This window comes from Melitaea cinxia, chromosome 17 (genome assembly GCF_905220565.1).
Source record: "Melitaea cinxia chromosome 17, ilMelCinx1.1, whole genome shotgun sequence".
Lineage (NCBI taxonomy): Eukaryota > Metazoa > Arthropoda > Insecta > Lepidoptera > Nymphalidae > Melitaea > Melitaea cinxia.
The window spans coordinates 13,413,835-13,483,129 of record NC_059410.1 but is presented as its reverse complement, the minus strand read 5'-3'; the positions used below and the strand labels follow the sequence as shown (position 1 = coordinate 13,483,129).

General features: G+C 32.3%; 2 protein-coding genes across 2 annotated transcripts; one reads left to right on the top strand and one right to left on the bottom strand.

Moving 5' to 3' along the window:
• Positions 1–1,545: 1,545 nt before the first annotated feature.
• On the bottom strand, positions 1,546–15,890 carry LOC123661661 (probable glutamate receptor). The gene is made up of 12 exons (XM_045596612.1): positions 15,740–15,890; positions 12,485–12,633; positions 10,835–10,997; positions 7,683–7,753; positions 6,120–6,301; positions 3,980–4,152; positions 3,366–3,592; positions 2,965–3,064; positions 2,623–2,801; positions 2,444–2,551; positions 1,947–2,113; positions 1,546–1,747 (listed from the first exon to the last, which is right to left on the bottom strand). Exons 1-12 carry the CDS (start codon positions 15,888–15,890, stop codon positions 1,546–1,548), a joined length of 1,872 nt encoding a protein of 623 aa, XP_045452568.1.
• Positions 15,891–39,031: 23,141 nt separating this feature from the next.
• Positions 39,032–68,643, top strand: LOC123661872 (hemocyte protein-glutamine gamma-glutamyltransferase-like). The gene is made up of 15 exons (XM_045596810.1): positions 39,032–39,207; positions 44,764–44,850; positions 45,310–45,440; positions 49,611–49,729; positions 58,079–58,211; positions 58,560–58,743; positions 59,047–59,264; positions 61,984–62,190; positions 62,882–63,101; positions 64,203–64,361; positions 64,906–65,026; positions 65,655–65,763; positions 66,011–66,171; positions 67,118–67,309; positions 68,464–68,643. The coding sequence occupies exons 2-15, from the start codon at positions 44,780–44,782 to the stop codon at positions 68,554–68,556; spliced, it is 2,118 nt and encodes a 705-aa protein (XP_045452766.1). The 5' UTR covers positions 39,032–39,207; positions 44,764–44,779; the 3' UTR covers positions 68,557–68,643.
• The last annotated feature ends 652 nt before the right edge of the window (positions 68,644–69,295 follow it).

Genomic DNA, 69,295 nt, shown 5'->3' with positions numbered 1-69,295 from the left:
CTTACAGACTTGTCGGCTTAAATACTCCTAAGTTTTATACAGAGTGATGCATTAACATTGCCATTTAAATTAGTTTCTCACAAAGGCGTTTTAGGCGTAATAGTCACAGCAACTGGCTATTCCGATAGATATCATTGGGACGATTCCAGCTCATAGCAAATGTTGTGTGTAAGACAAAAATATTATAGCATTGAGTTTTATATAATCTGTCCACCTAGTGGTGAGTCTTGCAACGCTACGCTTACTAGTGCGAGGCCACCATTGTTAAGCTTGGAATCTTAACTAAAAGTTTACGTAGATTGTAAAAGTTTTGATAACATCTAAAAATGATTATTTAGTACTTTTTCAAGTACATTAATTTCTCTCAATGATATAATTTAATGCATTACCCTGTATATTGCAACAAAGTATACACGGCTAATACAATTATAATAAAGTATCGTTTGTCCGTAAAGATTACCTACCATCTATCTACCATATACAATATTAAAAGTCCAAATATAATTGAATTACCTATTATACATCCGTATATACAGTGAAAACTAGGATTTCCGTCAGACAGATATTTTTAACAAAACCTTAAAAAAGTTTTTATATACAATAAAATAATGAATAAGTGAATAATCAAATAAATGAACGTAAGTGAAATAAATCATGAAACCATTAAACCAAATAAATTAATTTAAGAAAATGTAAGAAAAAAATCTATCTTTTTAACATCGAAATTTTCTGGAAATATAAGTCAAATGGCAATGAGTTTGACCACGCATGTCGCAGAACCGATGACAGCTTGTCGGCAGATGCAGTTCGAGGCTGATTTGCTGAACCAAAGATTAGATCACTGGTAGAAGCTAGATCAGAATTCAACCGAGATATTTGATACTTGGATAGGCCTAGAGTTTTAAGAAAGAAACCTCATAAACAATCACGCTCAGCTCATGCTTGTGCTTTCTGACTGACATATTGTTCTAAAAAAATTACATAAATAATATAACACATTACTTGAGCAGTTATGTTTTTAACTTAAATATAAATAATTGTTCAAATAATAACAAGTACGGGTAAAACAGTATAGTCGAAATTAATTGTACGTTACAAAACTAAATTACATATAAATGGCTCCTCGGTAAGCTTTGTAAATGTTAGTTTGGGAAATCAAACACAATTATTATTTTAGTTATGGTGATTTTATTTTCTTTTTCAGTGTTTTCTACATTGTTTATTAATTGCGATTAAATTTGTTATCGAACATTTGATTTGCAATTAGTTTTAGCTCGTCTTTCTTTATCTTTAATCTGGAAAAGAAATTGTTTTATTTTAATATTAATTCATTTTCTTGTATTTTTTACTTTCATACCGAATTAAAACAGTCTTAAATATTCCTAATGATTTACTGCTTAAAATAAAAAGAAAAAATTCCTTTAGCATACACCATCATTCTACTTAAGAGACATAAGCAATTTATGTTATATTTATATTTTCATTAAAATTAATTTTATACTTCTTCACAGAATTCCTCCCACTACTCGTGTAAAATCATTATACTTACAGCCTTTTATAAGTTATCTCAAGTATCAGCACGACAAGAGATATCAACATGCCGTACAGAGTAGCGATGAGAGCAGGGTACATGTCAGTGATGCCAACGCTGCTGAAGGTGCTGATGCTGCCAGAACAGCGAGGCTTACCAACGTGCAAGCGACGATGGATGTTTGATTGAATTCCAGTTTCGCGGATCTTCATAAAACTGTAATATATTGGATTTCGAATATTATATTAATTTACCGTTTTTTCTCTTTTATTAATTAAGGTTCCATATTTTTTCTTTCATATTTAAGTTTAGAAACAGTAAATTAACATTAAAAAATTACAAAACTAATTAACACTGAAAAAAACGTTCTTTATTTGTTTTTACACGTATTTTCTTGACATTAACATCGACTAACTTGATTTTAAATAAATCTTTATACGGTGATCGCTTTTGTCCAGGCAGCCACGGGTCTATTTCGTTGATGTAATCAATTTCTACAAGATCACATTTCTCATCCTCTTGGTATGTTTCCTGGATTAGCCTGTATCCCGGATTTAGCTCCATGTGAAATGCGAATAGGCCCTTAAAAGAAGATATTACTAGTGCAAAATTTGAAAGTCGATTAGCTAATTAATTATCGTGCCGACAAAAATATAGGTTAAATAAATTAAATTAAATTAGCAAAAATTAAATTAAATTAGCTTAAATATATAGGGTTTCTGCTATTCTCTAATGACTTAAATTTTCGGACTTAAAATAAATAAAATTAATAAACACCACATCAATGATTATCAATTTATCGATCACTAAAAAAAATACAAAGATTTTTTTAAAAAGGTGTGTAGGTCTTCTTCAAGCACTATACTTGTATATATTTTGTCAGACAAAATGTATTAATAAAAGTTTTAGTACCCGTCTTATTTTCTCAACTCCTTCTTTCATGGTATAAAAGTTAGGTTTCTTCCCTTTTGGTGCAATCTTTTTGTTATAAATAGCTTTCCTTATAGGCTCATTTAGTTTCTGAAATAGACACCCAAATATAATAAGAAACATATTTGGCATTGTATCGTTATAAATATTTAAAATTGTACCTTAAAAAAATAACGATTGTATTCAAAATCGCTTGCGCCAAGTTTAAGAGGCGAGTTGAGGAGGTCAGGTAGAGATCTCACTGAGGAACTAGGAGCTCGGAGTAGGACCACGATATTTGCAGAATACGCTGCGTACAGGATTGTTAATGCGATGAATAATAGTAGAGTTACACATCGCCCTATGAAAAGAAATTTTTTAAAAATCAACTCAGGTACACTCAAATCACTGAGCACTTCATTCATATTGAAATTTAAGAAAATAATGGTATTGTACTTTAATTGTACTCTCATTACTTAGAACGATATCATCATTCGCATTTATAGAATTACGAAAATTCTGACCTGCCGCATATCTTGGTTCAAGAGTACAACCCTGCTGGAGAACAGCACCGATGATTAAAATCAACACGTCTGCCCATGATCCATCTAACTGTAAGGGATGCTGTAAAACCAACCCATATTATAAGAACGGATACTACTCATAAAGGAAAATTATAAGACAAAAATACTCGTAACAAATGCTTATATGGTCAAAGTTAATTTGATAACAGAACACTTACAAATAGACATGAGAATACAATAGACATTATAAAGAAATTTTGCGTTATATTAGATGTATATTCAAAATTATGTTACATGCACAACTAACGAACTTCATATATACTGATAATTACGGTATAAGTCATGTACATTTCGTTAATGACGAATTGTAGTTATACTAATAAAATATTTTAAAATCTCACCATTCCCACAGTAGCTTCCCATTTTGAAGTAATGTATAAAAACACGGCGCAACCCAAAACACAGATGGCTATAGCAATCCATACCGCAGTAGTGAAGGGTAGAGCAAAGATATTCTCCAGCAAAGCCAAAGGCGGTTCTCTGAACACGAACCTGACTGCAGTTGATCCTACCATGGCTATGTAGTCTATGACCTTCATGCGCTCTTGCGTGAATATTGTTAGCGTGCCTAAATAAGTAAAATGTGAATGAAATCCAAAAATTAATTTTATAAAAGTCTTACTGTAGGCCTCTATTTTTTCTTCTTACCGGTCAATGTCGAGTAGTATATAAATCGGTTAGATAACAAGAAATATTTCATTTATCCTTTTAAAAAGCATTCCTATACTATATCAATTTTTCACCTTTTAACATAGATATTTGTTTTCAAGATTCATCCTTTTCAAAAAGTGATTATTATATAGGTAGTATATATTAGTGATATTTAGTTGAAAAGTTGGAATTATTTTGTTACTTGAATTTATGGGTATGAATTTATTGTGACTTTTAATTGAGAAACTAAAATGTTACATTAACCAGTTATTGCTGTGTTTTATTAGGTTATACAAAAGAGTACCTAGATCAGCTTCCTTCTTCAGAAGATGATCAATTATCCCTTGCCAATTACCATTCTTGTCCTTGTAACCCCAAGTGTGAGTGAATATACGTTTTTCCGTAGCGTTTAACATTTCAAAACATATTTTGACAACCATATACGACATCTTTGTTATTGAGTCTTGATGTAAATTTCTGTAACAAATGTGTATATGTATATAGGTACTAAAAAGCCTGTAATCGTCATTGTGATCGGTAACGGTCACAACATTAATTTGCACATCGCAAAGTTGGAAAAGTTTGACAAAAATTTGTAAAGAGTATAAAGATGTCTGTCTTGTGTGGCCGTATGTTTGTTATGCGTTTGTGTTTTCTGCCTTCTGATATAGAATTTTGACTTACTGGGGGCTGTTGAGCATAAGACTTAATGCAGTGGAAGAATTTCTAGGCCTGAGACTTTATTGCAACATTATTTCTAATAACTTTTTGAATGTAATTTAAAAATTTTAAGGACTACACACACATTCAATTAATGAATACATGTAAGTAGCACATTAATAAACATTAAGTATAATCTCAAAATACTTTTTCTGAGAAAAATTAACATAAACTACTACTATTGGTTCTACTGAATTAATTCAACGTCTTTTTGATAAGCGAAACTTAGGATTAATTTAAATATTTGTGAAAGGTTCTGCTCTTTAAAATAGCTAATGTTGGTAAAGTGTATCGACGTTGTTTATGTTTTCTTTTAACTGTGTGGTTACGGCAATTAAGAATTGAGCCACCCCCTCTCTTCCCGTGGGTGTCGTAAGAGGCGACTAAGGGATGACACAGTACCACTACCACCTTGGAACTTAAAAAGCCGACTGATGGCGGGATAACCATTCCAACCAACCGACCAACGACCGACCGACGGGCAGCAGCACCTTCGGTACGACAAAGCCAGCCCTGCGATCACAAACCCGCCTGCCCAGCGTGGTGACTATGGGCAACACACATGGTCTCACGCCATTTTCGACGCGAACTTGTGGAGGCCTATGTCCAGCAGGGGACTGCGATAGGCTGAAGTGATGTTTTCTTTTAAAACTATCTTGTATCTGAACTAAGGAGGCGTCCATTGATTCATTACGTGAGCTATTTTTCGCTTAGTTTAGACTCCCCCCCCCCCCTTAGGTGAGTTTTTGTAAGATTTTCCTGGACACCTTACGTGAGATTCACGCTGAATATAATAGAGATTGACGGAAACCGTATATCATATACCTGAACAGTTTATTATTTTCCATCAGTTCATTTATTTTAATTAAATAAAATTCAAAGCAAAAACTAAATGATTTTAACAGCCATGAGATTTATTTTAGCGGCTAAATAAGCACTCAATATAGTTTTTATTTTAATATCTGTAGTATTTAATATTTTTTGAAGTTGATGTGAGATTTTCGATTGTCCCCCCCTCGGTTTAAATAAGACTTGGTGAGATTTTTATGGACCCCTTCCCCCAATTCTAAGCTCACGTAGTTAATGGATGTCCTCTAACGCTTCTGTTTTACAAATTTTTTTTATACAAGTTTAAAATATAAATTGTTGCTTGTGGTTTGATTTAATAAACCCTTTTTACATACTTTGTATAGTTATAGTTCAAAGTTTGAGAAAGGGTCTCTGCCCTTACCCAAGCTCTCAAACTTTAATACATTATATGACAAATCACGAGTATGAAAGAGATATGGTTAAGTAAAATTTCACACAAAGACACAGGGACAGTCGTTCTTTCTTGATTGATTGATTCGGCCTGTGTCACCCCACTGCTGGGCATAGGCTTCTTTTTCCATGTAATAGAAGGGTTGGAGCTTAATCCACCAAACTGCTCCACTGCAGATTGGCGGATATATTCCCTGTCACGAGTAACGATCGCTATCAGATATTTATGATAATTTGACAACAACCGAGACCGACTGCTTGACGTAGTGTCCGAGGCACCTACAAGGCCAGATACCCAGACCAGAAATAAATATTTGTACAAAAATTCGCTACTAGCGGGAATGGAACCTGCGACCGCCAGTGTGTAGGCACTAACACGGTACGCTCACCACTACACCAGATCGGTCGTCAATAATAAATCGTCCTTTATCAATGGAAAAAAAAATTAGATGTATGGTACGAACAGCCTATCATCCAAATGCTTCCTCGTCTCGTTGCTATCAGTTATCACATTAGCCATAGTCAGAACGTGTCTTCGTAGGTTTTGCCTTCTAATCGATATCACTCTCGTCTCTCTATAGTCTTCAATTGTTCCGTATTTTGTTATCTGAAAACGAAAATATTCCGTGACCGGGATTGAATTGTTGTAATTCTTATTATTTTTACAGTTAGACCTTCCTGTAATAGTTGTTTTATATTATATTGTAAAGTTATTTTATAAATTTGGTATCTATTAAAATAGTAATTTTAATTTTGATAAAACAGCAATAAAATTGAATTTTCGTATACGCTGTTATTAATGTTTATCAAATTGAAATTCACGACGGTGTGTCGTTAATTTCTACGAGAGTTGAGAGCATTCAGACTTTTCACTCTTTTATTCGCAATCAAAGGACCTGTTAAGATTTATCTATCGTTAGTTATCGTATATTTTTGTCTGTTTTAATATATTTTTATAGGAGTCAACAATCACTGGAAATAAAATATTTAGGTTGCTGAACCGTAATCAACTATTTCTATAAGGCTTAAGAATTTCGTATACAAGTAATTAGTCCATGATGAATTATTGTTATGTCAGCTGACATTTTACTTGGACTTGATTATTCATTAATCATTCTAAACATTACAAATGACAAGTTAAATTATTAAAATTATTAATATAAAATGGTACTTGTGTGAAAGTACGTTACAACAGAACGCTTACTCATATTTGACCCAAAACAACAAAAATAATTCGTTACACTTTTAAATATTGACAAGTGTCTCAAATGAGTATGTCATAAATCAATGAAATATTTTACGTTCGAATTTTATTAATTAATACTTGAATTTATTATTAAATGTATTAATCACAACCACTCCTTTAATTGCTTTCGATCTAATAGACACGTGACGGCAAATGTTAAAATACAAGTATTGCTAAATGAAAAAAATAAAATATATACCTATTTTTCGGTGACGTTGCACACGTTATGGTCAGTCATTATAAGTCCGTATAAGAAAAACTATTGAGTGCCCATGAAAGCTTAAAAATCTTTTAAGTTAAAGATTCCGGTCAAACTGGGTCAATGTCGTAATTTATTTAATAAATTATGTAATAGGTACTTAATTATTATCCGTAAATTAGAATTTATAACACATTACTTTTTTATTAGTTTTTCACATACACATTAGCAATAAACAGAATTTAAACAATAAGAGAAACGTACAATAAATAAACGTTACCTAGAAATGGTACCTACCACATTAGTCAATTCACTTTTCTTTCTAATATTTTGGAAAGTAACATGTAAAAAAAAAAAAATTAACTAATATTTATTACAGAAAAATAACACAAATAAAAAGTAAAAGAACATTTTTCATAATTATGAATCTGATTCTGAAATATAATTTATATAAAAAATAAAACAAAATAAATAAGCGGTCATTACCTCTATTCTATTTCGTTCTTCATTGCCACCAGCCATTACATCAAAAGTGCTATTTTCTGCTGTGTCTATTACTACACTATATTTCGGATTTTCAATTTCATCGCTGGAAGGTCGCCAAACGCCTCTTGTTGTGTAAATAACGTCTGAATTTTCAGAAATTTTGTAGGCTACAAAAATAAGGTGTTTTAATTGTTGTCGATCTTGTAATTATGATGAATATGCAAAGTGAACTGTATCTTGTAGCATTATATAAATCTAAGTGGTATTCTTTTGCTAGTTATAATTGTGATTTTGCACACATTTTATTAATTTGATACAATAAGTAAACAATAATAAATTATTGTATTAAAATCATAACATCTTTAGTAGAAAATTACTACATTGTCAAGTTCATCCGCATACAAAATATTGAGATAATGTGACACCACTTCATCTAAGGGTTGGTTTCTGATAGACTGACACATTGTTATACAAATTTTTAACACCTAAATTTAATTTACTCTCAACTTTTTTTTCCCATTTGTTGATTTTATCATTTTAACTTCTTTTATGACCTTTTTAATATCTCTTTTAGACAAAAAAAAATAACAAAAAAAACTAGTATAAGCGAAATCAAATTTATAATTTAAAGTATGGTAAATGAATATTATAAGTTTGTGAGTACTTAAAAACAGCTTGTCAGTAGTAAAACCTTATTAAGACGTAGAAACAGATTCATTAAAGATAAGCGCACACTATTTATTATTCATTAATTAACATTTAATTTTAAATCAATGCGCAAATGAATAGTGATTATGATTATTTCGAAATAGTATAAAATATCAACTATTCCTTTTTTAGGATTCTTTTTATTTAATTTTTTGATTTAAGGTTCAATTTTTAACTAGTTACAGAAATCTAGCTAGGATACATGTAGTTAGATTGGGATTGGATCAAAATGTGAAAGACTCGTTAATAATTCACTGGATTTTATTAAACATTATTTAGACGTAGTCGATCAAATTCGGGATTTAGGAGTAATACTAGATAAAAGTTATCCTTCACTGCTCACATTGATTCTATAGTCTCCAGATCCTTTAAGATGCTAGGGTTCCTATGGAGAAACTGTAAGTACTTTAAAAATATATCTGCTCTAAAATGCACATATAATGCCCTAGTTCGTTCCATTTTAGAATATTGTTCTAGTGTTTGGAACCCGCACTACCATTGTCATATTGGTCGAATAGAGCGTATACAGAAGAGATTTCTTTTCTACGTTGCGGTTCACCAAGGCAAAATAAGAGAACTGCGTTCTTATGAGGACCGGTTAAAACACTTTAACATCACCACATTGGTCGATCGCCGTTGGATTGCTGACCAAATCTTGTTGTACAAGATTTCTAAAGGCCTATTGGACTGTCCACGACTGTTGTCTTGGATTGGTTTTGTTGTTACAAAGCGTAATTCTAGGATTGTTAACTTTAAGCCACTGTATGTCAAGGGATATAGAACCAACTTGGGCTTCAATAGCTTGTTGCCGAAAAGTCGTCGGGATCATAAAATTTTTTATCCGAAAACAAAGATAGACATATTTCACAGTAGTTTTGGTGCAAATAGAAAATTAGTCAAACATTTTAAAGCTTGTAACTTAACCTAAAAAATGATTCTCTTAACTTTTCCTATAATTATTATTCTCTCGCCTTCATTATTTTGACTTAAAATGAGGAAGCTGTGTTTGCCTGTAATTGGATCTACATCCTAACATGACGATTTATATACACTATACTCTTAATACTATATTTGATGTATATCTGTAGGTAAACCATTAAATAAAATATAATTGTGTTTGCTCGCAAACGAAAAAAAAACCGACTTCAATTACATCGACGAGTAATACAACGTAGATCGACGCAAAAATAGTCAAGTAACTACGCGTTATCAAAGATTACTCAAAAAGTAGTTATCAGATCTCAATAAAATTTATATGTGACCACATGACAAACATCAGCTATCGATTAAATTAAAAATTATCAAAATCGGTACACCCAGTAAAAGTTATTGCGGATTTTCAAGAAGTTCCCTCGATTTCTCTGGGATCTCATTATCAGATCCTGGTTTCCTTATCATGCTGATATACGGTGCTGATCCCATCATCAGATCCTGGTTTCCTTATCATGGTACTAAAGTTGGGATATCTCCTTTCCAACAAAAAAAGAATTATCAAAATCGGTACATCCAATAGAAAGTTATGCGGTATAATACAACGTAGGTCGACGAAAAAAGCGTCAAGTAAAAACGCATTATTAGATATAACTCAAAAAGTAGTTGTTAGATCTCAAATAAATTTAAATGGAACCAATTGGCACACACCACCTTTCGATTAAAATAAAATTTGTCGAAATCGGTCCACACAATCAAAAGTTCTGATGTAACATACATAAAAAAAAATACAGTCGAATTGAGAACCTCCTCCTTTTTTGGAAGTCGGTTAAAAAAATAAAAATAATAAAAAAACTTGTTGATTGTTGTTGATCCATTTGTTGATTTTATCATATTTTATATGTAGGGGTAGAACTTACATGGGTGGATAGTTATTCAGAAATAAATGCCAGAATATTTTAGTTCTTTTTTTATATTAAAATAACAATTTTTTTTTAAATAACTTTAACTTTTCTTCAGTAATAAACAACTAAAACAGCAATAGCATTTGACCATTTTCCATAAGTGCCTATTATGAAAGCGAGGTAGTCATTGGGCGTTTGGTAAGGCAGGTAAAAATAGGTTCTCAAAATGTAAATAATGGTAAAAAGATAAATAAACACGTAAATTTCTGAAACGTAGATGCCATTTTTATAAAATTACTTAAGCTTTGAAACTCGTAATGGCTAAATGTATTTATTATTTATCGCTAAATCAAATTGTCCGCTGCGTAAAACATACTTTGGCATTCCATGAATCAAGATTACGATTTTGTGACATTAACATATATTTTGGTTTGTTTACGAAAGTCTATTGCAAAGTAGGTTCATTTATCTCTGGTATATCTTCACGGAACATTGATTTTATATCATGAGGCATAGGAAGAAATGCCTTGTTCAAAATATAGAGCAGACTGACTGATGAATTAACTCAAGTTTAGATAGAAACACATACAACATTTGAAGGCAAACATTTGAACATACATGTAGGAAGGAGGTCACACTGTAATTATAATTATACTGTAAAAATAGATAAGATTCACACAGTGGTGCAGGTGCCGTCATACATACCTTCAATAAGGTGGTACTCATCATTATTGACTTTCTTCGCAATCACCACGTCGCTGTTGAGAGGCATGTCGAGTTTATTAAGTAAATCAAATTTGTAAGATCCTATGTTAGGATCTAATAATAGCCATCTGTATGGCGACTTGAAGTATCCTTGATCGCTAGTCTAATTAAAGGAAAGGAGAAAATTCGTTATGATCGTTTCATCGTAATCAAAAAACTGCCTCAATCAAGTAGGCTTTAAATAATCTTCATTGAAGCACAGCAGGAACAGGATGTTCAATAACTAAAGCAGGCTAACAGGAGAAATACCTCAATCTTACAGATGATCACAGCTAAATAATAACGCTCTCAAGTAATCTTGCGTACTAATTAATTATAGTTAAAAGTCAAGCTACCGCCAATTCGTATTGTTAAGTATGCAGAGAAAAATCGGCAAGATGCCCCGCATCCGATAAATTCGAATAATTTGTTGCAAAGTTAAACGCATCCAACACGGACACTGCAGTGTGTAAAAAATAATTTAAAATAAACTCTTAATTAACTGTAGTAGGGCGCAGCAGGAATTTCCTGCTCAAAATATGGAGTAGCCCGACTGGGGTAGTACCTCGACCTTACAGAAGATCACAGCAAAATAATACTGTTTTCAAGCAGTATTGTGTTCCTGTTGGTGAGTAAGGTGACCAGAGCTCCTGGGGAGGGATTGGGGATTGGGTCGGCAACGCGCTTGCGAAGCTTCTGGTGTTGCAGGCGTCTATAAGCTACGGTAATCTCTTACCATCAGGTGAGCCGTACGCTTGTTTGTCGACCTAGTGGTGTAGAAAAAAAAAGTAATGACATAATACAGTCGCTGAAGTTCTAACACCATGTTTATATAATTAAATTGTTGGTACTTTTGACATTACGATACCAAATAAGGTACAAAGTAACAAAAAATGTCTGTATCTATTCCGACAAGCGATTGGAGTAATCTTTAAGAACGTTACCGTCACGAAACCTGAATGTTCTGTTAACTTAATCATATTACAATTAACGAAAACAATAAAAACCTAAAACCAAAGTATAAATTGATGCTTGTACGTATCAATACAATGAATGATGGTACACTGTTATATGTATATCTCGCTACAAATAAAAGCAATGTAAAGCGTCACTCTCAAGCGTATTTACACGTATTCGCGCGCGTTATTTCTTTCTTAAGGAGTAAATATATCCAGTAATATAACAAGGACATATTTAATCTCTCTTCTGAAAAGTTGACAGTTTTGACGTACGTTGCGTTAGAACTTCATACGCAATTTATTTATTACACTAGCTGACTCGGCAAACGTTGTCTTGCCGCTAAACGCTATTTAAAAATAGGAGTTGATGGTAGAAGGGTGAAAATTTAGGGTTGTATATATTTTTCAACGCTAAATCATAATAAAATAATATTTTTTCTAAAAATTAAAAAAATAATAATTTGGGGTGGACTACCCTTAACATTTAGGGGGATGAAAAATAGATGTTGTTCGATTCTCAGACCTACCCAATATGCACACAAAATTTCATGAGAATCGGTCAAGCCGTTTCGGAGGAGTTGAACTACAAACACCGCGACACGAGAATTTTATATATTAGATATGTATCTATAATGGGGGGAAAGAATTACACCTGAATTAAAAATGCTTCTACAGCCGGACACGATAAATCAGCCAGTATCAGTATTTGATGCAAAAAATATTCGCTTCTATTAGCTTGAAGAGAAGGTGCTAAGAATATGTTTTCATTGAACAGTTTCTTGGTCAGCAACATCGTTTCAACTGCAAAAAAAAAATATCGCATTTAGACAAGCATTTGATTAATGTTTACACGATTAGTGATTGCGTGAACTGGATTGTGGGAAATTGAAATGTCTTGGTGTTAGAGGTTTTTTATATACGACGGATCTAAGTGGTTTGATTGTTTGTTTGCTTAAATTTATAATTATTATTTTGATTAAATGCGGCTCTTGTTTCTTGGCACTTGAGTGATTTATGTTTTTATTACCATACTAGCTGTGCCCACGACTTCGTCCGCGTGGAATTTAACAAAGTAGTTATTATTCGGTTCGCAGTGTAAAAAATAATTTAAAAAATCTAAAATACAAGTAGCCTAAGTTACTGTTATTAAATCAGCTATCTGCCAGTAAAAGTCCCGTCAAAATCGGTCCAGCCGTTAGAGATTAGCCGGAACAAACAGTCAGACAGACAGACAAAAATTATAAAATGTACCGTACATATATAAGACATTAGTAAAAAGCGGTTATTTTAATATTACAAACAGACACTAAAATTTTATTTATTTGTATAGATTAAAATATATTTATTTTTACGTTACCGATACATTAGGGAATTGTAAACATTTTTTAATATCATATCAAAAATCGACCGTTCCAGCGAGGATCGAACCTGTGTCTCCGACTTACCGTGTCGGTGCTCTAGCCAATTAAGCTATGGAATGATGTACCCACTAGATCGAAATTTTTGATTTGATGATTTTATATTCAGTTTTAAGCGACTGCGGCGACATATTGAAATATTATTTACGTTTTTTCTCTATTGTAAAAATTATATTCACGTTTCAGCCTCTGTAACATCCCACAAGTTGGGCGTAGGCTTTTTTCTCAATGTAGGGGAAGCAAAATTATATTACGATATTGTTATTCTAATCCTTTGTGATTTTAACCGACTTCCAAAAAAGGAGGAGGTTTTCAATTCGACTGTATTTTTTTTAATGTATGTTACATCAGAACTTTTGACCGGGTGGACCGATTTCGAAAATTTTTTTAATCGAAAGGTGGTGTGTGTCAATTGGTCCCATTTAAATTTATTTGAGATCTAACAACTACTTTTCGAGTTATATCTAATAATGCGTTTATACTTGACGCTTTTTTCGTCGACCTACGTTGTATTATACCGCATAACTTTCTACTGGATGTACCGATTTTGATAATTATTTTTTTGTTGGAAGGGAGATATCCCTAGTTTAGTACCATGATAAGGAAACTAGGATCTGATGATAGGATCCCAGAGAAATCGAGGGAAACTCTTGAAAATCCGCAATAACTTTTTACTGGGTGTACCGATTTTGATAATTCTTTTTTGTTAGAATGGAAATATCCCTAGTTTAGTACCACGATAAGGAAACCAGGATCTGATGATGGGATCCTAGAGAAATCGAGGGAAACTCTTGAAAATCCGCAATAACTTTTTACTGGGTGTACCAATTTTAATATTTTTTAATTTAATCGAAAGCTGATGTTTGTCATGAGGTCACATATAAATTTTATTGAGATCTGATAACTACTTTTTGAGTAATCTTTAATAACGCGTAGTTACTTGACTATTTTTTCGTCGATCTACGTTGTATTACTCGTCGATGTAATTGAAGTCGGTTTTTTTTCGTTTGCGAGCAAACACAATTATTATTATCATTAGAAATACATTAAAATTACCTTGATACGTGTTTAGTTGCATTATATATTTAAATTAATAGTGTATTTTTTAAATAAAATTGTAAATAAATAATTTAATACCAAAAAATAAATTAAATTTATTGATGTCTAATTTATTTTATCTATAGAAAGAAAATTTTAATCCATCTATAGATTTGTATAAAATATAATTATGTATAATAACATGATCAAATGTATTATGTATCTGGAGCAGTAACCTCCTTAATCGTCTTAAACACGTACAGATGAAAACCCGTTATAATACTTATATTAGTAAAATAAAAGAATTAGTTTGTTCGCAGAACATATCATCTCCCAGTCTAACAGCCGATTCGAAACAAAAATTTATTGTTACACAATACAAGTTGCCTGATACGGAAGATAGACTAGTCTTAGGCCGTAAAATATCACACTACGACTTATAAGAAGTAGTGTTCTGTGTTCTGCAGATCTAAAGGAAATGCTTGAAGCAATAAATTTATGAAAAAAAAAGACAAATGAGTGAGAATGAGAGTTTAAGTACTTTTTAATTTAAAATGAACACGCACATAATCTACATTGCTCACGCCATTTTTTATCTATTACAATGGCATACATTTATACCATATCGTAGTTTTTATCTATTTATTATTGATTTTTTCTCCTTAATTTGTGCACACTTCTATTTAGCGATAAGATCGCCTTTGTACATCTTGTATTGTATCTTTCTTTATATGTGTCTGTATTTCGGTGTACATTGAGAATAAATAAATAAATAAATAAAATAAATTTTAAATTAATTGAAAGAAATTTGATATTAAAACTTACAAGTGAAACCGATGGAGTCGTGTTGTTTTATTAGTCATTTTATGAATTATAATATCAAGTGAGTCTAGTAGTAATTATGGCTTAATGTCTCAACTTATGTTATTATAATCAAGTGCAATGGAACCAGCGCGCAATGTTTATTTCAAATAACTTTTATATGAACCTAATAAAAATTATAAATAGTATTAATGTAATAAATATTGCGATACTTTATAGCTCTAAATATATTTTTAAGTTGTATTGGAATAATAACGTTAGTATTTTATTTTCGTTATGAAAGGATTATAAAAATACGTTAAATATTAAAAAAAATATCAATTTCAAACGTAACAAGTCCTATTAGTCCTATAAAAAGGCTGTAACAAGTCCTGTCTTGTACACTGAAGATTTCTTTGATAATTTTCAGATAACTCTCCCCACCGTGCCTCGGAGAGCACGTTAAGCCGTCGGTCCCGGTTGTTATCACGTACAATTGATAGCGATCGTTACTCATAGTAGGGAATATATCCGCCAACCCGAATTAGAGTAGCGTGGTGGATGAGGCTATGATTCTTCTCCTACATGGGGAAAGAGGCCAATTCCCAGCAGTGAGATATTACAGGCTGAAGCGTCTTATTTCTACTTACATGGTGTCCAACATAATGTTGGAATTAACAAAGACGTTGGTTTGTCTTCGAAGAGTACGAATGATGTTACGAGATTCATGAGATTTAAATCTGAACAACTAATATAAGGCGAGCAGAGAATGAAAAGAAAAAATAAGTTTTTATATTTCATTTTGAAGCCGTACAATAGCCAACGAAATACAATTTACTGAGAGTTTATGAAAAAATGAAATAGCAAAAGCTCGTTTACAGGCAACATTAAATATTAAGCGTATGGCATAATTGAAGAGACAAGAAAATATTTTTTTTTTATTTTCGTGTACATTCGTGCAGAAATTTCTTACATTACTTATATATGTTTTATTTATTTTTGTATTTAAAATTAAAACAACGTCTCTGACGTGATTAACTTATCAACTTATCAACCATCGAAAACGTCATACATACATATTATACTATTTCATATACATTGCATTACAAAAATTTGATACGAGGAAATGAATACTTTTTATAGATGGTAAAGATATTAAACATACATAAATATATTAAACATTTAATGAATATTCGTTGCAGTATAATTTAGTCCAGTAATAGATTTATTCTCAAAGAGGAAAACACAAGGTATATTAGTAAACAAATTGTATGGGTGTAAGCTAGCTAGAGATAATAATTTTATAGTTACAAATTGACATATAACATAAAGCTACGCTTAGATAAACCATTGTCATCGATATATCATTAACAGGGATTCAAGGTATAGTTTGTTCCGTCTCGCAGTTCGTTCTAAATGCGATTGTAATATTAAATCTGTTAAATAAAATAATTACAACTAGCATTCTGTGTATCTAATTGTAATTGGCATCCTAAGGGCTTTGCTTTGGCAAACCTTCGCTGTCAATACAGCGCTCCCTCGGGAGCTTTGACTACTTCATTTTCCAGGGAATACAGCACAAATTGTTAACTTTTTTAGTGAGATCTCTACAGATCTTGAACAATAGACTATGACTGAGGTAAAAGTATACTTCACTTATTTTTACTTAAATAATTTTATATAACCCATACGTAATATTATTCATTCATTGCTGTAAATTACACTTTTACCATTGATAGTACAGGAGTACATAAAAAATTCTCTTTATAGTTAGCAACACGCCCATAAGGCATTATCCTACTTAAAGCAAGTTAACATGTCATTATGGTTCGGACGTAACTTAAAGATTTACATAAAAATGTTACCAATAGATTTAGAGGCCCTTGAAACGTGAAAATAAGGAGTCCATAAAAATAAATAAATTTTCACTGTGCTTAGTCTAAATACCAAATCTCTGTACCTACTCAGCCGTACTAAATTACTAATAGTATCAGTTTAGTTAAATTAATTCCTAATATAATTAGGTAATTTATATTAATTATAAAGATGTAAATCTTTCAACGAGTTTCAACATTTGGGACAGTCTGATATCGATGAATGAAATGGAGATATTAACAAAATAAGATGTCAATTCTAAATTAAAGTTTAGCAAATTAGATCTAGATCTGGTTTAGCAATAAGGTATGACTAAAATAATTTGATAAAAATCGATGATGGCGTGTTGATCTTTAAACTTACCTTTCATTCTATGACACAAAGATTTGATCAGAATATTATATACAACATTTCCCTTTCTTCCCGTGGGGGTCGTAAAAGGCAAGTGAGGGATAAACCTGGCTTAAAATTAGCAGGGTCCTGGAGAAGGAAAACTTCATTTGACACCCGGAATGGGGGATCCGTCAAGCATTCGTGAAATAGCTCTAAAATGCGAAAGATTCCTGCAGCAAAACTGGCTCCACACGTATCGATTCGTCGTTCCTGTGGGCCTAGCCAGTGAGGTCGAGAGGGTGACGCAGAGTTTAGGCAACTCTGCGTTTTCCTGAAGTATCTATCTGACACTGTCTAAATCGTCTGCAATAGACGGACTAAGGTCAATGATGATATACAACATTTTGATTTTTATTAAATTAGAGAGTTAAATATAAAATAGCAAATTATAAGCAAAGCTTGTCTTTTTTTAAATATACTTGTAGATTCTGATATTTGTTATCTATTAGCAATAATTATGAAGAAAGCAAAGGCTTAATTATGAACAGAGATTACAAAATCATTTTTTTTTAATGTATGAAAGAGAATATTAAACATGTTACGATGTACAGTTTAGGTACTTTGGTTTAATCTGCTGAGGAAATCCCACCCAAAATTCCATCTTCCTTAATAAACAAGCTTGTAAATGACACGAACTATTAAAATCGAAGTGTAGACGTACACCGTAGAAATACAGATAGTAATGTTCAGCGTAGCAAAATTATCTAAAATTCTTGGACGTACTCGCTATATTTCCTCGTATTATTTTTGTTTGTATTAATAACTGTTTTTAGCTAGTTGCTGTCCTGTATTTTGTTCGCGTTTACTTTGTATTTCTAGTTTCATATGTTACTTCATCCCATAGAAATTTGTTTGAATTATTATTATTATTATTATTTTGTTTGATTTATTTTATTTTACGTTATTTGTTATTTTCTAAAATACTAAATTTCCTAAATACTTTTATGTACTTATTTAAAAACCAAGCAACAAAATTAAAAAAAAAATCAAGAACTAGAAAATATATATAAAATTCAACATTTTTTTTCCAATTGTGTTGCTTCTGTACTATCCGAAGGGACTTCGTTCCTACTTGGTGTCCCATGACACCACATAATTTTTCTTCTTAGTCGGACACTTTTGTTAGAGTGGTCGTAGTTGTGATAACATTTCCGAGGGTAGTTCTCCAGTGGCGTAGCAAGGGGGGCAAGGGGGGCAAGAAGGGGCATTATGCCCTGGGGGTGAACAAAGGGAAAGGGGGTGACAATTGTTCCGCAAAACAAAAAATTGCTACACATATTATATGATTTTCCAATGGGGGGGGGGGGGGAGCGAAAAAGGTATTGTGCCCCGGGCACGAGTTAAGCTCGCTTCGTCACTGTACGTGTGTTGCTACTTAAAAAATAATAACTAATCTATCCCATGGGAACAGTACATTTTCCGTATAAAAAAGCTTCGAACTATTTTAGGCTATACCCAATCTCTGTCAAAACTGAGGTAGGGCACAGCAAAATTATTGGGTTGGGGTAGTACCTCGACTGGGAGGTCGAGGAAGCAATGTTGTGTTCCTGTATTGAGTAAGGTGACTAGAGCTTCTGGGGGGGAATTGGGGGGATAGGGTTGCCAATGTGATTACGATGCTTTTGGTGTCGCAGGCGTCTATAGGCTACGGTAATCGCTTATCATCAAGTGAGCCGTACGATAATTTGCCGACCTAGTTGTATAAAAAGTGTGTGTGTGCAGATGTGAAATTACAGAAAAGTAGCCTACGAGAGTGAGATGGATATGTGATTTACCGTGACGCATTTTCGTTTCATCAAGTTTCAAATCCCAATGATTCTAAAGAACCTTCACCTCAAAAAAAAAAAAAACATCCAGATCCGTCTAGCCATTTTGGCGAGTATGAGTCGCAAATATCCAATATTCTAAACTTTAATCATTCACATTCATAACAGTAATAAGCTATCGTAAATAAGTAAAAATTATCTCAATTACTGGGTTAAATTTATAAATGTCAGTTACTAAGACTTGATTATTTACATATAGGCAACATTAAGCCACGTTTCCGTTACAATTTATTTACTTACGACATAAATATGTCATATGTGTAAACTCCTACTATATGTGTATACTTCATTAATAAATAACAACATTTAATACTTCAACATGTTTACAACTAATGGTAAATTAATACTTTTAAGTTACATTTTTTTTTATTTCGCAAATCTCATCATACAAACGATTACATTTGTTTGGAACTTTGGATATAAAATTAGTATCTTGGAACATTATTTATATAATATTTGGTAGAATTTTAATGAAACTTTGTAACCTACCTTTTAATACATTACTAATTTATAATATTACGATTTAAATTCTATATCTTTCAACTGAGTTAACCCAAAAACTTACACTTTAAAACCAAATTAAATATTAGTTTAAAATATGTTCCAAAGTACGGAGAGCCACGGGTGACAACAAAAAACAACAGGATAAAGTGACCCATAATATAGTGTTAATCATAAATAAACTCATCGAAACATACCAATTATTTTTTAAATTTTTATCATTACTAAGTATTACGTCTCATTACGATGAGTACTCAACGCCTTGACACACTAAAAATGGAGAAATCATTGAGCACCAGACATGTGAGTCAGCCATCTTGTTTCGTGGAATACCACAGCTGCAAAATATGCAAAAATATGACGGTAAGTATGGCAATACCGTAATGATTGAATGAGTCTTCATTCCTATGAAAGATGTTAAATTTTATACCTAAATGGTATGGTAGGGCGCTTATACTATTTATAGTTTTTGACTAGCTCGATGGCGCAGTGTTCAGTGACCCTGCTTTCTGCTCCGAGGGCCGTGGTTTCTATTCCCCGTCCTGTGTATGCATAAAGTATATGTAGGTATATTATTATATATGTAAGTTTGTTGATTAAGAATATTTTTTATATTAGTTAGCCGTTACCTAAAACATGAGCATTAGGTTGCATACCGTAGAATCAGACAACTGTGTGTGTGTGTGTATGCTAAAGATATTTATTTTAGTTTCACCATAATAAAAACTAAAATAAGTTACCTTCTTTCATTTATTGAAATTAGCGAATGTATTAGGATGAACTTTGAAAATGTACATATAATTATTTTAAGCATAAAGGAGTAAAATTACTTTCGTGGACAACACAACACTGTATATTACAATATACAGTACATTAAAATAATATAATATTTGACTGGAGTAATGAGCGAATTTTATAAATTTTAGAACCTTATTACATCTTGCATGTGTATTCTTTTTTATTATTATACGTGCTGTGTACCATCCCTTATAAGTAAATAAATAAATAAATAAATAAACATTTGAATTTCTCTCCGTAATACATTTTAAAAGCGGAAAATACTAACATTAGCCTCTGTGTTTGTAAGTCAAAGCCAATGAAACCACGATAGAGGTCTAACAGTATAAGCATAATACTTTATAAATACATTATACAACATTTAATAGTAATGCTTCGTTTGTAAAGAGTTTTTGAGGTCATATCGCTTTGCATCAAACTTGTAAAAGGATTTCAATTCGTTTAAAAATTAAACGAGCTATATTTTAATACTTGATCAACGATAATTAAAAATATTCAGAACTAATTTATGATGCCCGAATGAATATTAAGTCTAGGCATCTTTCACGGCTTCGCCTGCCTTAATTTTCAATAATTTTTAGGTTGTTTCACGTTTAAAGTTTGAGTTCTGTTATGCCAACATCATGAGTTTTGTATGCGTATAATTTAATCCAATTTTGTGCAGTCGTTCAAAAGTTGCATAACAGCAGCGTACCTACGCTTCGGTGATTAAATTTTAATTATATAGATTAAGTGTAGTAGTAGATATTAAATTACTAATGCTCTAATAATAAAAAATGCCAAAAAAGGGAGAAACGGAGAAGTTAGGAGCAATTTTTCTTCAACTTTTAAGCCCAGTCCTGACATGATAACAAGTTAAACAACAACACAAACAACAAAAAAAAAACAAAAAAAAAAAATACAAAAATGCTTACTTTATCGGTCCATGGTCTCTTACCGTCATCGGTCATCTCAAAACAAGATTTAAAAGGTGAATGCACTTTTAACACCATGCTATATATAACCCAATCATTGAAACAGGCTTATAGATTTACAAATTATCGTTATTCGTTTACGCTTTTGTATTATCTACTTTAAGTCGATTGACTGCACAAAATAAAATAAAAAAATAAAAAAGAACAACAACAAAATTAAGTTAATCAATACATTCAGGAAAAAAAATTGGCGGTACGATTATAATAAAATAACTTTTTCGGATTTTATCGCGGTTTATTAAGTTTTCTAAATGCCCGACGTTTCGGATACTTTACAGCAACTATGGTAAACTTAATAAGCCGCGATAAAATCCGAAAAAGTTGTTTCATTATAATGAGTGAAATTCGCATAAACATTAGAAAACAATTAGCGTTACGATGTTCGCCGGAGCATTTTGTAAAATATAGCTTTAGCTACAGATTATTTAGTATAGCGTTCTAAGAGCTAATGAGCCAAAGATAATTTAATACCGAGGCCACTAATATAATAAAAAAAAGAAGAAAGTTATTCATATATATTAACCATCTGTTACCACTGGTTCATTAATGAATAATGTAAAAAACTCATTCATTAGTAAATAACAGGAAAAATGAATATAGGTCAGGAGTTAGCGCTGCGACTGCAATTTCTTTAATGAACTTCTGCGTCACCAACGACAGATACTACTCAGAATTGACGTTTCACACTGATCATCATCAATGCGACATTACCATATAATAAGAATTATTTATGATTTAGGAGGATTTTCTAAATTTAATTTGTAACTTTTATTTATTAATTTTTATGTGCTACGTAATAACTTTTTACTGTATATTTGATAATACTTTTTGTATTCGAAAGCTGGTGCTTATCATACGGACCCATTTTAAATTATTTGTGTTTAGAAGAGTAGTTTTTGAGTTATCTTCAACCATGTATATTTGAAATCGTTTTTTTTTTTTGAGTTATAAGTCAATTATTTTGTAGATATATTTTATTGATAATTTATTATTAAAAAAGATTATATATTATAAAATAATAAAATAAGTAGTAAGAAATAAGAAATATAATTGTATAATTGTAAGGAAGTAAGGAATACCACGAACAAAAGTCCACAAAAAACGTCAAAACTTACGAAGAAACAAAAATTTCGCGTATGTGCAAAATGTCTTAATATATAGGTATATAGATATTCAATTATAATAGAGTAATTACTTAATATAATAATGAACTTATTTACTTTCGTTAAGTATGAATAAGTAGGTTTTGATTTTGATTTTGGAATAAAAAAAAATACAAAAATTGCAAATGCACACGCCATCCTAGAAAGCATCTGTTTATTGACTGTAACTGATAGAAAGCGAACAGCAGCTGAGTATGATAAAGATAATTGTTACGTATTTACTTTTTGTTGTTTTTAGTTATTGACTTAATTTGCTTCGTAATGTTCAGTCGAAAATATAAATAAAAAAACCGAGTAGCACTAGATGTACCTCTCGACGTTTGCTTATGGTACCTACAATATGTACAAAATTGGTACATTAACAAAAAAATATTTTTTTTTAAAATAAAACCTCCTTCCTGTCAAAATATAATTAAATTAAAACAATAAAAAAAAACAATAAAACCTTTTCCCTCTCAAACTTTTAAACAACGGATATTTCATGTTGGCACCCAATAAGGAAAAAAAATGTAGTAACCGAATTCGAAGCCAGACTTGACACCATTTCGTAAGCCCGCGGTTTTCCTCGTGTCATTATCCCATACATCATGTTTCTGTATTATCTTCAACGCTACAAGCGACGCAGAAACCTTTAATGGTCTGTAATTGAAGCCGCGAATATGAAATATTACTTATTCCTGTCTTTGTATTTTATTTATTGTAATATATGGTTTATAAGAGGATGGATGCATATTCAGATTCGGTTATTTCAGCTGCATGACATTTAGAAAATTTACCCTATATTACCCTATTCCCTTATGTTTGGTAACTTTTTTACGTATAGCTATAATTCGATTACTTAAATAAATATAACCCTTATGAAATCAATACAAGGACTACAACTGAATAATGTTACGTTTTTTAAATGTTTGAATTGTCTATAGCACTAAATAGGTTTATTTTTGTTGTATTACGTAGAAAGGAAAGCTTTGTCTAAATTTAGTACAGACTCATTTAAATTCTAGCATAAATCGTATTTATATGTGTTACGTTAAAATGATCTTACTATTATTGAGTATTTAATGGTCATTATTTGTCAAATAAATATCTAGTAAATTACAATTTTTATCGTGCAATAGTCATTATGAATATTACGTATTCGCTCATAAAGATAATAAATTATGCTACATTTATTATAGTTTAGAAAAAGTAATTTTATTAATTGCTATCTCTAAATCGAAGGCTGTTACAAAAAACTTGTATTAGGTATTTTTAAAGCAAAACTTTTTTACGCATGTTTGACTTGGGAAGTAAGCTGATGAATTCGTGACGAGAGTGTTACGGAAAGTATGATCGAGCGAGGCGAACGGAGCAAGAGAGAGGTACGGGCACACATTTTCATTTTCTCTTTCGCTCATAACTCTAATTAGTTTCGTATATCTGAGACACAGTGCTAATTGTCTATTGTGTAAGACCTATTTCAAAACCAGTTTTACTTCAGTCGTGTGGTCTAAAGCAGTCGTGTCGTCTTTTTTTTACTAATGTCTACCGTCACATGTCTATCTTAAGTCTAAGTTTTTTGTCTTTCCATTGATTCCACATTCTTAAAGAGAAAATTAAAACTTCTTTCTTCTTCTTTCTTCTTTATGTAAATATAAATTATATATCATGTTATCACGAAATTTAAGTACCAATCAGGTATTTTATAGTTTAATATCTGTGATGATGAATTAGCCAGTCAGGACATGTCATTTCATACATATTATGTTAATTGTGTATTAGTATTGCATATCCAAAATCATAACACGTTCATTATGAATTCAAGCGCAGGTTTGTATTCTTAAAGGATAGAGTCGGTATGTGTGAATTATGGTCGAAATCTTCATTAGGTAAATTACGATTATTGAATAGTAATGAGTGTTTGACTCCGGCTCCAAAAGATACTTATTATACATCCATTTGTATTAGTGACAAAAATTTTATTGAATAATTAGTACATATTTGAACACGTGAATCGACACTAGACGAATTCGGGTTCGAAAAGCTGACGACGATGAATTTTAAGTGAAAAATTTTGTATTTAAATTGCATCGTGTAGTCGGCGACGAAAGAAAACATTGTCGATTACCAAATAGGTACCACACTGGAAAATATTTGTGTGTATACATATATACCTACATATGCGTCCACGTATTACCTAATTTTATGTATTTATTTTTTATACTTTATTATAAACAGGTACTTTGTTTCATCTTCAGGTTACAATAAGAAATTATTGATTTGTTAGTATGGCGTATTAATCGCAGCAAGTAATTTAGATTTAAGGCTAAATTTCGCTAAATAATCGCAATATTAAGCCCTCTGTCGATTTAAAAGACCATAAAATATCAATATAACACCTTAATACTTAAAATAACTAAATGACAATGAAAAGTATTAAAATTTAATGCTCTGTCCATATATTCTCAGAATTGACGAACTATAAAAATTGTTTACGAAATTTCAGAAAAATGTTTTAGGTACTAAAATTAATTTAACAAGTTATTTTAATAATAGTTAAATGAGGATAATTAAAATAAAGGGAAAATACAAAAAACAGTGTATTTATTTGATTACTAATCGGATATTTTCACGTATTTTGACTCACGAGAGTCGGAACAGCAGATACTCGTGACATCCGCGTGGTGCAGTCATCGGCATGAGATTAATCATTCACGTTGTATTTACGTAAGGTAAATAAACATTTAGCAACGTACAGACTTGGCGAATGCAGTGTAACAATCTAAGCGTGTTACACTGTTGTCTTTGATACGTTGTTTTACGAGTCTCTCTTAAAATTATCGTCTTTGTTTTGTGTTTGTCGCGTTTATATTATATTTGCGTTGTATATTCTAATTATTTTATACTTTTTATGTAGATTTAAATATTGAATTTACTAGTTCAACTAGGGTGAGATTGATAAGTTATTTTTATACTTAGTGGTACAACAGGATGCTGTAGCATTTAAATTAAAACGGTTACATTCAAACTTAAGTAATTTTATAAAAACATTTTTATTTATTTATTTATTTATGCATAAAAAAACTTAGAATTATTAACATTAGATGTTTCAATTAAAAATAAACTTAAGTCTGTAAGTTTTTCAAAACTTAAAAATGGGTTATTTTAATCAATAAAAGCAAATATTAATTTAGTAAGCATGTAATATTGTTTTTACTTTTATGTCACGCTGGTCTAGTGTGGACGCAGCATATAGCCGTTTACTGTAGGTGCATAGTACATCATTATTAGTTAATACTAACATAAATGCACGAAGCATTTGCAGGCGTAGTGATGTGTCGGGTCCAGCCATCTCGAGGTATTTTAATGACTCAGGTATTCGCACGAGAAAATTCGATATGTGTATTGTTATTGCAATTATTATATTTATAATGTTAGTGCACACCTTATAATTTAAAATATAGAGTTCTAGAACAGCCTATATATAAAATCTCACGCCACAATGCTAGTTACCATCCTCCTCCGGCAAACGGCTGGACCGATTTTTATTAAATTTTGTTTGCATGTCGGGTAGATCTGAATCGGCCAACATCTATTTTTTTTAATCCTCTTAATAATAATCCTTAAATATTTTTTATGATTTGCTATTGAAAAATTACCTAAATTTTCACCCTTCTACCACCAACCCCTATTTTTAATAGCGTTTAGCGGCAAGACAACTTTTGCCGGATCAGCTAGTATTTAGATAAAAATTAGATGAGTAACACAAATTAAGTAGTTATAGTTATATGAAAATTGGCAATAATTGGCGTCGTGCAATGAGGCACAGTCAGTGGTTAGTTTTTGCGTTCCAGTATTGCAGAATCTATGATTCATATAGGAACGTATATTTCTTATCGGATTGCCTTTTTTGTCAAACTTTTCGATCAACTTGCATCAATCATGATATGTCTAACCTATTATAACTGGTGATTAATAATAAGACTACAGGTTATTAGTAGTTGAGTGGGAAGACACACGAAGACAAGCACTTAGACGAGAATATTAAGATCACTGTGGTGGTATAAATAATTGTATTGTCTCGCAAACGAAAAAAACCGACTTCAATTACATCGACAAATAATACAACGTAGATAGACGAAAAAATAGTCAAGTAAATACGCGTTATCAAAGATTACTCCAAAAGTTGTAATCAGATCTTAATGAAATTTAAAAGTGACCTCATGATAAACAACAGCTTTTGATTAAATTAAAAATCATCAAAATTAGTACACCCAGTAAAAAGTTATGCAGTATAATACAACGTAAATAAATATAAAATAGTCAAGTAAAAACGCATTATTAGATATAACTCGAAAAGTAGTTGTTAGATCTCAAATAAGTTTAATTGAGACCAAATGACACGCACCACCTTTCGATTAAAAAAAAATTGTCGAAATCGGTCTCAAATTGTCGGTGTGTGTATTGTGGTCAAAAATTGTCGGTGTCGGTATCGGAAAAGTTCTAAAGTAACATAACATCAGCGTTAGTGGCAGCTTACAACAGAACAATAATTAAATAACGCTCCCAACAGTTCCAAGCTGGATATGAATCCGGGGTCGGCAGTCCAGAAACACACAACATAATCATAAACTCCCAGACCATGATAAACATCTTTATATCCTAGGTATAAAATATTTGCCATGTATGTGCGGGATCGAACCCGTGAATGCCGGCGCATCTATCGATTGCTGTAACCACTGCAACGTGTCGTTGCGATCTTTCTGATATGTAAAAGATAAAATATTAACTACTTAATTCAATATCTAAATCAATGGTAGTCTTACATTAAGTAACTAAGGTAATCAGAAATTTCATACTCAAATTATGGACCTTACAGAATATCACAGCTAAATAATACTGTTTTCAAGCAGTGTGTGTTTCTATTAGTAAGGAGCTTCTGGAGCGAATTGGGGGTAGGGTCGGCAACGCGCTTGCAATGCTTCTGGTGTTGCAGACGTCATAAGCTACGGTAATCGCTAACCATCAGGTGAGCCGTACGCTTGTTTACCGACCTAGTTGTATAAAAAAAAATACGATAATTTGTTTTTAAGGACTAACATGATAAAAATTAGTAAAATCATAGCTAAAAAGCGTAATTAATACCCTACTTGAGGATGGATATTTTTAATTTTCATTTAGAAAGAATCTTCCGTCCAGTTGTGAGAAACTGGCAAGTTCTTCTGGTTGGTTATTGATCGGTTTCACGTGAGATAAACGACAATAAACATATTCTATATCTTTTAAATATTATTATGAACGTTTGTTGCATAAAATTATAATAATTTATTAACATTTTTATAAGAACAAATACAGCGATTTCAATTTGCAAACAATAGCATTTTAAAAATAAATAAATGATAAATATACGAATTTTAGTCAGTCAACGTATCAAATTTTTTAAGTTATTGCGGTTTGTTAAATTATTACAGCAAACTGCGTCTGTTTTCAACAGACACATGCTTAGAGTTTAAAATCGATAGCATTTAATTTTTTTTTGATACGTTTTTATATATATACGTCTAATGTTTTTTGAGACGTTGGCGCCGAATTCGTAATAAAATAATCGTTCGAAATTTTTTACACATTCACATTTTACTATCAGTTGCTTAAGGGTTTGCAATAATAAATATATACAAAATATGACAAAAATAAAACTATTTTTAAATTATATTTATATATCCTTAACGATTTAATGTTATTAAGAAAATATAACTTTTTATTTTTATTCTTATTGATCAACTAAATATATAAATATCTTTTATACTTTTTCTAAGCTACATAATATTTTTTGTATGTATGTGTATTTATGTAATGAAACTTAACATGAATCCATACATACTACACACTATCTAGGATACCAAATACTATTTATTTGAGGCTAAGCATTTTCCTCTAAGAAGAGAGAATGTAGTTAAAATGGTAATCGCAAAGAAAGTTCTACTCGTAATATATAAACAGAAAACACTTATAACATTCAAATAGCTTTACGTTTATCGTTATTACTACTCGACAGCATTGGCCGAATTTGCGCAGACGTCGTCTTAAACTCGTCGTACCAAAACCTGTTTCTCAAGATTATAAAACACTGTTACGGGAAAGATAGAGTTCCGTAAGATTTGGTTAAATGAGAAAATGACATATATTTACACCATGGATAACTATTATTGATTCCTGTGTTGTCGAATTTTACTTTCTACTATTTGAAACTGTAGCTAATTCGACCTGAGCTTGTATTATTATTATTGATGCCTGCGCTGTCGAATTTTACTTTCTATTCAAAACTTTAGCTTAATTGACTTCAGTTTGTAAAATGGTAGCTTTTACGGTAAACAGCGGTACAACAACGCTCATTCAGAAAGTCAGCGCTTCCCGACTAGAAAAAAGGTCAGGCTCAACCAGATCATGTATCTGGACCGGATCAGAATAGAATGAGGCATGCCAGATCCGGCAAGCTCTATCAGGACCATGGTCCAGACAAGGATAGCCTGATGTAAAATATAATCAAGTATGATAAAGCATGCTGGATCAGGACCCGGTCAGGTCCAGATCAGGATAACCTGAAAGAAATTACGCGAACTGAGCCTGAATCGCGCTATTAATGTTTAGCGCACTTAGTAGGTATATATACAGTTATCAGGACAGTCTAGCAGGGAGTCCATTTCTACACAGTGGAGCAGTCGTAAGTAATAGGAAATAGTTAATTAGTAGTTAATTATTAGAAATAAATAAATAAAATTTTATTAATAATAATAATTAATTAATAACATAAAAATAAATAATATTTAAAGTAAAAACATAAATAAATAATACATTGGAAAAAATAAACAGAAAAAAATATCATAATAATTATGTTAAGCAACATATTTATAATATCCATTCGCTTTTTTTTTGTTAAACAATTTTTTCAAGAATATACATTCGTGTTTTTTAAAAGGACTGGACCGAACTAGCTGATCAGGATGAGATGAGATTTCCTGATCAGGTCCAGATCAGGAAATCTCATCTCATCCTGATCAGGATGTCTTCGAATTAGAAAAAAAATTAAAATAGCATTCTATTTTACTTTTTTGTTTAAATCTATAAAATACAATAGAATGTTTTAAAACATTCATTGACTAGCCCGTTAGCGCAGTTCGTAGTGCGCCCTGCTTTCTGCTCCGTGGGAATTAACCGCCTGAGTCTGGGTGTAATATTTGTATTTATATATGTATTGTTTCCATGTATATTTATAATAAAAAAATATTTAGAAATATCAGCCGGAATCAAATCTTAGGAATAGACGACTATGTGTGGATGTCATAAGATATTTATTATTATTTATTAAATACCTAAAACTGAAAACATCTACAGAACTACTACGCTTCAAACGGCTTACACCTGCCACGAGTTTTATTGGCAGATATTGAACAACCAGGTAAGGCATACGTAATTAACATATTTAAAAACATTGATAAAACTAAAGATAAGAAAAAAAAATAAAAGTTATTTTCAATTGCATGATTGTAATTGAATTTATTAGCATATATATTACACGATAATATAATTTGATATTTTCTTTGAAAGATTTAGATGAAATAGCTAAAGTTAAAATGATATTATATAGCCATATATGCATATATTTATGTAATTTTCCACATATTGTAAGCACTACATATTCAGTGATTTCAAGTTTTCGGTTATTCATTATGTAGTAACACTCGTCGAAGTATCACAAATTATGATCCGTTAAAGTGATTAGATAGTTTTGTTGTTTATATAGAAATATCTTGTAAACATAATTCCTGCTTAAAACAAGCTAAAAAAAACGTGTTTAAAATATTTGTAATATATTGCGCAGTTAGATATGGTGTTTGATCAAAATTTCTGTATTTTTGATCGTCACGTCGAACGATCGAAACGTCCACAGTGGATTACGCTTCAGCCTGTAATATCCCACTACTGGGCATAGGCCCCTTTCCCCATGTAAGAGAAGGATCAGAGCTTAATCTACCACGCTGCTCCAATGCGGGTTGGTGGATATATTCCCTACTATTAGTAACGATCGCTATCAGGTGTACATGATAACAACCGGGACCGACGGCTTAACATGCTCTCCGAGGCACGGTGGGGAGACCCACAAGGACTGCACAAATACCCAGACCACGGCAAACACCTGTATGGCCAATACGAATGTTTGTCATGTGCGGGGATCGCACCCGCAACCGCAAGCGCAACAGGCACAATCCATGGCTGTGACCGTTGCGCCAACGCGGCGTCAACCATCGTTCATCATCCACAGTGGATTATTCAACAATAATAAGTCGTAGCCAGAATTTTTGTAACCCACTCTCACCGGTTAAAGGAATGTATTATCATTGGCGTTGTATTCCAGATTTTATTCTTTACAAACAAATAAAGTTTAGTTGTTCATATGAATAGGTATATGTTTAATTTATTCGTAGAATCAATTTGCAGTTGAGCCATCTTTATAGCTAACGAGATGTTCTCTAGAAAAATGACAAGAAATTAAAAATACATTAAAACATTGTGCGATTTATATTTGTACATACTTTTTAGACTATAATGTATTCAATACGTTGTATTTTATTTTACATTTAAATGTATATCTATTTATATTAATGTATTTTAGTATTGTATATTATTTATGACACTGTTTACGCTCTTCAATCATAAAGTTATTTCAAATTGTCAAAATGTGTGTGTGTATATACATATACAATGAAAAAATGATACTTATTAACCGACTTCAAAAAAGAGGAGGTTACTCAATTCGACCGTATATATATATATATATTTATTTTATGTATGTTCGGAGATAACTCCGTCGTTTATGAACCGATTTTGATAATTCTTGTTTCGTTTGAAAGGAGATATCCGTAGTTTGGTACCATGGTACGGAAACCAGGATCTAATGATGGGATCCCAGAGAAATCGAGGGAAACTCTCGAAAAGTCGCATAACTTTTTACTGGATGTACCGATTTTGATGATTTTTAATTTAATCGAAAGCCGATGTTTATCATGTGGTCACATTAAATTTCATCGAGATTTGATTACAACTTTTGGAGTAATCTTTGATAATGCGTATTTACTCGATAATTTTTTTGTCTACCTACGTTGTATTACTTGTCGATATAATTGAAGGTAGTTTTTCTTCGTTTGCCAGCAAACACAATTATGATATGTTGAAACCGTCAACAGTCAAATACCGTTATTTACGACTTGTGAAACACAGCTGCATTATATGTAGAATTACTATGTATTTGACGATGGATTGGCGCAGTGGTCGCAGCAATTACAGCTATATCGCGAGTTCGCTTCTTAGTCATGACAGTTCTTGTGTAGGTCAAACTAACGTTTTATAGTCTAGGCATTTGATTTTGTTGTATGTACTTCAGGACCCCCGACTCTGATTCAAATTTTACTAGTTTATACTTTAGTATGAAAATATTATTTACCAGCGCCTCTACTCAATAAAAGCAATAAAGTTACAAAAGTGAAGCAAAATGACGTAAATTCAAGCGTTTAAATTACAAACATCATCTTTATAACTTATCATATTGTCCGTACGTGTCACTAACTGTTAATAAACTAACTGTTTGATTTAAATAAAACACAATATTCTAAACTATCCTTACTCATTCAATCTGGTGAGACTAATAATAGTTTTATTGTAACAACGAGCAAAATGGAACAGAATATCAGGCATAAAATATCACACGAATGACACAAAAACAGACGTCTGTCCATTGTATCATCCGTGACATTGACGAAATCTATGAAATCTACTACTGAAAGCCATTACTTTGAATGAATGAACACGAAGTTTTATGCAAACTACAAGAAAATATTGTGTTGATAATAATAATCCTATTGCGCAATGTCATATATTTTTGAAACAGGATGATATAATAATAAAGAAATTGCAGCTGGAGTCTAAAAATATCTCATTGAAATGTTTCAAGGAAGCTATATCTGAACTATTGGCGAATTTTGACTTAGAGCCAAGAAATCCAGACCGCTCAATCGTTTGAATTTAACATTTATCAAATTTTGGAAATTTTAGATGTGAGATGAAAAACCCTGAACTGAATCAGATGGTAAGCATTCCGCTGTTGGACAAGACCTCTTCTCTGTATTAGAAAAGGGTTTAGCTTAATACATCACGTTGCTCCTGTGCAGGACAGCTGATAATTTTCCTACCTTGAGAAACGATTACTATAAGTATAATATATGATAAGAACCGGAGCCAAATATTTGATTTGCTATGAAGGGCAATTGGTAGATGAGCTAGGTAGATTGTTAAAAGGCGTAATCACAAAAAGAGCGATCTAAAAAAGTCAAATAATCTGTGGATAAAGGAGAAAAAGTGAAAAAAGCGGAATGAAGATGTACCATTAACCAATAGTACCCAATAATGGAAAACAAAAAATTTCGTAGAAATTGGATTTCAGAAAAAGTAACGACTATATCAACTTCATCGTAAGATGTCAGATGTCGGGTTAGTTAATAATAAATAAAAATAATTACAAAACAAAACATGTACACATGTATAAAATATTTAATTAATTAGTGAAATAATAACATATTTCTATTTGTATAGAGATATGCTTATCTAATCTATTAGGCCAATACCCTTTCTACCAAACATACTACGTTAATAATCGTTAATTTAATTTTAAACACAAATAATATTTGGATTAATTTTTTTTTTTTTTCATTTAACTTTTTTTTATTATTCTCAATTTCAAGCGAATAAGTTAAAACACGACTTATTGCGGAAATTCGGGACATAAAATCTCTTCAGAGTGAGTTTTAATTTTAGCCATTCTTGTGACTCCTGTAGAACTTTTAGAGATTTGTTGGTGACGTACATTATACTGTATTGTATTTTACTTGACTTTATCGTTGTTATTCTATGTAGAGGTTGTTTTTTGTATATAAGAGAAGAAGAAAGAGCGTAAATCGCTGGACTGTCCCATTGCGTCTTAGAATTTCTTTTGAAACCAGTATCTAAGTCAACAAGAACAAGAATGAAATTACTGTTAAAACCTCAGAATAAACCCGTCTAGTATTGCATAGCATTCATGCATTCTATCTTCTGAGCCAGTGGGGAATTGCAGGTATTTAATAATTAAGTTTAGTCATTAATTTATCATAATATGTCCGCCAAATCGCAGTGAAGCAGTGTGGTAAATTAAGCTCCAATCCTTCTCCTACATGGAGAAAGAGGCCTATGCCCAACTGTGGGATGCTACAGGTTGAATGCCAATATACTAACATCTTATATTTCTTAATAAATGCGAATATTACTAAAATAAATAAAATTCAGAGTTTATATAATTTTACTAATTATGTTACTGTATACAGATCATATTCCAATAAATGCCAATACTTGAATGTATGTTAAATATTTAATATTTACTTACAAACAAAGATACTTATACATTTAATACAAGTTCAGCGCATTAACGAGTGGAGTTGGAAACAACGGATACGGTTTTAGTTGTAGGCAATACAAAGCCCGCACACCCTGTGCATCAGCTCTGTTGATTCTGCAATTACATCAGCGTATAACGATGCCAAATCAAAAAGCCAACTTCGCGTAGAATATAACAAAACATAGTAATACATTTGTGGTTTTAATAATGATCTAAGCTGGCATAAAGTTTACTCATTAATATCGACTACGAAAAAAAAACAAAATATTTTTAAAAATAATTGACTCATTATAAATAATTAGCTGACCCAGCAAACGTTGTTTTGCCATATATATTAATAACCCCTTAATTCCCCCCTCCTCCTATGTAACTTAGGGATATAAAAAATAGATGTTGTTCGATTCTCAGATCTACCCAATATGCACACAAAATTTCGTGAGAATCGGTCAAGCCGTTTCAGAGGAGTTTAACTTCAAACACCGCGACACGAGAATTTTATATATTAGATATAGAATTAATTAAGTGTAAATAAAATCAGTTGGCAACAATGTTTTTGAAGATAAGTGAAACCTTGAACTTTTAAATATTATAGTAGGTATATAAATAAAAATAAGCTGCCGAAATGTATTTAGGTACGCATATAACTTCAGAAACATTAAATTTATAAATTGGATAATCTCTATCTCTCTCTCTCCCATCTCTCTCTCTCTGTTCGTTATTGTCAGGACAAGGACTTTATTGAGATACACCACAGCAGGATATATCCTGCTTGAAATCTGGAGCAGCCTGTCTGTGGAAGTACTCCAATCTTACAGAAGATTACAACTAAATATACTTCCTTAAATTAGTGTTTCTGTGGTGGGTAAGGTGGCCAGAGTTCCTGGGTAGAGTTGGGGATAGAGTCACCAATGCGCTTGCGATGTTTCTGGTGCAGGCGTATGTATGCTACGGCAATCGCTTACCTACAGATGGGCCGTACACTTGTTGGCCATAAAAAATAATCAATATATGAACCAATAACAATATTGCGGACGAATTTCAGCGGGTCAGCTAGTTCTTTATAACTTATTATATAAATAAGTTTTATTGATTACAAATTTCAAGGGTCATCAAGAGGTTTTTTTTATGTTTGATAAAGAATTTGTTAATATTTTTATACAATACGTTAATTAAAGTAATTGTAATAATCTAGTGATAAAGACGTTTTAAATAAATAGTTAAAAATGATCAAAGCTGATTAATTAATTTGATAAATCCAAAAGCTCATACTCGTTATGACTAAAAGACTAAATTGACTTCACTATTGTGACGTCAAGCAATACAGTCACGTAGGACTTTTTCATCTATTAGATACAGTCATCAGTAAGAGAACCAAAGGACTAGAGATTTGTAAAATGACTGAATGAATGAAAAGGAGGACTAAAAATTAGAGCTTTGTTCGAAAGTCGTAAATAACGGTATTTGACTGTTGACTGTTTCAACAAATCATAATTGTGTTTGCTGACAAACGAAAAAAACCCGACTTCTTTTTTTTTTTTTTTTTAATTATATAGACTAGCGCTTGACTGCGATCTCACCTGAAGTCAAGTGAAGATGCAGCCTAAGGTGGTGCGCGCTTGCCTAGAAGATGCCTATTCACTCTTGATTTAAAGATACCCAAGTTATAGTCCGTTGGAAAAACGGAAGCCGGAAGGGCATTCCAAATTTGCGGTGCGTATTAGGAACGAGGAAGCAAATCGTTTAGTGCGAGATCGTGGGATTTCAACCACATAGCGGTGCAGATTCATGCGATGCCTTGCGGTTCGGTGGTAGAAAGGTGATGGTGGAACCAAATTGTATAGTTCTAGAGCACACTCTCCGAAATATAACCTGTAAAATACCGACAAACAGGCAACCTTGCGCCGATGTTCGAGACTTTGAAGTCTGCAGTACTCCATACACGATCGAACTTGTGCTTGGTAGAGAGTAAGAAGCTGTTCCGGTGTGAAGTACTGCCTGACTTTATTGAGGATACCAAGTTTCTTACCAGCAATTTTTGCCTTGGATTCTATGCATTGTCCGAAGTTCATATTAGACGAAATATTTATGCCTAGAAGATCAATACTATCGGTGATCGGAACAGATACACCCCGGAAAGTTGGGGCTAATGGGAATGGACTCCGTTTAGCATTGAAAAGACACGGTTGTATTTTGGAAGCATTAAATTTGACTAGGTTGGCGTCACCCCAATCGGATACCTCTCGATTACATCCACCAGTAATACAACGTAGATAGACGAAAAAATAGTCAAGTAAATACGCATTATTAAAGATTACTTCAAAAGTTGTAATCAGATCTCGATGAAATTTAAATGTAACCACACGATTAATATCGGCCTTTGATTAAATTAAAAATCATCAAAATCAGTACACCCAGTAAAAAGTTATGCGGATTTTCAAGGTTTTCCCTCGATTTACCTGGGATCCCATCACCAGATCCTGGTTTCCTTATCATGGTACCACACCTAGGATATCTCCTTTTCAACAAAAAAAAAGAATTATCAAAATCGGTTCATAAACGACGAAGCTATCCCCGAACATATATAAAAAAATATAGTAAGTAACCTCCTCCTTTTTTGAAGTCGGTTAAAAATAAAAGATTTTTTTTTTATTAAATATTATACATATTTACAATTCACAACTTAAGAAGTAAATATTGAAATTGTAAAAATTGTATTTTATTAATTGAGGAGAAACAGGTCCTAATGGAGTATTCTAACTCCTTTTAACGTCTATTCGTAACTTTATCCACAACTTATCAGGAATATTATGATAATAATCTGTACGTTTCGTTAATTATATTTGTAAGCGCTTAAATATAAATTACCTGACGTTTAAAATTGTAAACAACAGATTTTCGACTCTCAAAAGTATTAGTTTGTGTTGTCGCTAAATATTACGTTTTCCTCATCGAATGTCTTGACATACATACGAGTACCTGTAGGCTTATAAAATAAATATATGTTTCATTATTTCTTACAATTAATATTTTTTTTTAATATGATATTAATTTATGTTTTTTAGACAGCATTATTTTTTTTTAAATAATAATACTTTTACTTTAAATGAAAAAATTATTTAAACACTTTTCCCTAAGTTAGTCTTACTTTTGTTAAATGTATCCAAAATATACTTAGTATTGCAACCGCTCTGGTGTAAAGGTGCGTGTGCCGTATCGGAGCATAAACACCGGCGGTTGCAGGGTCGGTGACTATCAGTAGAATATTACAGGCTGAATCGCGATACTTTGCAATTAGTACTTATTTCTATCTGACTGACTATGATGTTGTCCACTAACAAAAACACTTAAAATATAGATAGAAATTTGTCTTGTAACACATTCAGACAATTATAATTAGGACAAACGAAAAACATAGGAGTGAGTTCCCGAGTTTGACTGCTGATAAAGTTCCACTAAAGATAACATACTGACATTGTCATACCGAGTCATACTATGACGTTATATTACAATACTAAAGTCACGTCATAACAACTGATCCTCGAAATAATGACGTATCAATTAACTGAAACTTATCTTTACTAGTAACGAGAAATAATGATTACGGTTTGTTAAAGTTATTTTTAAAGTTAGTTCTTAAATTGGAAATTTCGAATTACTGTCAACAAACACGTCTGGTTTTACCCGTGATGCGTTTTAGTTCTAGCATTGGATAGATAAAAGATAAAAATACTGGTATAAACTTTTAACAAACACAATAACAAAAAAAAAGTTTAAAATTTGGCACGTTGCATTGTTGTTGTACGAGTTCGGAAAACACATTAGAAAAGTATGTCTCAACAATAATTTTCTATCTCATCTAGTTTTTATTTTCTTTACAATTTACTATATTATCTTATCTTTTACCCGTAACTATGGGATTGACTATATTTCCACAAACGTTTTCTCCAAAACTATAAGGATTGCGAAACAGTTGGGAAACGCTGCTAAAAAATCACCATTATTATTTATACACATTCATAATTTGTACAAAAAATATCAATAACTAAGTCATTTTCGACCTAGATTACTTAAATAATATACTGTCAATGAATAGTGATAAATAAAGAAAAACTGAAATAATTTCAGCATGATTTTTTAATCTTCGTAAAATAAAAATCTACATATAAATCTTTTAGAAATATAAAACCTTTTTAATTAAATAATAATTGGCCGACTGTTCAAATTCATATCTTACAATTTTTTTTTATTAGTAGAGATATACACATACTGTAAGTATGTGTGTGTGTGAGAGAGAGAGTGAAAAGTTGAATTTTTTATATTACCCTAAATATAATATTGAAAAATACTTTATAATTATGACTAATAAATACAATTGAAGTAGCCTTCTAGTTGTACGGTTTATTTATGTGTTATCAATGTTGTGACGTGTCGCCAAGTGCATGACCTCTGTGAAACTCTGTCGCCAGTTCAATAGTTACGTATTACGAGTATTTATCGGGATTTTGGCAGTACGTAATGATAGGGTGACGATGATTTGAATAGGATTAAAATTATAATTATAAATGAATAATATAGAGCCATAGAAAACTGTTTGTCGAAACAATATTTAATAATCTGTTATATATGAATTTAACTCAAAGTAAAAGAAAAATTTATTTTTTTTATCATGCTACCATTATTGAACATATATAATTTATACAAGTTATACTAAAACTTATGTGTAAGCGGTATTAAAATATCATTTACTTAACCGTATCAAGACATGATGGTTAGTGTATGCCACATGTTATCACTTATGATGGCAGTCTTTGTTTCGCTACTATTAATAATTGTAGCGTGATGTTTTGCTATGTTTACGTCTGGACAATACAGAAAACAAAGAAACAAATATAGTTAAGGTTCTGATTTTGTGTCCCATAGAAATGAAAAGTATAGTCATCCTCCTTGATCGTCTGCGCGTACGCATCTGAAGATATACCCCGAGCGCCGTGTACTCGGAGTCAGTTAAGCGCGCGATTCGAAACGTTCCACATTCGAATTTTATTTATTTTTAAGTTCGTGCAGCCGTGATAAAATTAACTGACAGTTCTGTCTTAGTTTTTCTGTGTTTTCGTGTTTTAAAAAAAGGTTGGTCTATTTTTTTTAAGGTGTATTTAACAATTTTATAGAGATGTGTAATTTTTATTTTTCGTAAATATGTATAATTTGTTTTGATACATTATAATTTTATAAATAAAAATTAAACAGTCAGAAAAGTATATTCTTACTGAAAAAAAAAAATAAAATAAAAAAAATACAAAAGTGCAATTTTAAAAATGGAAAGAAACATTATTCAAAATTATTAAATAAGAAATCCTAATAGGAGTCTATAGTTTCAAAATAATAATTAAAAAAGTAATAGCTTTTCACTTAAAAGTAGTTGTAAGTTGCATTAGTTTGATATTTGAATCCGCAAGATTATTATTAGAATATTAGCGATATTTTTTAAGGAAGTACTAAAAATAAATAACGCTCTCTATACTCTAACACCAATCTACATAGAAGTTTTTTTTTTACTTTTCGCTTATTATGTTTAGATCTTTATTATTAATAAACATAAACAGATTTACAGATAAAATAAAAAATTGTACACGTATGTAAAACAGTAAATGGGGTATCAATACGACATTGTTAAGATTATTTTTTTAATATTGAGTATTGCCGGTAATTTTTCAGTAGAGTATTTAATTTATAATACAAAGTCAAATGTTTTGACTATTTATACATTTTTTTCATGTTCTTTGCGAGATTATCTACAAGAGAACACTCTTTTAAATTTTTCTTTTTCTTTGAGGTGCAACAAAATATATATATATATTTTTTTATTTTCTTTATTTTAGAAAGCGATTTGCGTTGTATTTTATATTTTAATATCTGCCTCTATAAATGTCAAAAAATGGCAAACACTAACACTAAAATATTTATGGCAAAACACTACATGCGCGTAAGATCATTTTGATAATTAGATTATATTAGACAAATCAAATTCATCCTATTTTTATTAGTTATGCATTTTACTATGAAAAGGTCAGCATTTAGACTTTTTGTAGTTATACCCGTCGTAGATCTCTACCACTATTGTTTAACTTAGCAGACGTTTTAACTAACGTTTTGTCCAAATTATCTTGCTTGTTTTCATATACGTTTTATTTAAAAGCAACTTAATATCTCCCGTTGCTTTTCGTACCCTCTGACAGGAACTTTGGCAGCTAGTTGGCAGCACACATGTGTTAAACCTTGTTTCATGTCACTGCCAATGTCATTGCGAAGTGAATTTAACGATCACACAAAACTTTTATTTATTATCTCGACCACACTGATCAATCTTCTTTGTGTATTCTCCACTGTATGTGACATTGGCGGAATCAGCCGTGCTTCACTGGCACAACTGAAAGCCATTAAACCGATCAATCAATCAGCTTTTATTTAATCAAGCATCTCAATCAAGACTCTATTAGGTATGCTGATCTTAAGTGCAATGAAGTAAATCTTAACTCCCTTCTTTATATCTTCACTAACTTATATCTCCCTCTAAACTTCCGTTCGCCTCAACGGATAACACTTTTCGTAAAACTCTCGTCACGCATTCACCAACTCCTCAAGCTAAGCGTGCGTGGAGAAGTTTTACTTAAAAAAAGAAACGAGAAACTAAGAATATGTGGATAATATGTCTCTTAGTAAATAAAAAAACTTTTATTTAATCTAAAGCTAATGTATCGAAATAGCTAGGGGCGTAATCGTTTATATACTACCAATGAATTTAATACTGTGTGTCATCGGGTTTATTTCAGTCAGCTGACGCGTTACATGTATCGTCTTGAACTAATACAGCAAGGCTAGGTTACTTGAATAGTTTAATGCGGGGCTGAGCAACCTTTTTTTAGTAGAGGGCCGCGAAATTTTGAAAAATTTATATTCGTCCCAAAAGCACAAACAGTTAACAGTTTTGAAAATTTGAAAAATTTGGCGGGCCGCACAAAACCTCTATTCGGGCTACATGCGGCCCGCGGGCCGCGGTTTGTTCACCCTTGGTTTAATGCATAGGAAGACGATTTTGTTATTACACTTGCTTCACAATTGTAGATCAATTATTATGATTTGTTAATCTCATTATTTTCGATAAAAATAAAATCAAAAATTATAACAAACATTTCGTATAGCAAACGTTATTACTTATTTATACGAAAACGATTAAAATAATATAGGACTGACGACCCACACTCTACATATTTTAGGATTTTGCATCTAAAGAAGTATATCCATAGTATATAGGTCATACATATATTACTAGAAACATTGCACCAATACAGCCAATGGTAATGAAAATGCTACAAATACATTAAGAACCATTAAATTTAAAGTTATGACTGAAACAATATTTAGGAACAGCAATACTATTAACCGTTACAATGTATTGTAATATGTGAAACAAATAATGTTCATTGCACGTTTTAATAATATATTCTTTATATTATTATATTATAAAATCATATTTACAAAGAAAGTTGGCAAGGGCGAACTTATCTCTAGAAGAGATCTCTACCAGTCTACCCATGGTGGTGAGAATTGCTGTTACCGCGGGGCAGTGCAAGAGTGATTAATAATAATGCTTATAAATCTATAAACTTATTCACAATTAATAATATAAAATACATGTATACTTGACTACATACACACTTACACGTGAACATGTACATACATACAAATAGATACATACATAAAATAAAATAGATACATACATAAAAAAACATACATACATAAATAAATACATAAAACGTTTTAATAAGTCTAAAACATAAATTTAAAAAATAGCTTTTGTACTTAGCTCAGTTTCAGTTTCAATTTTTGTTTTAAATAAAAAAAAGTCATTAAAATGTAATGAATTAGCTATCTTTACGCGTTGGCTAGTTGGCTTAACTAATTTCATTTCATTTCTGTTGAATTTACGTTGTATTTATTAAATCGCAGAAATGCATCAAATATTTTTTTATTTTGTACTGTCAGGCACAGTTTTTGCAATAGAAAATTAAAACAAAATAATGAAAAATGATGAATGAAAAAAAAGTAAGTCCATATGAAGTCAACTTTTCCTCCTTCGTGTCAACTTTTTAAACATATTTTATTCTCCAGTGATGTCTTCTAAACCTTTTTGTAGTTCGAACTAATTCGTACACACCCGTTCACCACACTTAGCTTCCAAGGAACTGATATAATTACGTGGTATTACTAGGAACTGTATAGTAAAAAAAATTGTGTAATGTATGATGACTTACTAAAGTGTATCTTTATTTTTTTAATTGAACGCGTTAATTTAAGAAGATTTTTAGTTGAATACAAAAAATGTACCATAAGCCATGTATATTGTTGAAGTTTGTATATTAGGCGTTTTAGTTATAAAGTTATCTTAAGCCTACCGGAGGCTTACAAGAAAAATTGATAATTCAAAAGATATTCCTGCTTCTATTTAGAACTACAAATAATAAATTAAATATGAATATCTACGTCTTCATTTGCAAGTTTCACTGTACTTTAGCAAATATATAATTATGCGTTATTGATATATCGCCTTAGTGTTAGCCTTTGCTTACGTTATGTAAAATTAATCATAAAACATAAATGGTGTTAATTATTCTCGGAATACCTTCTGTTAAGTCTTACATAATTTATATTGTTGTTCTTTAGTTTTATACCTACTGGTCTAAGATCAGAACTGGACACTATCTTAACCCATTTGTTAAATGGATAAAAACTATTCTATATATGATGTGCGTGTAAAGCATCGTGGTGGATTTTAAGCTGCTATCCTTCTCCTACATAGAGAAAGAGGTCTGTGCCCAGCAGTCGTATTACAGGCTGAATTAAATCAAATCAAAATAGAGAATTGCAACAAAACTTAACATTGTTATATTAAATTATTGGTCATAAATCATCTGGCACGAGCCACTGTTCGCTGCCGAGGCACGCTCGTTTTGTTCGCTCATCAAACTCTAACAATAATCTAACTAACCTGAGTTTTGTTCACCAATTACAGACGGCTCACAATTTTCTATGTCGTACATCGTACCCGTAATAATACTGTATCTACTATACGTTAAACATTGTATGTAACAGTGTATTATTTATCTGTGTCAATTAGCCAAAAATAATTTTGTTAAATCAAAATAATTAAGTATTTATGATAACATCATTCTACGAAAATTTTTGTGAGGTGTCAGTTACGACTCAAATATAAACATATAATTATGTCTGAACTAGCTGTGCCCGCGGCTTCGCCCGCGTAGAAATCAGTGTGTAACAAAGTTTTCCCGGCAAACTTACAGTGAAACTATCATCAAAATCGACTTAGCCGTTCCGTAAACCTTCCTCTTGAAGCCCTCTCTCCATTGGTGAAACCGCATGAAAATCCGTTCAGTAGATTTTGAAGAAATCGATCACATATTCTTTTGGGGACTTTGTTTTATAATACACTAACTGTCGCCCGCGACTACGTTAGCGTGGTTATGAAGATACGCATTAATATTAAGATGTTTAACGCAAATTATTTTTTTATTTCAGTCACTTGAAATGCTTATCACACTGAGTAACATTTTAAAAGGTGCAATTTAGTATAATTTAATAGTTATTTTTATAACACCTCTCTATAGACCACATTTTTAGTTTTATTTTCACGCTGCAGTATAAATGACCTATCAGATGAACTTATAGCTGCTGTATATGTTTCATACAAACTATTAACCCCAAATAAACCCCCTTAACGGTGGAATATCACAAAATCCGTTCTTAACGGACGTCTACTAACTATAATCTACCTCCCTGCCAAATTTCATATTCATCCTGGATTGATGGACCATCCAGTGGTTATTAAGTTCTCGTGATGAGTGATATTTTTCTTTTATATATATATATTACGATGCATTATTTGGACACCTTCTCACTATCTATAGAGCATAAATTTTAAATTTCAAGTCTCTTACTTCAAAAACATAGGACTTTCATACAAACTTCCAACCCCCGTTTTACCCCCTTAGGGGTCGAGTTTCGTAAAATCCGTTCTTAGCGGATGCCTACGTCTTATAAGGAGCCTATCTGCCAAATTTCAAGTTTGTAGGTGTTATAGTTTCGGAGATTTCGTGATGAGTGAGTGACCTTTCGCTTTTATATATATAGAGATTGGTATGAGTTTGTAAATACTTAACAGGTTTTTTATGACTTGAAATGGATTATACATAATATTATTTTAATTGTAAATACTTTGAGTAAAATGTACTATATATGAATGAATTAAATACAGAATTTACAAATTAAGAACCAAAGAAATACTAGTAAAAAAATAATGTTTACTCTAAAAAGAAAAATACATTTCTCTAACATTCCTAAATTTAAATAGATTTTAAACGAAATAAAAATGTCACGTAGACATTTTTTTATATATCTTGAAACTTTAGCTTATCACCAGAGTACTAATTTTTTATACTTATATAACTATAGAAGTATAAAATCAATACAGACACGTGTAAATACATAAATTAGCAAATAAACTTTATTTGAACAAGTTAAATATTCTTATATTGAACATATCTTTGTTTTAGTTTTGTAAGTAAAAACATTGTAAAAAGTTTTAATGCAATTATTTTTTCGTTACAGATAAAAAACCCCAGCCATGGACCCGCTCGTAGTTGACGTTGTTCATTTTTACCCGAAGGAGAACTCTCAGACACATTACACTGTCAAGTAAGTTAACATTCTGACATTAGTCAATACTAAATATAATCTATTAATGTCCTACATTTAGGCTAATGTCACTTATCCGTATAGTAAAACTACCAAAGTGATTGTAGTAAAACTTGGTATGTAGAGATCAAGAAATAACACATAGGCTTCATTATATTCCAACATTACAACCGGATCGGAAAGTACCCGGTTGAAATTGCGAGGCGCTAGTTATTAATTTAACAATAAAGTATCAAATCAACATAAATAAAAATGAATGTTGCTAAGCGCATAACTCGAGAATATAGGTTAATTTATTTTTTTGTATGTTCCTTAAGGCCCACGGTAGGTTTCAACACAAAAAAATTAAAAAATTAAAAAAAAAATTTTTTGACAGAATGAAGTCTGTCCGAGCAGCTAGTTATTAATAAATAACAATCCGATAAATAGAAAAATACTAATTTAACATTTAATCTCTAGATTCGAAGTGATAAATGATGAGAACCCCACCACTGCTATCGTGCGCCGTGGTCAACCCTTCAACGGAGTGGTGCGATTCACCAGACCCGTTGACGAGAACGAGGATGTAGTGCAACTGGTGTTTACCCTGGGTAAGACGATATTTCATTATATCTATATAAATAAAGTTAAAAAATATGTCTGTTTGAATCGTTGAGTCTAATCTCAGTCGAAGCTTGCTTTGACTAAAGTTTCATTGTATTATATAATAAAATATAAGTTAAATCTAATCACGTGTAACCTTAATTAAAATACCGATTTGATACATATAAATATAAATAAATTATTACGTATTTCATGTTTCAAAGTATAAATGTTATTATTTCCTTGTTTAAAAAATAATTATTATTCCAAATAAATACGTTAATATTAGATGTCGAAGGTCACGAAGATTATGTTTTAGTTAATACTATTAACTTTTTTTATCAAATATCAATGTTTAGCGTTATTATTAATATCTGTAGACAAGTCTGTGCAGCTGTCACAGCACTGGCAATTGTGCTGGCGGTCGCGGGTTCGATGCCGCTCATGACAGACATATTAGCCATATAGATGTTTGCCGTGTTCTTGGTGTTTGTGCTTGTGTGTTGTATGTGTCTCCGAATCTCCGACATAGGAGAAAATCCTACTGGAGGCCGTTGAGAGTGAAGCAGTTATTGTTTATTATAAGTGTCTGTAACCATAGTTCGGAACGGATCCGTAATAACAATTGTGAAACAAAAATAATGTAATTTATAATATAAATAAAATTTGAAATTACCTTCTTAACATATTTATAAAATAACCAGCTTTTGCGCGCGACTTTGTCCGCGTGGAACAGAGGCGCGCGTAATACTTGATCATTATTTTGCTGCGATGTTATTTTAAAACTGCGATATCTCCTGAGATACTCATTGAAATCGAATTATATAAAGGCTATTTTGTTTTAAATTAAATACTTGTGATGAATAGCGTATTTATTAAGATAAGGATTAATATCATGTTTATAAAACATCTTCGCAAATAATGCATCATTTTAGAACAAACTTGGTTAGCATAAAAAAGGTTATAGTGAGTCAACCTTAAAAGATAGATATATGCTGTCACCGACTTTTTTTAGAACTTTTAAAGAGGATCAATTCTGTCATACATGATTTTTGCGAAACTTTAACTGTTTTCACAGCGCACGCAGCGGAAGCTCTCGAAAGGAAAAAAGAACCCCCAATTTTGAAACATTCTTCATTGGTGCTCCGCTCCTTTTGGTCTTAGCGTGATGATATATAGCCTATAACCTTCCTCGATAAATGGCCTATCTAACACTAAAAGAATTTTTCAAATCGGACCAGTAGTTTCTGAGATTAGCGCGTTCAAACAAACAAACAAACTCTTCAGCTTTATAATATTAATATAGATAAACGAAAGTTATGTATTTAATTCTATTTAAATGAATTTTGTTATAAAAAACGTGACAACATTTTAAGTACCTACATATTTCAAAGGCAAAATTAGTTCTAATTTAAATAAATTCCAATGTGTCTAAGCTATAGACGTACACAAATAACATTTTGAAATTAAATGGACATATTGTTAATCATCGAATATCGAGAAAAAATAAAGTACCTACTTGCTTCATACTTTATAATATAACTAGCAACCCGCCCCGGCTTCGCACGGGTGCAATGCTGATACTAAATATACTACAGAATGTCTTTATTTATAGAATGAAGCTAGCTAGTTAGCATGGTTATTAACATAATAACAACATTCAAATATGCGTCTTTAGATTACACGTTGTTACGGAATGCGAAGAAGAAATAAAGGTTCACTGCTCGTTCCCCGTAGGTGATAGCGTGATAATTTGTAGCCTATATGTTGACCCGACTTCTTAATAATATTCGTGCCAAATTTGAAGTAAATCCATGCAGTACTTTTTGAGTTTATCCCGGACATACATACAGACAAACAGAAAGACAGGCAATCAGACGAAAATTCTAAAAACTACATTTTTGACTTCTGTATCGATTGTAGATCACACCCCAAGTATTCTTTTAAAAATATATTCAATGTACAGTTTTTAATTTCCTACCATTTTATTATATGTATAGATATTTTTTATTGCACTTCAAAAAATTGTACCGTTATTTATATACAAATTTAATTAGCAACGGTGGACTTAAATCTTAGTATTTACGAGTAATAATTTTGTAATAACAAACTAAACTAGTGTACAAAACGTTATGTAATTTTTTTTAACGGACTTCAAAAAGGAAGAGGGTTCTCCATTCGACCGTATATAATATATGACATATGTATATGTATTTTTTATGTGTGTTCGCGGATAGCTTCGTCGTTAATTTTCTTTTGTAAAAAACTTGCTCTAACTATCAAGAATGCTATGAAACTAATATGTTTGTTTATGTGTTCGTGGAATTAATGAAACAACAGTTCCATTATTTTTTAACCGACTTCCAAAAAAGGAGGAGGTTCTCAATTCGACTGTATTTTTTTTTTTTTTTTATTTTTTTTTTTATTTTTATGTATGTTACCTCAGAACTTTTGACCGGGTAGACCGATTTCGACAAATTTTGTTTTAATCGAAAGGTGGTGTGTGCCAATTGGTCCCATTTAAATTTATTTGAGATCTAACAACTACTTTTCGAGTTATATCCAATAATGCGTTTTTACTTGACGCTTTTTTCGTCGACCTACGTTGTATTATACCACATAACTTTCTACTGGATGTACCGATTTTGATAATTCTTTTTTTGTTGGAAAGGGGATATCCCTAGTTTAGTACCATGATAAGGAAACCAGGATCTGATGATGGGATCCCAGAGAAATCGAGGGAAACTCTCGAAAATCCGCAATAACTTTTTACTGGGTGTACCGATTTTGATAATTTTTAATTTAATCGAAAGCTGATGTTTATCATGTGGTCACATATAAATTTTATTGAGATCTGATAACTAGTTTTTGAGTAATCTTTGATAACGCGTAGTTGCTTGACTATTTTTTCGTCGATCTGCGTTGTATTACTTGTCGATGTAATTGAAGTCGGTTTTTTTTCGTTTGCGCGCAAACACAATTATTTTTCGAAATAGTTTGTTAAATAACTGACATTGAACTGTATTACTTTATAAAGTTTAATACGTTCGTAATATTCTAAAGTGAGGAATTCTTCTCATATTAAAAGGGTAAGGCACTATTAAAAGGATTAGGTATATATACCGTTTTTTTAACAAACTTTAAAAAAGAGGAGGTTCTTAATTTGACTGTATTTTTTTTTAAAGATGCTACCTCAGAACTTTTTACTGGGTAAACCGATTTTGATGATTTTTTTTTTAAATCGAAATGTTGTGTGTCACGTGATGTGATTTTAAATTCAATCGTGATCTGCCAAGTACTTTTGTGCTGTGTGGCTACGGCACCAAAGAATATAGCCACCCCCTCTCTTCCCGTGGGTGTCTTAAGAGGCGACTAAGGGATAACAAGGTTCCACTACCATCTTGGAACTTAAGAAGCCGACCGATGGCGGGATAACCATCTAACCGCTGGCTTTGAAACACACAGACCGAAGACGGGCAGCAGCCCTGCGGTCACCAACCCGCCTGCCTAGCGTGGTGACTATGGGCAACACACATGAGTTCACGCATTTTGGCGCGAACTTGTGGAGCTCTATGTCCAGCAGTGGATTACAATAGGCTGTAATGATGAAGTACTTTCGAAGTTAAATGTAATAATAAATATTTACTTGACTATTTTTTCGTTTACCTACTCGTACGTTGTATTATATATACCGTATAACTTATCACTGGGTACCGATTTTCATGATTTCGTGTTTTAATCGAAACTTGTGCTTGACTTGTAGTTTCATTTAAACTTGATCGAGATCTGATTACTATTTCTTGAGTAATATTTGGTAACGCGTATTTACTTCACTATTACTTCGTCTACTTACGTTGTTACTTGTCGATGTAATTGAAGTCGATTTTTTTCGTTTTCGTTTTTCGCAAACACAATTATTAGAATGAATGATTGACAAATATGGTAATTGACACACTGGCGAAGTTGACAGTGACCATATTTTTTTCTCCAGGGCTATTTTTTTCGATTGCCACTCCGACCTCCATATCTTCGATATATGTATTATTTGTATGTACCTTCATTCATTACAAAACAAAACCAGTCTGCTGCTATATAATAAACAAGCCTAAAGTTGCCTACCTTAATCTTAATAGTTAGCGACCATGAAAGTTTATTAATATGTTCGTTCATTTGTCTAGGGGATAAGCCACAGATGGACACCCAAGGTTCCATCTTCTTGAAGCGAGATGTGCTACCAGATAAGTACAGCTGGTCAGCAAAGATACTGGACGTGCAAGGAGACACCATTTCCTTTGAGGTCAGTTTATTTTCGTGTTTTGCGGTTTTATTTGCATCGCAATGTGCATAGAATTTAGTACTTTTTTATTTTACAAAAGGTTTTATTCATTTATAATAGAAAATTTTACTTTACAATATTCTATTATAAAAAAAATATAATTCTTGGGTTATTTACTTAATCGTGCGGGACCTTAAGCCTTCTGTAATTACCGTTATATGATAATGTATCGTAAACATTGTTTCTTTTTTATTTATATCAGGCCAGTAGATAATTGTACTTCAAACTTTTTGGCCCTGTGGTTATAGGAAATAAATGTAGCCTTGAATAACACTATAAAGTTTGTTTGGTTGTTAATTTGTTACCTAAAAAAAAGGAAATAGTTAAATTAATAGAATAGCTTCAATAATTATTTTTATTATTAACAAAAATGTTTTAAATATATAATTTAAAGGAAAATCTTTCATAGTAGGTACTATAATGGCGCAGCATTTTATCTTCGTTTTTTTTTTTTTGATGTTTATTAGCTTACTTACAAAAATCCTATAAATAAGAATGACTTTTGATTTCTATATATGTATATAATATGATGAAATGTACCAAGAAACTTATCTAAATTGCATTAATATAAGTCAAAAATTATTTTTACCCAAAAATTGCAATATGAGTGAAGCCACAGGCACCGGTAATACGTAATGATATGCAATCTATTATTATAGTTTATGAATTCATCTACAGATGACTGAACATCTAAGCATCGGTATAAGACTTGCCAATTCTATTTGTAACTCTTACTAAATATTGATACGCATTCGAAAAATATTTAACGCTATATTTTAATTAATTTACTTGAATCTTTAATTTGATAATGATTACTGAAAACGAAGCGTTTACTGAGTAAGTAAACTATGTAGTAAATGTGAAAAATATTATGTACGTTATTCACAATGGATAAAAATATAAAATGAGCCATTTTAAGAATAAAATAAAAACGAAAGTTTTTTATATTTTTTTTTGGAACGGAAAAAATTTAAAAAGTCTATTTCGCTTAAAAGTAGAATATTTAAAAGTAACTACGAGTAATCAAGAGTGAAAAAAAATTGAAATTAAAAATTTCATAATTCAAATAGGCTTCAAAAGCACTATTAATAATGTAATCTCACACGGTTAGTTTAATACGAAATCATTTGATTTATGCTAATATTTTACTTTAAATGCTTAAATTATACAAAAACGATAGATAACACACTAAACGATGAATTTGGAATACTAATGATATGAAGTAGTTTATATAAATTAAAAAACAACTATTTTAAGAATTATTTATTGGCATAAGAATATCTTAGTATATGAAGAATAAGATTAGAATAAGATTTATTTATTTTCTCAACACAATATTGTTAACATGACATTTGATAGGTACATAATAATATAAGCATTCATATTGTGGGAGACTGGTGCCTAAGCTAGGCTCGAGGCCTGTATTTTAGGACACCAGGTCTCCACCCCTTAATACATGTACTTACATTTCAGTTATCATTAATACGGCCATTAAAAATTTTGTTGTAATATAACCTTATGTATAAAATTCTATTGTCACAATGTTAGTTACAATACTCCTCCGAAACGGCTGGACCGATTTTTATGAAATTTCGTGGGCATATCGGGTAGGTCTGAGAATCAGCCAACATCTATTTTTCATAATTTATCCTAATTATAGGGGGGGGGGATTAAGAAGGCTAATTGCATATATGGCAAAAAAAGTTTGCGGGGTTAGCTATCATAAGATAGAAAATTTATGTATTTAGATCTCATCTTAGTATGTTTTATGTTATTCGTGGTATGATATGGATTAGTTCAACTCTGCGTTTTCCTAAAGAGTGTCCTAGGCGACACAGTGTCCGTCTCACTGTCTAAATCGTCTGCAATAGACGGACTAAGGCCAAAGATGGATTAGTTGGTGTGTGATATTAAAAAGCACATGATGAAAATAATGATAATTTTACTGTACGATGTGCATATTTACCTAGCTACTTATCTCGATAATTCGTGCATTTAAATTATTTGCAAATCCATTGAATTCTCTTGGAAAGCGACTCTGTGTGCTTGTATATGTATGTATATGTTCATATATCGTCATCTGATTTTGTAAAAGTAACTCAGAGAAAGTCCTCCTCGTAACATGTATATTGTGTGCTGTACTGAGCCTTAGTATTTAACTTGTACAAAAAAAAACCAACTACGATTTTCCTGGGCTATTCACAGGGGCGGAACCAGCCCTCAAAAAAGGTTGTGGTCACAAAAATCAGAAAATTGGCGAAGTGTTACTTGGAGTACGAACTCGCCCATGAACAATCATGTCTTATAAGCGATTTTTGTATTTGATTATTTTCTTTTTACCGCGCATCTTAGGTATAGAAATAATCATCGAAGGAAGTCAATCCTGATTTAGGGTTGTGGGCAGACTTTGGTCATTTTTAATTGACGCCCAGAATTAAGGGAAAAAGGAATGAAATTTTTCAGTTGACCTTTTATTTTAGGCCAGTTATTGTATTATTCCATAAAATAACTGAGTGGAGGGAAACTAATGGGTAAATATTTCGGCTGAAGGTTGTGGGGCCCACAATGGTAGATCCGTCTCTGGTTAAGGTATCTCTGTCTTCCATATGTGTAATAAAATAGTGTTAGAAGAATGGAACAAAATTGTATTAAATTTAATATTCTAATATTTAAACGGAAGTTCGTCTGAAGGACCGTTTGCCAAAAAGTATATAAATACATAGTATGGAATACAAGGTCTAAGCGTAGAATACAAACGCCTCATTAAAAGCTATTAGGATATAAGTAGACATTGTTAATCTATAAAAAAACAACTCTATCGTATAGACATGTTAATTTGTATTTCAATACACACTCATTGCGGTCTATTATGACGGGAGTTTTATTTTGACAATTATGCTTGAACGGTACCGCCGGGCGCCACGGACTAGGCGCCATGTCTTACGAATATTTTTAACCGACTTCCAAAAAAGGAGGAGGTTCTCAATTCGACTGTTTTTTTTTTTTTTTTTTATGTATGTTACATCAGAACTTTTGACTCGGTGGAGCGATTTCGACAAATTTTCTTTTAATCGAAAGGTGGTGTGTGCCAATTGGTCCCATTTAAATTTATTTGAGATCTAACCACTACTTTTCGAGCTATATCTAATAATGCGTTTTTACTTGACGCTTTTTTCGTCGACCTACGTTGTATTATACCGCATAACTTTCTACTGAATGTACGGATTTTGATAATTCTTTTTTTGTTGGAAAGGAGATATCCCAAGCTTAGTAACATGATAAGGAAATCAGGATCTGATGATGAGATCCTAGAGAAATCGAGGGAAACTCTTGAAAATCCGCAATAACTTTTTACTAGGTGTACCGATTTTGATAATTCTTCTTTTGTTGGAAAGAAGATATCCCTAGTTTAGTACCATGATAGGGAAACCAGGATCTGATGATGGGATCCCAGAGAAATCGAGGGAACTTCTTGAAAATCCGTAATAACTTTTTATTCGGTTTACCGATTTTAATGATTTTTAATTTAATCGAAAGCCGAAGTTTATCATGTGGTCACATTTAAATTTCATCGAGATCTGATAACTACTTTTTGAATAATCTTTGATAATGCGTTGTTACTTGACTATTTTTTCGTCGATCTACGTTGTATTACTCGTCGATGTAATTGAAGTCGGTTTTTTTTTCGTTTGCGAGCAAACACAATTATTCTATTGCAGTAGTAAGTTATGTTCATCATTATCATTACAGCCTATCACAGTCCACTGCTGGACATAGGCCTCCATAAGTTTACGCCAAAAATAGTGTGAACTCATGTGTTTTGCCCATAGTCACCACGCTGGGCAAGCGGGTTGGTGACCGCAGTGCTGGCTTTGTCGCACCGAAGACGCTGCTGCCCGTCTTCGGCCTGTGTATTTCAAAGCTAGCAGTTGGATGGTTATTCCGCCACCGGTCGGCTTTTTAAGTTCCAATGTGGTAGTGGAACTGTGTTATCCCTTAGTCGCCTCTTACGACACCCACGGGAAGAGAGGGGGTGACTAAATTCTTTAGTACCGTAGCCACACAGTACACACACACAGTACAGTATGTTCAACTCTGTGTAAATAAAAACAAATCACTGAAATGTATGTTCATAACTCTGGAACGGCTGGAGCACGTTGAATTATTGAAGTTATACTTCTTTTGGCGGGTTAGGGAAAAATGATGAGAGTAAATTTTTACGATGCGCGCGCACACCGTCACGAAAAAGCCGACACCCTGAAGTTAGCTAGTCAACGAAGAAGTTAGCAACGTGAAGTTAGCTAGCCAATGAAGTACAACTTCTTACTTGTTTTTCACACTCTTTTTTATTACTTTTTGCGTTCGTTGTTGTTAGGGCAAAGTTTGTGAAAAAAATCGATATACTTGTAAATAAAAATGGCGGTAGAAAGTCCGTCGGGACAGCTAGTAGTTATTAATAATATTTCTTTCAAATATCTCAAATTACTCAAGAAACGATAACTTGGAATTGTCTTCAAATATACGCACGTGTATATTTCTAATGTCTTGAAAATATAATCAACAGCGATGACCTTAACTAATTCGAATTGGCAGTTAAGATACAAATGTTCTTTATAAATAAACTAAAATATTACTCGTATTTATTAAAAATTCCACCAAATCAAAGCTGATTTTATAAATCTATTTAGTTTAAAAATAAAATAACAAGAATAATTAACGATGATTACCCTCGTATACGTCATATGAACTCACGCAATAACAGACGAAATTATTTGAGTTTATATACTTTATTTCCAAAACAAGAAAATTACAATCATATATTAACAGAAATTTGAAAAATATGAAGCTTTAAATGGTAGAGATAATATTCTACATACCGTAACTGCCCTGTACCCTGCTGAAAGTTCCAGATAGATCCAAATAAAAAATGATGATTGATGGTAAGTTATCGTAATCTATTGTGTGTTTGAAACAGGGATTTCAAATACTTTATTCAAATTTGATACGTTAAAATACAATTTTTATCGGGGTATTTCGATCCAGATAGATCTTTAAGGATCTCCAATGAAACTTAACATTTTATATCGGAGTTTTGCCACAGGGTACCTCTAAAAGTACTGTACTGGTAATTATGACAAAAAACCCACCTACCACTATTCTATCATGTCATGATAACATAATAACATAACGTTGCAACTGAATTAGTAGAATACCAAATCTGTCAAAAGCAAAAATATTTAAGATTAAACAGATTAATCTGTTATCTGTTAATCAAAGAACGTATCAGTAATCATAGAATATGTCTAGTTGAGTCTGGTGACCCATTTGTTTCTCGTTATATTATATAACAGCTATATTTTAGACTGTATCAAATACTTTTAGTTTTAATTAAAAAATCGAATTAAATCTAAATATACGTAAATGCACATAAATATATCAATGTGGTAACAAGACACGTAGTATATTTTCCTTATGTTAAAAACAAAAAAAATGTCTAACATAAACAAATTAACTCAGAGGTCAACATCAAGGTTAGGTTTTATTTTATTCTGTTTTCGCAACCTGAATATTGATTATATTCGAGTACATAAATATATTTTCCTAAGTCTAGATCTTAGCATTAAGATTTATCTACGCTTATTTCAATTACGAAATTTAAAGTACATTTTTGATGTATTTGAAATTGTTGACGGGACAACGTCTAATAAATTGATTAACGCCGGTTGTATGCACGAAAAAGGATGACTCATTGTCCCGTTACGCTCATTGTAAGCTTGCGCCGCATCTATCTCTCTTTCACTCGATTGGCCTACGTGTCCGAGGAGATGCTTTGTTTTCAATTTTTACGTTTGTTTGTTCCGTAAACCAACTTTACAGACAACCAATTTTTTATGACATTTAAAAAAAATTAGGTACTATTTTTTACAAATATTTTAAATTTTTCACACCTCTATTTATATATTACCTTACATTTACTAAGTTAAATTAAAAAAAAAAACAATTAATTTATTGACAATAATTTTAATAATTAACTCGATTTATTTTTTCCGTACAACGGTATGTTACGAGTATTTAACCGCGGAAACAATTCAGTTTGCCACAATTACAAAGAAACACAAAAATGGCTTAATGCCTTTTTAACCGACTTCAAAAAAAGGAGGAGGTTACTCAATTCGACGGTATATATATATTTTATGTATGTTCGGGGATACCTCCGTCGTGTATGAACTGATTTTGATAGTACTTTTTTTGTTGGAAAGGAGATATCCCTAGTTTGGTACCATGATAAGGAAATCAAGATCTCATGGTGGGATCCCAGAGAAATCGAGGGAAACTCTCGAAAATGCGCATTGTTGCAACTTTTTGTTGGGTGTACCGATTTTGATGATTTTTTATTTAATCGAAAGCCGATGTTTCAATTCATGTGGTCACATTTAAATTTCATCGAGATCTGATTACAACTTTTGGAGTAATCTTTGATAATGCGTATTTACTTGACTATTTTTTCGTCTACCTACGTTGTATTACTTGTCGATATAATTGAAGTCAGTTTTTCTTCGTTTGCCAGCAAACACAATTATTATTTGAATATACGCATATACTATGTATTAGTTATTATACTGTAAATTATACACACACAGGTACATGACTTAATTTAATCATTAATTTAACATATATCTTGAATTCGCAAACGCTACTGGAATGGTCACATTCCTTGCCCAATTAAAATACGTAATACAATTAGATTCGATAAGATTACTATTCTTTACATCCCCAGAGAAGTTTTTAGTTTTTTAACACTTTGAGAGTGGCTATATTGGTTACGGCAGTAAAGAATATAGCCACCCCCTCTCTTCTCGTGGGTATCGTAAGAGGCGATTAAGGGATAACACAGGGATTCCACTACCACTTTAGAACTTAAAAAGCTGACTGATGGCGGGATAACCATCCAACTGCTGGCTTGACATACACAGGCCAAGGACGGGCAGCAGCGTCTTCATTATATTATTACATTTTAGTATTACATTTTTTTGCAATAAATAATAATAATCTCAAAATAGAGTATCTACTTATATAAAAAACGAGTGTGCTTTAGACCACATGACTGAAGTAAAACTTACGAAACGAAACACACTCTCTTTCTATCTTCAATAACTCATATCTCCCTCTCAGCTTTCGTTCGCCTGACCCGATCACACTTTTCTTAACGCTCTCATTACGCATTCACCAGCTTACTCTCCAATTCAAGTGTGCATAAATAAATTAACTTTAAAAGAGAATTTTAGATTAAATAATAAAAACTCGCAAGTTACAAATTATTCGCAATTAATGTTCGTTAGAATCTCCTTCCAAATAAATATATCATTAGTACAGAATGTCTTTTAAGAAGAATAGACGACAAGAGTAATAAATACCCTTATGTGTTTTATGTTCACTGCGTCAGACTCGATCAATTAATATTCAAATGCATTTGGAATTAAATCTTCATTTTATTGATTTTTTTTTCTTATATACTAGTTTTCTATTAGCATAATAAAATAATTTAAACGACAATTGATAAAAATATTAAAATAAATTAGGAATGTAAGGACCATTATCATGATACTACATATTTTGTTTTAATAATAAATTTACTCAAAATGTTGTTTGTATAATTCCTATACATGCTAAACGAGTTTAAAGAAAAATATATAAATAAGATTAAATAGAGATTTGTTACATAACACGTATGTAAATGACAAAGGTCAAAACTAATTGGAAAAACCTAAACCGTAGGTATATATATACTTACGAGTATTTAACGATGAATTTAAAAATAACTCAAAACATATATGTTCTTATTATATTCAAGTTGAACGTAATACTCATTAGCGAGACAAATATTTCTAAATAATTACTTTAACACTTATATTCAGTAATCGTTATGATTATTATCGTTAAAAAACCGTAAGTTTCTTAGAGTAATAATCAGTTAAAAATTTGTCAACATGTAGCAAAAGTATGACTAGTAATAAACACAAAATCTGCTATATTTATATTCCATCTCTAAGGAGCCTAAAAGGTCTTTGAATTTATTCGTATGGAAAAGTTTTAAGGCCTGCAACCTTGCATACATTTATAAAAGACTTGGTTATGATTGATAATGGTACCTACATTCCGGTATCAATACGTACGAACGGATAACTATATTAGTATATTTTAAATAACGTAATAATATAATCTAATTTTGACTTACTTTACCCTAACGTCTAGGTAATCCAAAATGAAGGTTATGTTTATATGAATGAATGAAATATTATTTGTTTTTAGGTGTCAACTCCTGTAAATCTACCGGTTGGAGTTTGGGCTCTGCGTGTAGTTACAAGGATGAAGAGTTCACAAGCGAGAGAAGTTTATGACTTCGACCAGGACTTGTACATCCTTTTCAACCCTTGGAACCCAGGTGAGGATTTAAATAGCTAAAGATATACTTGAGCTACTGAAGCTGAATTAGAGTGCTTTAATTCCAAGAGTGTTACAATATTACAGGTATTAAGACGACTATTAACTTGAGTCTAACAAAAATTCAATTATATTAATCTTCTTAAGGTTAAGTAAACCAAAGTAATTTTACTTACCTAAATATGTGATACAAAAGCTTAGATATTTAGAAGAGTGTTGATGAAATAAACAATACCAAAATTAATAAAAAATTTTGCTATAAAACATTAAAGAAAAAGTAATGAAGTTATTATTCAAGTAAATTTTCTACCTCCACTCTTGAATTGCACCAATGATATTTTCGTTCCAGATGACCAAACTTATATGGAAGACACTAACCTATTACAAGAGTACGTTTTGAATGACGTCGGCAAAGTATGGGTTGGTCCTATCAAGACAACCAGAGGGAAGCCGTGGTTCTATGGGCAGTTCGACAGTATTGTACTACCAGCGACTATGTTCCTGTTGGACCGAGCTGAAATTCCTTTCCACCAGTAAGTTATTCCAAGACAATAATTAGGTTCGATTATTTAAAATTAGAAATTCAATGACTTATTTGGAGGGAATACTTGAAAGTTCGAAGTTACAAGTTTTCTATTTTCCTTTGAATTCATTGTAATTAAAGTTGTGACAATACTATGTAATATATATAGTAAAAGTTATTGCTGAAATAATTTAATGGTGAAACAATTTGAATGAAATTTTACAACTAAAATAATTCAGAACAGCTTTATTAAGCTGATTATATTGTAAGATATTTTATAAAAAGACATACTTATAATCTTAAATATCAACAGACGTGGAGACCCAGTTAAGATGACCAGGGCTATTTCCCGTATCGTAAACTCCAACGATGATGGTGGCGTCCTCATAGGGCGTTGGGACGGTCAATACGATGATGGAACAGCTCCATCAGAATGGACTGGCTCCGTGGATATCCTCGCTCAATACCTGGAGACGCAACAGGAGGTGGCCTACGGACAGTGCTGGGTCTTCGCCGGTGTGGTAACCACAGGTAAGACTACCTATTAAAGATAGTGTAAAAACATGACTTGTAAAAATATGTACTAAAGGCTCAACAATTAACGTACAGTGCTTTATATGCTACATTGAAGCTTCTTAAAGTTAACTAAATATTATTGCTTGTGTCCAATTTTATTTTTTAAATAAGTCTTGTACGTTCTAAATTCATACATAATCACATAAATAATAAGTAATAATATCACATCAGCCTTTCGCAGTCCACTATTGGACATAGGCCTCCACAAGTTCACGCCAAAAATGGAATGAACTCATGTGTTGTGCCCATAGTCACCACGCTGGGCAGGCATAATATATTTGTTAAATCCAATAAGTATAAGTATTACCTATATTTAAGGTTTGGAGATGCAAAATGAGAACCTCTGCAATAATTACTACTCTAGATTTTTGACCATATAATATGACTACAGTATTTAATTTAATTTCATGTCACATTTTGAAAATAAATAATTTATTTATTAGATAACTTGGATGCTACTTATGTTAAAAATACCTCGTTCGTTCTGGATAATCTTTTTTTAACTAAAGGATACCGCGTAATCATCAACATAAAAATCTAAATCACTTGATTTAGCCTGTAATATCCCACTGCTGGACATAGGCCTCTTTCTCCTTGTAGGATAAGGATCTGAGCTTAATCCACCACGTTGCTCCACTGCGGGTTGGCGGGCTAAATCACTAATGAATTATTCTTTGTTTAATCGTTGTAGCATAAACATTAAACATGCAATATCCTCATTAGTGAAACAGGGTCGTCCTGTCCGACTAAAGTGCACGATGTAACACACGTTACATGCAAAGCTAAGAACTGGTATCTAGCTATATACCTATAAACGGATACGTATTTATACTACACGGATAGATTTGCTTATTTGTCACTAAGCCTAGTAAGCAAAAACAGTCTACATCCCAATGCTAAGGAATAAGTATTGAAGTCCTTAATCCTAAGTCTCATACTCTAGTAAGAAAAGAGTCATTGTCAAGTGTTTTCAATCAAATTCCAAAAACCAAATGAATTCTCCGAGACTCACCAGGAACACCTAGACTAAAAACCAACGTATTTAAAAATTCGAATAGTGCATTTGAGAATTGAACCAGCGACTGTCCTTGCTAATTGAACGCTTAGGTACAACATTATACAAAAACGATCTTCCACCACCACCACTACTAACCACTACTAAGCGGAGTACAACAACTCCGTTGTTTTCTATGTAAGAATTGATTATCATCACGTTAATTCTAATTATTACTTAATTAGTAGAAAAAAAGCAGTTAGAAATTATAATGAAAATTCTCCCGTGACCACGGTTGCTGTAAAAGTGTAATGTATCGCAAACGTTGGCCATCTAAAAAACTCGCGTAAGCGTTAGAAAACAATTGTCAGAAATGTTAAGACGGGTTATGAGAAATATGTCTCGTATTATCGTGAGATGATATCATATCAGGATGCACTTTATTATTCCGCAGAATGTTTCCTTTTTAGATACAAATATTACGTGCTGATATAAGATATTTCTAAGAGCTTAGTTGAATATTAAATGCATAAAACAAAATAAATATTGAGTTGTTAAAAGCTGTTAAGATTTTTTTTTTAATGGAAATTCAAAAACATGATAAAAGGATTTGCTATAATAGCCACTTACACTGGACAAGGCGTTCATGTGGTTTTAAAAAAAAATAACAGATTTTAATTTCGATCCTTTTTAATACATTGCATTCATAGTTCAATGTTTTATACCATAAATCTTAATCTGTTATTAATTATGGTTAAATGGTTAATTCGCTTTTATTAGTAGTTTTAGTTTATAAAGGCATGAAAGATCATATCTCAATGTATAAGATCCATAATTTAAGTATTCATACATTCATATGTAAATATCATTTATCAAATTTTGTTCTCAAAACTCACACACAAAAATAAACACAAACAACCCGTCATCAAGATTTATTATGTAACAATCAGGTTCAACACTTCTATTATTTATATTTTAACCTATAAACGAATGACAACCATTTAATATGAAAATTAAGGTTAATTTATAATGTTAGCACAAATAATTATTCACAACGCGTCTCGTCAGATAAATTTTAACGGTTTCTGATGTCATTATTATTTATGTTTACACCTGCATCATCGGACTGCAGACATGGGTACAATGTAATCAATTATTAATTATAATAATAAACGCTATACACTCAGGAGTAAAGTAGAATTTATAAATTCTTTGTTATAATTGTGTGTGTGTGTGTGTGTGTCATAAATTATTTTTGATGATGTTCATGCAGTTCATGTTATGACGGAAAATCAATTTCATAATAGCTAGGCATATATGGTATAACGTAATGGCTTTGTAAATATGGTAACCGAAGGATTTGAATTTTTCGAGCGTTTTGATGACTCGTTAGCGAAACGGTTACAGCTCTAGCTTGTAGCTGTTGCGCTAGCGGTGTCGGCTTCGATTCCTGCCACATGGTATATAATTACATTGGCCATACAGATGTTTGCCTTGGTCTGGGCGTTTCTGCTTGTGTGTTGTGTGTGTGTTTCCGGAACCCGACACAGGACAGGGGTGAATCCTAGGGGGAACCGTTGAATATGAAGCGTTTATTAATTAAAAGTGGCTGGTTCAAAACCGGTCAAATATATAACCTTTGTTTAAAAATTAACATCTTTATGAAAAAATCTTCTACAGTATGCCGTGCCCTCGGAATTCCATCCCGAGTTGTCTCTAACCTGGTGTCGGCTCATGACGCCAACTCTTCCCTGACTGTCGACAAGTACTACACTGAGACTATGGACGAGCTGGACTTCGACCCCAACAACCCTCAGGGCGCTGACTCCATCTGGAATTACCACGTGTGGAATGACGTGTGGATGGCGAGACCTGATCTTCCAGCAGGTAAAATTCAAATAATTTTTAATTTTATGATTAAAATATTTGCCATACGTATTGTACGCACTGAATTCGCCTTTTTGCTAAAATTTCCTGCCATGGGCTACCTGAAAAATAATTATGAAAGAAATATGTTGTAAATTATTACAATACTTTGTAAATAATAACCAACGTAAAATGTGTAACGTGTAAATTAAAAATAAATGAAAAAAATAAAATAACGGAAGATACTACATTTGTTGCACGGTATGACCAAAAGTCATCATCATCACTTCAGCCTATCGCAGTCCACTGCTGGATATAGGCCTCTACAAGTTCGCGCCAAAAATGGCGTCAACTCATGTGTGTTTCCCATAGTCACCACGCTGGGCGGGTTGGTGACCGACTAAAATTATTAGCCATTTAAAATTGATCAGTTGCGTTTCAAAATAGGCGCAGTCTGAAGATTCGTAGTTTAGTTAGAATTTAAATGTAAATTTGGTTTTTATTTTCCGCCATAAATTCTGTTTTATAATTACGTCGAACTTTAGAGAGCCGTCGAGATTACCTTTATCTATAAATAATACAGCACTAAATCCGGAAAAAAATTGAAATTTAGACAGATTTATTTTCAATTTTTTTTTTTTTAATTTATTCGTTGTACTCCTACATTGGATTAGAAATATCGTAAAGTTTCTATATTATTATTTTTATGCAGGCTATGGTGGCTGGCAAGCAATAGATGCCACTCCTCAAGAAACTTCACTAGGAATGTATCAGTGCGGTCCAGCTTCATTAGAAGCCATCAAGCAAGGTGTAATCGGTTTGAACCACGATGTTGAGTTCATGTTGGCGTCCGTTAACGCAGATCTGATGAGATGGAGGAAGGATCCTGATTCTGAAAGCGGCTTTTCGATGGTTGACACCAATAATTATCAGTATGTATTAAAATACTTACGTATGTACTCGTATATATAATATGGAATTCGCATGACCTGACGCTTAAAACCAAAATAATAGTATACAAGGCAATAATACTTCCAACCCTAATGTACTCCGCTGAGACCTGGTGTACATACAAAGGTGATATTAAGCGACTTGACAGCTTTCATATGAAGTGCTTGCGTACTATTCTCCGAGTGAAATGGCAGGATCGAGTGTCTAACTCTGAGGTGTTGCGAAGGGCGGGAATGGAAGGTATTGAATGCTTGCTGATGACCAACCAACTTCGATGGTGTGGACATGTAGTACGGATGGACGATACCAGACTGCCAAAGGCATTGCTTTGTTCGGAGCTTAGTTGTGGGAAGAGGAAAGCCGGAGGTCAATACCTCCGATATAAAGACGTCCTTAAGCGCCACTTATCGGCTTGCGGCATGTCTGTGGACTCGTGGGAGGAGCTGGCACAAAATAGGACAGAATGGAGACGAACCATCAAATCAAGTATATCAATCTTTGAATCCAGTCGCTTGGCAAGCCTAGATGCTAAGCGCGAACAACGGAAATCTCGTCCTAAGCCCTCCTACGACTACACATACAATAAAGACGGGCAATTGTACTGTTTCTCTTGCTGCCGAACGTTTAAAACAAAGTTTGGCTTCGCTAGTCATCTCAGAGCGCACGCCAGGCGCTAACAGAGGGTCGCCGTAGACGGATACGTCTTGGACGACATCATCATCATATATAATAAAACCGCGTCTCCATATAAGATCAATGTTAAATTGAATGATTCCTGTTTTGACAACTCACAAGCGCCTGTAAACCAAAATAAGACTACTATTTATTAAGGATTTCGCTAACAAAAAATCGCTACATTAAAAAATGTTTCGTATATAGCCTTTTTGAATATAAAGCCTTAGTTTTATACTCAAGTTTTATAAAACCAAAAATTCCTTGAAATTTTCTACATTACATTTACATACACACATTTTAGTTGAGGGCTTTCTTATATTTCAAATTTAAACCAATAAACATTCCGTATTATTTACAGTTCATCAACTTTATTTTATTTTTCAATGAGTAACTTTCTTTATCAACAGTATCGGTCGTATGATCCTCACGAAAAAGCCGTTTGTATTCGACCCTCTGGGAGACGAAGACAGAGAGGACATTATTGGACAGTATAAGTACAAAGAGGGAACTGCCTCCGAAAGATTGGCTCTCATGAACGGCGTGCGGTACTCCGAAAGGGCAAAGAGGTGAATTATTTTTTATACCTTGACTAGCTCGTTGGCGCAGTTTGTAGTGGCTCTGCTTTCTGCTCCGCGGGTTGCGTGTTCGATTCTCGCTTGAGTCTGGGTGTTATATTTGTATTTATATATTTATATATGTAGTATTTCCATGTATAATTATCAAAAAAAGAAGTATTGAGAGTATTTAGCTATAACAGTCGGCTGTTATCTATAAAACAAGCATTAAGTTGCTTACCTTAGGAACAGACGACCGTGTGTGTATAAAATTCTTATTTATTTATATTTATTTATATATGAATTCTGGTTGGTATAGAGATCTTTTCAAAAAGCTATCGCATTATGTAAGTTAATCGTATCGCAAGTTACAGTTGTATTACCATTTACACAAATTGGGCACCTATGGTTATATAAAGAAAAACCAAAAAATTTTCATTAGGTTTGGATATATAAATATATTTATATACTTTTATAGTACCAAAAATATTGCTAGTGTGGACAAACAGATCTATGTAAGGAAGGTATTGAGGAATATTTTTGTAATGATTTTCAGATACTACGCTGTAGCTGGTAGCGCAACCAATGACGTCACCTTTAAGATGAGGGACATCGACACCGTACTCATCGGAAAGGACTTCAGAGTCATTTTCGACATCGATAACATTTCTAATGAGGTAGGTTTTATATTAGATAAACCAACTCCCTAATCTAGCTCTTTTCCTAAAGGTTGCTTAGAAGGAATCGCTAATACAACTTCACTTTTTCTTGTGTCATTCGTATTTTGTTACAATTTTGTATCGATCTATTCAATTTTCTAAACAGTCATTTGAATTATATTTGTTTGGGTTTTATTGTGATATTAGCTGACCTGGCGAACTTCGTATCACCTTATTTTTTTCTGAAATATAATAATAACATAATATATCAAAATAAAATATAGCCTATCTTTTAAGTTGGACTAAACTGCACACGGTGTGCAAATTTGACTAAAATCGGTTAAGTAGTTTAGGAGTCCATTGAGGACAAACATTGTGATACGAGATTTATATATATTAAGATTAGTGTTATTTCAGTGATACAAGTGACTATCCATATAAGCACACAAATAATTCAGAATAAAAATCAGATAGAGATGTAGATGATATAATTTTAACGCTGTTATGAAGACTATATTCTATATTAAATTTAATTTGCAGGATACTAAACGTAGCTTCCTTAGTGGAGTAGTGTCATAAAATAAGCTTAAACCTTTTCTTTAGTAGAAGAGATGTACAGTAAAATTAATATGATTTGTTTACCCAGGGTCGTAACATCAAGGCTGCTCTGTCAGCTACGACTGTATTCTACAATGGTGTGAAGGCTGAGCTCGTGAAGAAGATAGAAGGGAAAGTTTTCGTAGGACCTCAAAAACGTAAGCAATAGACCTAATAAGTTATTTTGATTAAGTGTTACCATGTACGACACTATTTATGACGTAACATGGTACTATTTTGTTTTGTTGATCACCATTGCATTGGTATAGCGATTTATTTTTGATTACTTACTTGGTATTATCTTCTAAGTTCTTTATTCAATTGCAGAAATTATATGAACAAACGTAAATAAAAGGTTGCCTTAGTATCAGGTTCCATTTTGACACATTAATTTTTTAATTTTAGATGAGCAAGTCAGTATCCTTGTGAAAGCAGATGACTATCTGCCTAAATTGGTGGAGTACTGCAACATGAAGATCTCAGCTATGGCAATCGTTGACGAAACCAAACAATCCTGGGCTGATGACGACGATTTCCAAATTCTCAAGCCCAATATTAGTATTAAGGTATGAGGCGATATAATATGGTAACGTGTACCCAATACTTGTTAGCTTGTTACAGTAGTAACAATAAATAGAATAAATAAATGGAAGAACAAAGTTTTTAGCTTAATATTTGTTGAAGATTCGATTCCTAAGAGTTTGCTTCAAATACTGAATTGAGAAAAAAAGACCACAGAATGCATAGATTTTATTTCTTTGCTTTTGAATTCAAAAAAAATATGTAAAGGTGTTAATGAAAGAAATTAAGGCTTTTGTATAAAATTATTTTAGACATCAGAAACTTCTTTCAGACAATTTGATTTTCGATGTATCCCATTTTAAATTTCCATTACAACTACATTTGAACTGATGAATGGAAGGGAAAAGTTCTTAACTTGATAATGTTAGTATTTACCGAAGATTTTTAGAGTATGATGATAATATACAAAATATCGACTTTAATTTTCTTTATTTTTGAAGCTTAATTTCGTAACCTAAGATTTATAGTCTTCCGATATTCTCCTTTCTGATCCTAAAATTTGTATTCGTCATCCTTTACTTTAATATTGTTATTATTTCTGTGTCTGAAGAGTCGAGTGAAGAGTTGAAGAGAATATTTTCGTAACCATGTCAGGGGGGGTAGAAACCCACCCTTCCTATCCCTCCCAACCCCCCTTTTCCCCCTTAACCCCATAAATTAGTGGCCGATTTAAAAATTTAATCTTAAAACTTTAACCACGATATCTCTGTAACAACGGGGTTTACACGAAAATAGTCTGCCGGAGGGGTGAAAACCCACCCTCCCCCCTCCCCCCCAACCCCCTCTTTCTCCCCAACCCCATAAATTACACTCCGCGATTTTACATAATTACCATCAGATGAGCCGTACGCTTGTTTGTCGACCTAGAGATATAAAAATAATAATAATAATAAAAGTGCATATTCTAACCAAATATGCTCCGATTTCCAGTTCAACGAGGACCTGATCCTCAACCAGCCCGTGACGGCCGTGCTGTCGTTCGTCAACCCGCTGGAGCGCGCGCTGACGGGCTGCGAGTTCCGCGTGACGTCATCGGGCGTGGCGGGCCGCACGCTGCGCATACCCGCCGACGACGCGCCGCCGCACGGCCTCGTGTCCGCGCAAGTGCCCGTCCTGCCGAACGTGAGTTGCGCTACAGCCTGTAATATGTGGGATATTACAGTAATAATCGGTTACACCAGCGCCGCGTGAGTCCAACCGACCAATTAGTTATAAAAAAGAAATTGTACCATACATTAGATTAAGAACCGGTCGGTGGACTCACGTCTCTTTTGGAGACATTAAAAACAGTCTGACTTCAACAGCGATGAAAAAAAATAAAAATAAAAATTGCATGTTTTTGAAAATAAAAAAGGACATAGGTTCATAAGCCCGTGGATGTATATCACATGTAAAAAAAAAAAATGTGGGATATTACAGTAATAATTGGTTCGTGGTAACAAAAAAGTCTCAAGGTAAACTTTTGTTACGCATTTTTCGGTCTCGGTACCATCCCGCTCAGTGCGTGTACCGCGCGATAAGGAACTTCGTTCCAATATACGAATCACGCGAAGTTACGTCTTATATTTTTAAATAACTATTCCAATCTTGAGGTTTACAACTTAATGAGTGAGATATACATTTTCTACCTACTAAACATAAAAAAGTGAGTGTCAACTCTGAGGCACGACTGGAGTTTACTCCTTCAGATCGACTGTCTAAATAGGCACAAAAAAGGCTTCGCTGCAGCCTGTAATATCCCACTACTGGGCATAGGCCTCTTGTAGGAGAAGGATCGGAGCTTAATCCACCACGCTGCTCCAATGCGGGTTCTGGAATATTCCTTACTATGAGTAACGATCGCTATCAGGTGTATATAATAACAACCAAGAAAGACAGCTTAACGTGCTCTCCGAGGCACGGTGGGGAGACCCACAAGGACTGCACAAACACCCAGACCACGACAAACACCTGTATGGCCAATACAAATGTTTGTCATGTGCGGGGATCGAACCCGCAACCGCCAGCGCAACAGGTACAATCCTTGGCAGTGACCGTTACGCCAACACGATTTGAGATTCATGAAAATGAAAAGGTGATTTTTTTATAACACTAAGGTGGCACACAATCACACACCGCCTAGACCTGCAACACCAGGTGCATTGCGTCGCCGACCCTCACCCGGGGCTTTTGCTACCTTACCCACCATAGAAATACATAAGACGAGCGATATTAAGCTGTGATCTTCGTTATTCTTAAGTAGTTAAGTCATTAATTTCCGATATCTTTCTTTACAGAAACTTGGTATGATCAGCTTCGTGGCAACATTCAAGTCGACAGAACTGAAGGACATAAACGGCGCAGCGAGTGTTGAAGTGTTCGAAGGATAAACGATCTTATTTCTGATACGTTAAGGTTTACTTTTAAGTGATATGTTTACTAATAGGTTATATATTGTATTATTTTTTTTTATCAAATACGTTATGAGATTATTCGATGTGCCATAAAATGGTTACATTTATAAATAAGAGCCTTGCATACTACAATTTATTATTCAAATTAGTATTAAATTTTATTTTATTTAACAATAATAACGTGCAATTGCATACATTTGAGTGTATTGACGTTATAGAAATAGTGACTCACTGTCACCTAGCCACGCCCCTTGACTACTAAAATCATAGTAAATTAAAACGCCTGTCTGAACGACTACTTTAACTGGTCAATTTTTACTCAACGTTCTAATTGACTATGATTTAATTAGTCAAGGGACGTAGCTAATAAGAGCGATGTTTCAATATTTTATAACGCGAATAGTGTATAGAACTGATTGAATGTCATCATCAATAACAAATTAATATCATTTCTGACGAGAAGATACAATAATTATGACGACGAAGATAGCATTTTAGTGCGTGAAAGTCAATTGAGAAACTGTTTTATAAATCGACTTAGTAACGTCTGTAGTTTGCAATGGCCGTAAAGGTAGCTGTTATTTATTAATTTTAGTAAGCTTCAATATTATATTACTTATAAAAAATGTTATGCACAATCATATTTACATTTGTAAGAAAATTTTAAATTTTCATACGTAACTAGGTTATAAGGTTAAAAATAAAAATATACTTT

Bases quoted from the DNA above. Each gene is read 5' to 3' on its own strand.
- LOC123661661 (XM_045596612.1), bottom strand. From the start codon at position 15,890: ATGAAATATAAAAACTTATTTTTTCTTTTCATTCTCTGCTCGCCTTAT. The intron at 6,302-7,682 runs ATTGAAAATCCG...AATAAGAATTAC, and splicing joins GGCGACCTTCCAGCGATGAA to AACAATTCAATCCCGGTCAC. The intron at 4,153-6,119 runs GTTCGTACCATA...CATTTGTTACAG, and splicing joins AAGCATTTGGATGATAGGCT to AAATTTACATCAAGACTCAA.
- LOC123661872 (XM_045596810.1), top strand. From the start codon at position 44,780: ATGGACCCGCTCGTAGTTGACGTTGTTCATTTTTACCCGAAGGAGAAC. The intron at 64,362-64,905 runs GTGAATTATTTT...AATGATTTTCAG, and splicing joins TACTCCGAAAGGGCAAAGAG to ATACTACGCTGTAGCTGGTA. The intron at 65,027-65,654 runs GTAGGTTTTATA...TTGTTTACCCAG, and splicing joins TCGATAACATTTCTAATGAG to GGTCGTAACATCAAGGCTGC.